Source organism: Crotalus tigris, unplaced genomic scaffold (assembly GCF_016545835.1).
Source record: "Crotalus tigris isolate CLP2741 ecotype Arizona unplaced genomic scaffold, ASM1654583v1 scf7180000017831.1706817, whole genome shotgun sequence".
NCBI lineage: Eukaryota > Metazoa > Chordata > Lepidosauria > Squamata > Viperidae > Crotalus > Crotalus tigris.
The window spans coordinates 1,034,895-1,106,983 of record NW_024096660.1 but is presented as its reverse complement, the minus strand read 5'-3'; the positions used below and the strand labels follow the sequence as shown (position 1 = coordinate 1,106,983).

General features: G+C 38.6%; 1 long non-coding RNA gene across 1 annotated transcript; it reads right to left on the bottom strand.

The window, feature by feature from the left end:
• Nucleotides 1-41,352: 41,352 nt before the first annotated feature.
• Nucleotides 41,353-70,838, bottom strand: LOC120307826. The gene is made up of 4 exons (XR_005556663.1): nucleotides 70,714-70,838; nucleotides 45,870-45,973; nucleotides 44,762-44,902; nucleotides 41,353-43,793 (listed from the first exon to the last, which is right to left on the bottom strand). It is a non-coding gene; the product is annotated as an uncharacterized LOC120307826 (long non-coding RNA).
• Between the last annotated feature and the right edge of the window lie 1,251 nt (nucleotides 70,839-72,089).

The following is a 72,089-nucleotide window of genomic DNA, read 5'->3' as shown; positions in this document are numbered from 1 at the left end:
AGCACATACACTTCTGAGCATAAGTAGAAACTTGAAAGCAAGGCATGGATGCACTGAAAAATATATTAGTATTGAAACACTAATATATGATTCTTCATCTCTCTTCTACCTTCCCCCCTGTACTGTACATGATCTAGCTAAGTCAACATATTTAGGGTAAAAATAACAGGTTCTGAAATAATTGGGTGTTTTTATAAGAACATTAAAGTTGCTGGAAAATGTTTATCAGTATATTTATAAAAATATTCTTCTAGATTGTTTGAAATCTAAAACCTAACAAATAATATTGTTATTAGTAAACTCTTAGGGTTTAATACAGATACCAACTGTATTAAAAGGCCACTTTTCTTTATCACAGTGGTTCTCAGCCTTTTTAATGCCGCGACCCCAACCGGTCGTAAGTCGAGGACTACCCTACCGGTCGTACGTCGAGGACTTTCCCTGCCAGGGAGCGCCACGCATGCATGGTCCCGCCCCCTGTGCCGGCCGAGGCATAGCTGTCAAGCGGCAGAGACGGCGCAGGCCGACCACCGGCTGGGCCACCAGCTGGCCCAGCCCAAGGGAGGTAAGGCACCCGCCGGGCCCCACGCATGCCAGCAACCCTTCCTGTGCCTGCCGGCCTCCCACCTCCCCCCCTGGCCCTCTTTTACTTACATTTTTAGTAGTTGCTCAGCAGGGAGGGGTGGAAGCTTCCAGACAGCTCACCTTCACTGCAGACAACTTGCAGCACCGTTTGCCGAATGGGACTTTTGGTGGGCTCACCAGGGCAGAGACAGCCTGGACAATTCCTATTGGCTTTTGAAAACCAATAGAATTAGACTCTATTCAAGAGAGTCTATTCTATTGGCTTTCAAAAGCCAATAGAACAAAGGGGAGTAGCACAGCTAAGAAAAAGGGGGGAAAATGGCGGACTGCGTTGTTTGGCGACCCTGTGAAATGGTCATTCGACCCCAAATGGGGTCGCGACCCACAGGTTGAGAACTGCTGCTCTATCACATCACGATCAAACAAATGCATGTGGAAAGTTTCAAAAACACAGACAGGAGCCAGCAAAAGTCATCTTCCATGGTTGATACTTAGTCATGGAATTTCCAGAACAGAAAAAGACCAAGCCTTTTCTCCTTTAAAATTCATCTAGGTCATTTATGGAACATTTAATGCAGACCCTTTAAAGTACTTAATCTTTCTAAGTAGTTAAGCTAAGAAATGTGCATTTATTCCTGCTCTCTGCCTCATGTTTTTAACCAGTAGAAGAAGAATGGTTTGCAATTCTGCAGAAAAGTAGCATTTGTCCCTTCTTTGCATCTGATGCAATACACTATGATCTATACAAGGTTCTGTTTAGTGTTTTGGGTGTCTGAAGCACAGCTACTTCTTTGAACAATGACAGTCACTGAAAAAAAAGTGTTTTTCTACCCTTGTTTTTTCTACACAGAAAAAAAATTGTATAGGATCCCCTTCATAAAGGACTCCAATCGCCCACTAGAGCTATTAAAATGGGCAAATTGGATTGATTGTTAATGCTCAGACCTTCAGTGGAAGCTAGAAGCTGGGATGGAAAACAACAACTAACTTCTTATTAAAAGAAGTCTCTAAAAATACATCCTAAATTGTCTTTGTAAAAATTGTAAGCACAATCTTGTTAAAAGTCGCTGCAAGTCAGGTTTCAATTGGAGCACTTTCTGCACATTCCTAAACATCACTGAGTCAAAGGCCAGTTAAAGCAAACATGTTTCGCAATTGTTCAATCCCTGCATGGAAAATGTTCTGCCTCCAGATTCCCACTTATGGCATTTTTAAACAGCTGGCACAAGCATGGCAGATATCAAAGAAAAGGTGCGTGGAAGGGAGTGGTGCTCTGTGACATAATTCATCTCTTTCGGCCTCACCTCGAAACACATGTTAAATGTCTTGTTTGATGTGACAGTATTGTTTGGCTACAGAATCAGTTTTATATCCTGGTCCATTATGCTACCTTCTGGATCAGTGGTTCTCAACCTGTGGGTCGGGACCCCATTTGGGGTAGAACGACCATTTCACGGGGGTCGCCAAACAACGCAGTCCGCCATTTTTTCCCCTTTTCCTTAGCTGTGCTACTCCCTTTTATTATATTGGCTTTTGAAAGCCAATAGAATAGACTCTCTTGAATAGAGTCTAATTCTATTGGCTTTCAAAAGCCAATAGGAATTGTCCAGGCTGTCTCTGCCCTGCTGAGCCCGCCAAAAGTCCCATTCTGCAAACGGTGCTGCACCAGTTGAGTAGTCCTCAACTTACGACCAGTTGAGTAGTCTTTGACTTACGACCGGTTGGGGATCGCGGCATTAAAAAGGTTGAGAACCACTGTTCTGGATGGTTATAAATAAGATTCATAGCATCCTGAGCTTTAGCTACCATGATCAGTCGCAGCTCTTTCTCAGTTCTATGCCTGCAACATGGGAATAATAAGCACAAATGTTTTAATATATACTGAATATAAACTTAGTAATAGTAGTAAAGTTGGAAGGGACCTTGGAGGTCATCTAGTCCAACCCCCTGCTTGGGCAGGAAACCCTACACCATTTCGGACAAATGGCTGTCCAGTCTCTTCTTAAAAACTTCCAGTGTTGGAGCATTTACTGCTTCTGGAGGCAAGCTGTTACACTGATTAATTGTTCTAACTGTCAGGAAGTTTCTCCTTAGTTCTAGGTTGCTTCTCTCCTTGATTAGTTTCCACCCGTTGCTTCTTGTCCTGCCTTCAGGTGCTTTGGAAAATAGCTTAATTCCCTCTTCTTTATGGCAGCCCCTGAGATATTGGAATACTGCTATCATGTCCCCCCTTGTCCTTCTCTTCGTTAAACTAGACATACCCAATTCTAGCAACCGTTCCTTATATGTTTTAGCCTCCAGTCCCCTAATCATCTTTGTTGCTCTTCTCTGTACTCTTTCTAGAGTCTCAACATCTTTTTTACATCGTGGTGACCAAAACTGGATGCAGTATTCCAAGTGTGGCCTTACCAAGGCATTGAAGAGTGGTATTAATACTTCACGTGATCTTGATTCTATCCCTCTGTTAATGCAGCCTAGCACTGTGTTGGCCTTTTTGGCAGCTGCAGCACACTGCTGGCTCATATTTAAGTGATTGTCTACTAGGACTCCGAGGTCCCTCTCACAGTTACTACTATTGAGCATGGTGCCACCTATGCTGTACTTGTGCATTTGGTTTTTCTTGCCTAAATGTAGAACCTTGCTTTTTTCACCATTGAATTTCATTTTGTTAGTTAGTGCCCAGTGTTCAAGTCTGTCCAGATCCTTCTGTATCTGAAGCCTGTCTTCTGGAGTGTTGGCTATTCCTGCCAGCTTGGTGTCATCTGCAAATTTGATGAGTTCCCCATCTATCCCTTCATCCAAATCATTGATGAAGATGTTGAAGAATACTGGGCCCAGAACAGAGCCCTGGGGCACCCCACTACACACTTCTCTCCATATAGATGCAGTTCCATTGAGGACCACTCGCTGAATATGGCCGGTCAGCCAGCTACGGATCTATCTGGTGGTGGTTCTGTCTACCCCACATTTTTCTATCTTGTCAAGTAGTAGGTTGTGATCTACTTTATCAAATGCCTTACTGAAGTCCAAGTAAATTATGTCCACAGCATTCCTCTGATCCACTAATTTTGTCACTTGGTCAAAGAATGCAATAAGATTTGTCTGGCATGATCTATTTTTGACAAACCCATGTTGGCTTTTAGTAATGACTTTGTTTGCCTCTAGGTGTTCGTTGATTCGTTGTTTGATTATCTTTTCCAGGATCTTCCCAGGTATTGAGGTCAGGCTGATAGGTCTGTAATTTCCTGGATCCATTTTTTTTCCTTTTTTGAGGATGGGAACTACATCAGCTCTTTTCCAGTCCTCTGGTAGTTCTCCTGTGTTCCAGGATCTTTGAAAAATATAGTTCAGTGGCTCCGATATCACATCTGCCAGTTCCTTGAGAACTCTGGGGTGTAATCCATCTAGTCCTGGCGATTTGAACTCATCTAGGCTGGACAGGTGCTCACTTACCATTTTCTTGCCTATCTTAACTTGTGTTTCTGTTTTGTTTTTTATGGCACTATTTTTGATAGGTTGGTCTGTTTTTTCCCTTTGTGTAAAGACAGATGCAAAAAATGAGTTAAATAGTTCTGCTTTCTCCCTGTTGCTTGTCACCTTCTTGCCACTTCCACCCACTAATGGACCAATCATTTCCTTCACTTTTTTCTTGTTTTTTACATGTTGAAAGAAGCTTTTTTTGTTATTTTTGACTTTGGTCGCAAGCCTTAGTTCATTTTGAGCCTTGGCTTTCTTCACTTCATCTTTGCAGGCTCGGGCTATTTGCTGATATTCTGACTTAGTTATGTTCCCCTCTTTCCACTTTCTATACTTGTCCTTTTTATCTTTCAATTTGTCAGAGAGTTCTTTATGCAGCCATGCTGGTTTCTTTTGAGAGCTGTTATTTTTCCTCTTTGTTGGTATTGTGCTAGACTGTGCTTTTATTATCTCATTTTTCAAAATTTCCCAAGCTTCTTGAGTTGTTTTCCCCTTGAGGATTCTCATCCATGGAATCCTTCCCAAGCCCTCTCTAAGTTTATTGAAATTAGCTCTCTTGAAGTCCAAGACTCTAGTTTGACTGTGTTCTATTGGTTGTGCTTCTATAATGTTGAATTCTAATATTGCATGATCACTTCCTCCCAGGGTTCCTATGGCTTCAACACCGTCTATCATTTCATCTCTGTTAGTGAGAATTAGATCCAAAATGGCTAATCCCCTAGTTCCATTCTCTACTTTTTGGGAGACAAAGTTGTCTGCTAGGTTTGCCAGGAACCTGTTTGATCTTCCACTTGGTGCGGAGTTTGTCTCCCAGTTGATGTCAGGGTAGTTAAAGTCCCCCATTACTATTGTGATGTGCTTCCTACATACCTTAGTTAGCTGACTAGCAAAAAGTTCATCTATTTCCTCTGTTTGGTTGGGTGGTCTGTAGTATACACCTATGGCAATGTCATTTCCCCCCCCTTTTATATTGACCCAAATGCATTCAAGACAGTTTTTATCATTGTTGTACTCTATTTCTGTGGAGATGTAGTTATTTCTTATATAGAGAGCAACTCCACCTCCTCTTTTATTTGGTCTGTTTCTTTTAAATAATTTAAATCCCTCTAGCTGTGTGTTCCATGTGTGAGTTTCATCCCACCATGTTTCCGTAATGGCAACAATATCGTATCTGCCCTCATTAACCTGAATTTCTAGTTCACCCTGTTTGCTGTTCATACTTTGTGCATTGGTGTATAAACATTTGAGTCCTTTGTGGGTGGCCCTGTGTTTCCTTTCTACATAACCTGTGTGGTGCCTGAGTTCCCCTATTGTCTTACCACCTATTTGGTTAGTGCACTTTATATGGCACTCGCTATTAGAGGCTTCATTTTGATTGGTAGCAAGGTTGGTATTCTTGTCCACACACTCAATATTTTTTAAAAAATCATAAATTCCTGGATAGACATGCTGCAGTTCATTCATCCCTGCATAAAAACCTCTGATTTCTGAGAGAAACTATTACTTATAGAAGAGAATATTTGTAGCTCAGGATTGAACTGTGAGGTCCTTGGTGCTCATTGAGCTCGGTTGTTTTGTTGTATGACTAGTATATACCATTAGTATATAAAACGAGAGCAAACCCCACCTCCCACTAGCACTGATGATGTTACCTAGTTTGATCATGAAATATCTGCAGGACTTCAACCAAGATCAGAGAGCACTAAGAACCTCACAAACTATTACTTCCTCAACTCTTTTTGGGAAGGGGGTGAGTTTAAAAAGCGCCAGAACAATTCCTTTTCCAGATAATGGCTATATTCATCATTATCTACAATAGTCTTCCTTATCCTGGGCATCCTCCAAATAAGTGGATTTTAACTGCCAGAATTTTGAAACCAGCTGCCAGGTCATCTCCTACACCAGCATGCTCATTGTTTAGAATTCCGGGAGCTGAGATTTACACATCTGGAGAATTTAGGAAGGCTAAGCTATGAATTTATTCACTCATTCAAATATTGTAAGTGAAGGGGCAGCTTAATTTTCAAAATTGGGTAAACTAGTATTTATACATTTGCTTTTGTCTCCCGAAACCATACGAGAGCATATTTATCTCCATAATTTGGTGGGTCCTATTCATTCTAATCTACATTTTCTCCTCTTAGTAGCTTTTTCTTCATCTTTTCATCTTGTGGACATCCAGCTGCTCACCAATAAATACCTTCTGAAACTGACTTTCTTCTTCTTCTATCCATTGAAAAGATATGTATGGCTACTCATCTCAGCATGTTAATAAATAATCAAAACCATGCTCTTGAGATCAGACTCAGAACTCCAATACAAATGATCCTACAGACCAGATTCCCCAAATCTTATAGTCCAAGACTTGGTGGAACAGCCAGATCTGTAAAGCTTTATGGAAGACCAACAGGATGCAGACCATCCATATCTCAGGGAAAATGTTTTTCCCATTGGGCAGATGCTGCGACACAGAGAGTCCATCTCCTGGTACCATTAGGTGACATTGCTTCATACAGGAGACCCAGAGCATGCCCACTCTGTCAGATCTGGTGGGATGCCCAGAAATCATTGAAACCAGGCAATCCTGCATGCATCATGAAGGGCTTTATAGGTGATTACTGCATCCAGTTTTGGTCACCACGATGTAAAAAAGATGTTGAGACTCTAGAAAGAGTACAGAGAAAAGCAACAAAGATGATTAGGGGACTGGAGGCTAAAACATATAAGGAACGGTTGCGAGAATTGGGTATGTCTAGTTTAACGAAGAGAAGGACAAGGGGGGGGGACCTGATAGCAGTATTCCAATATCTCAGGGGCTGCCATAAAGAAGAGGGAGTCAAGCTATTTTCCAAAGCGCCTGAAGGCAGGATAAGAAGCAACGGGTGGAAACTAATCAAGGAGAGAAGCAACCTGACAGTGAGAACAATTAATCAGTGGAACAGCTTGCCTCCAGAAGCAGTAAATGCTCCAACACTGGAAGTTTTTAAGAAGAGACTGGACAGCCATTTGTCCGAAATGGTGTAGGGTTTCCTGCCCAAGCAGGGGGTTGGACTAGATGACCTCCAAGGTCCCTTCCAACTTTACTACTACTATTATTATTATTATAAGATTACCAGGCCCTTGAATTGCACCTGCTACCTTCTGGAAGTAAATGCAACAGTGATGTTATGTGGGTGCCACTGCATTAAGGCCAGAATTTGCTCTTTTGATTATTTTTCATATGCATGGAAATATCCACGGTAGCTATTTCTTTTTGCTCCAAAGGTATTGCACTTCTCAATTTAATTTAGTTTTTCATTAACAACACTTCATACTATTTTATATTTGCTGTAGTTGTCATCAATTATTACAGTCATCTATAGATAGCTCAACAAGCAAGAAACACCACAAAATATAAAGCATAACAATGGAGGGTCATCTTCAGCTACACATACATTCTTCAAATGAAGTCTTAATTCTTCTCTTCAGTGCTTCAACTTTACTTTAAATTATACCTGAACGGTCCATTTATGTTTTATTATAAAAATAAGCTCTCCTGTAACCCAATTTCCATCATTCTACCCTTAACATTCCTCCAGTTTGGCTTGCTTGCTTGCTTGATTTCTTCAAGTCGGTATTGACTCCTGGTGACTGTACAGGTCTCTGCAATTTTCTGGGCAAGATTTTTTGGGGAAGTGATTTGAAAGTGAGTGACTGGCCCAAGGTCAGTCAGCTGGCTTTGTGCCTCCTGGCTTCATTCCTAAACTGGGACCAGATGTCACAGTCTCTTGGTTTCTCATCTATGCGTCAACCACTGTACCAGATGCACTCTCTTTTTGCCATTATTGTTTATTAATTTTGTACAGCCTTTCATATTTTGGTTACATTATTTAGCACAATAGTAAGAAATATTTAAATCAAATAATACAGAAGTCCTCACTAAACGACCACAGCTGGAATCAGTGTTAAGCAAAACATCATATAGACCTATGACCTCAATTCTGCCATAGTTATTAAGTGAATCACCCACCTGTATTAAAGTTTCATGTGAGTGCAGCTTGCAATACTACTGCCAGCTCCTCCATTGATGCGGCTTATCAGAAGCTGACTGTGAAATGCATAAATGCAATTGCATGACTGTGGGACATTGTGACGGTTGTAAATACTAGCCAGTTACAAAGCACCCAAACTTCAATCACATGACCTTGGGGACACTGCAAGGATTATAAGTGCAAACATGGCTCATAAGGTTACTTTTTCAGTGCTGTTGTAACTTTGAATGGGCACTAAACACAATAATCATTAAGGTGGCCTACTTGTACAGGGTTGTAATTAACAGTGTCTTTTTAAAATGGAATGCATACAATCTTTACTATTATCAAGATAATTAAGCAAGCCATAGCTGGAAATGATGCCAATGAGAAGAGATTAATACAAAGCTAATCTTCTATTAATTATTTCAGATTAAAGTGGGAAAAAAATCTGCCTTTCTGTCCTCTAACATAAAATGGCTAAAATTGCAAGTGTGATTTATCTAAATAATCTTGCATTTAGAAATATGAATTCCCTTTTATATGAGAGAGATTAAATTAGCAAATGAATGTGTTACTTATGTGACTGCTTCCATGGTGTTCATCAAGACTGTTCCCACGTGTATTGCCTACTTAGGAACCCTAGGGAGAAGGCAAGTAGGATGTTGTGAACACAGCAATAAGAGCTGTACTAAGCCCAAAGGGTTAATATTTCTGATACTTCTGTGGAGTATTTTTACAAGGTTTTACAAACATTTACTCATAATGCCATAGCTTCAACATACAAAGAATTAATATTCCCAAATAACTAAACAACATTGTTAAAATGAAAGTTATGACGCTCAAGTGGATTTTGCTTCAGAGGTATATCTGATTAAGATACTTCAACAGATTAAGATACTTCAACAGAGCTGTAATTTGTATGTTGCAGATTAAAATCTCATGCACAAGAGAGCAACTTCTGGGCACAATATGCAGCTCCTTTGAGCTACTGGAAACCCACTAGATCAGTGGTTCTCAACCTTTTTAATGCCGCGACCCCCAACCGGTCGTAAGTCGAGGACTACTCAACTGGTGCAGCACCGTTTGCAGAATGGGACATTTGGCGGGCTCAGCAGGGCAGAGACAGCCTGGACAATTCCTATTGGCTTTTGAAAGCCAATAGAATTAGACTCTATTCAAGAGAGTCTATTCTATTGGCTTTCAAAAGCCAATAGAATAAAAGGGAGTAGCACAGCTAAGGAAAAGGGGGAAAAAATGGCGGACTGCGTTGTTTGGCGACCCCCTTGAAATGGTTGTTCGACCCCAAATGGGGTCCCGACCCACAGGTTGAGAACCACTGCACTAGATTTTCCCAAGGGAGAGCTAATCACTCCCAAGCGGAAACTGGATCACTGGCTTCCCACCTCCATGAACAATGATCTGGTTTTTGCTTGCCCTATCATCAGACTATACAATCTTTCAATGTAGCTTGTTCATTATAAATATTAGTGAATCCCCTTTCTTCTTGGGGAAAATATATCTCAGATAGATACTGTATATAAAGATGATAACTTACAAAATTTCTCTCACTGCACTGAGTACTGGTGGTAAAAGGGGGTGCAAGTATTTTAATCCAAGTTGCTCTCTAAACAATGTATTCAGTACAGGTCTATTGCTCCTATTTGCATGCCTACGCAGGGAACCTTTCCAAAAGTTTGATCTGAAAAGTGGGAGAAATTCCTTTTAAAAATGACAGGTAAGTACAATCAAGGCAGGTGCTGCAAAGTGGTTAACAGATTTTTTAAAAATTTGGCTGAAGGAATAAATTTAGTCAACTGTTTACATTTTTGTGGCTATGCTCCTTTGTAATTTGCCTATGGAACAGGTTGAGGGTGTATCTGTACTAAGCTGGAAAAAGTTGTAGGAGCCCCACCCCTGTTGAAATGAAATAAATTATAGGATATGTTTTTACTAATCTGTTTTCTTACAATTACACAGTGATGCACTACCTCACCCTATGGCTAAGTGATCTACAATCACAATGCATTAAACAAAACAAAAAATGACACAAGGAAACTTTTGCTTGATCCACAAAGGATCACCCTATAGATCATAAAGAACCATCCTATAGATTCTTCAACATTTTAACTTATCGTCTGGGTTATTTAACACCTATATAAAGCCACTTGGAAAATTCATTTGCACATTTTGAGCTAATTATCATGTGTGCTGATATCCTGTTTAAACAGAACAAAAAACAAAGAAAAAAGAAAACAAAAAAGTAAAAAAAGATGAAAACCCTGTCTATAGGCACATATTGTTTATTTGCCAAACAGTTTCAAAAAAAGATGACTATGTTTCATTATAATCAACTATGCATAATCCACATATGCAAGCAACTTGTTCATAAGTCATTCCGGGAACTGACTGACTGAAATTTATCTATCCAAGGTTGATGGTTGACTAGGCTTTTAACGAAAAGAATGGTGCATGGAATTCATTCCCATTATCTAGTATTTGATCATCATGAAATATATATGCAGTTCAAAAGACTATGTATGATGAAAATATTAAACACTTTCTGAAACTCCAATTAGTATATTTAATAACTTCTTCCCACAATGTAGCAATTTTAGGACATTGCAAAAAAATGCTTTTAAGGAATCTCTGTTTTCATGGCATCTCCAACAACATAATAATTTATTTATTCCTCTTCTGTACTACTGTGATGAAATCCAGTGAGTCCAAAATATTGGGGAGTTTTTTATTTAATAAGTCATAGTCTAAGATGTATTGAAATCTTTTGATGCAAATTTTGACAGTTTCCCATAGTTTGGACAAATTGGGAATCTCCAATTCCTTATTCCATTCAGTGTTTAAAATCTGCATATTTAATTGATGTATTAGCTATATTTATAAAGACTAAGTGTGAGCTTTTTTATTTTGTAAAGTCTATATATTGGACTGATGTGTAGTTATAATATTTATAAAGACTTAGTGTGAGCTTTTTCATTTTGTTAGGTTTAGTTATCCCTTCCAATAAATTAGGTGTCTTTGAAGCTGATAATGTTACTAATCCAAACTAATGTTGTAATTGTAAATCTTGCCAGTGGGAGGCAATGGCTAAATAGTATTTTATCTTTTAAACTAGAAAATGCTAAAGACTCATTCAATAAATTAATTTAAAGTAAACATTCCAGCATCCATACAGATCTTCCATATAACAGATTTTTAATCAGTTTTAAGGTCTGGGTTGTTATGTGGAATACATTTGGCATGAAAGGATTAAAAGTAATATACCATAATTATCCTTTTGATATAATAGTGGCAGAAGATATATCCAATTCATTACATTTTGAACTCAGAACAAACCAATTAAAGATATTCTATATACATATTCTAAAGGGTCAAGGAATAGAGTAGTATAGAATGGAATGGAATCAAATTGAATTGAATCAAATAGAATAGAATAGAATAGAACAGAATAGAATAGAATCTTTATTGATTAAGTTATTTGACCATATCAAATATATAAAACCGATACAAAAATGCAAATGGATACAAAGGAAGCAATTAGGACATATTCATATAAAGTTGTCACCTCTATAGTTAACCCCCATCCGATCTAAATATCCTGTCTTCTCTGAAACTGCCTTTGAAATAAAAAGTGCAGTCTTACTACTGATACGCAGGTTTGTTCCCTACAAAAAGTAAGACAGTTCCTCCTCAATACCAACCAATTTTTTTATTTTTAAAGAAGAGTCAAAGAAAGCAGCCCTTTCTGCACAGAACAGTTTAGAGTCAAAAAGAATGGTCAGATGCCTTCAATGGCTGATGCTCCACAAGCGCACAGTCTTTCTTCAAATGAAATTCCGCGAAGCCTCCTATGTCTTACCATGGAGTCCAGTTGTTCAAAATGAGCTCTAGAAAAAGCTCATCTGAGATGTTGAGGCATGTAAGTTGTTACATATTTTTTTCTAACTGGGAAACTGATTTGTGTTGAGCCAGCCACTTCAAAGGAAGAAGTTTCTCCGAGGAAGGAGAAACTAAATAAAGCAAGCACGCAAAATTTGGAACTAGTCAAAAGTTAGTTATAATTGTTCAAGACTGAGCAAACCTTCAAAAGTGCTGATAATTATACTCAGCTGTACTTCTTTCCCATCAGTTCAGGGTTGGGCATCACAAAAGCCTCTAAATATCTCTAGCCTATAAGGGATGGAATGTGGCAGAAAAAAATAAAATTCAGCCCAGAAAAGATGCAGTCATTGATGACTTCAAGGATTGGACTTTAGGATTCAAAGGGAAAGATCATTTTGGATGGGGTTGTACTCCTTCTCAAGGCTTAAAATCTGTGGAACCTCCTGGATCTAGCACTGATAATGGATAATTATGTAACATCAGTGAGAAGAAGGAGCTTATTTATCAGCTTCAGCATCCCTACTGGAGAAAAAATATATTGTTTCTGTTATTTATGTACTGGTAACCTGAAGACTGAATCATTTTAATGCATTTTAACCTGGGGAGAGGGCAGATCCTCAGGATGATCCAACCATCAATCAAAGACCTTAAACCAAAGACTCCAAACACATCCACAAAAATACCGTCTTCCTTTTAACTGACAGCATTGCACGCATTCACAGTGGGGTATAAAATTCAGCATGTCTGAGGACTGTCTATGCCAGTGGTTCTCAACCTGTGGGTCGGGACCCCATTTGGGGTCGAACGACCATTTCACGGGGGTCACCAAACAACGCAGTCCGCCATTTTTTCCCCTTTTCCTTAGCTGTGCTACTCCCTTTTATTCTATTGGCTTTTGAAAGCCAATAGAATAGACTCTCTTGAATAGAGTCTAATTCTATTGGCTTTCAAAAGCCAATAGGAATTGTCCAGGCTGTCTCTGCCCTGCTGAGCCCGCCAAAAGTCCCATTCTGCAAACGGTGCTGCACCAGTTGAGTAGTCCTTGACTTACGACCGGTTGAGTAGTCCTCGACTTACGACTGGTTGGGGGTCGCGGCATTAAAAAGTTTGAGAACCACTGGTCTATCCCCACTCAGTTTGTGCTGTGGTTTTAGGACACCAGTGAAAAACCTTTATTATTCATCCACCCCATCTATTTGATTTCTGCAATTAATTTTGTTTTCTCCATAGTACAGATTGCCATTGGGATTGAAGGTAACCCAGAAGACAATATAGAATGTTGAAGAATTTATAGGATAATTCTTTACGAGGCAAGCAGCACAAAATGTAATTGTTCCATCTATTCCAAAATTTAAATTATTTTCAAATGTATTGTCTAATGATTTTGTGATCATACTTTTTAATTATGTGTTTGTCATTTGTTTTTCTATGAGCTGTCCCGAGCCTTGGATAGGCTGTGTACAAATACAGGTAGTCCTTGCTTAATGATCAGTTGCTTGTCGACCATTCAAAGTTTTAACAGACCTCTCCCCTAAAGCTACTCAAAATCAGTTCCAGAGTTCTGTGGCAGCACCCACTTCTCCTAGTCATAAGATAAGATAACCTTTATTGACATTTTTTACTGTGGGCACATCGGCACACATTAAAAATGAAATTCTGTTGCCTGCTCTCAAAAGTGTACACATACATAACACACATATAAACATGCTATATACAACATATGTACATATCTACAACTTTATATATAAATACATATTAATCACTGTCCATCTTGAATATATAACGGAAGGAAGAAACTTGAGAGTTCACAAGATTAATAATGTATGGAACAAAACTGTGTCTGAATCTGGATGTTCTGCTTCGGATACCACGAAGCCTCCTCCCAGAAGGTAACAAGGAAAACAGGTCGTGAAGAGGATGTGTAGTGTCTCAGACAATCTTATGGACCCTGTTCAAGCATCGCTTATGTGCTATATCCTGGATGGAAGGGAGGGAACTTCCAATAATCTTTTCTGCCATCCTCACCACTCTCTGCACCGCCTTCCTGTCTGAAGCAATGATGCTTCCAAACCAGACTGTGATGCTGTATGACAGGATGCTCTCGATTGTCGCCCTGTAGAAAATGGTCAGGACAGGGGAAGGAAGATGAGGTTTTCTCACCATTGAGCGACCATATGACCACATTAGGGGCTCTTGGCAATTAGCTCATGGGCAGTTGCAGTGTTCTGTGATCATAGGATTGCAATTTACATTTTTTGTAAATGCTTTTTGACCAGTTTCTGACAAAAAAATGTCCATAGGAATGAATGGATTGGTTATAATTGTCATGATTTATGATGGAAATTCTGAGCTTCATTACGGTCATAAATCAAGGACTATCTGTGCAATAAATAACATACATACCTAAACTACTTTTAATAGCTTCATGATTTTTGTTCTCTTTTCTGCCATTTTTTTTTCTCCTTAGCTTTCCTGGTTCAGAAACTTCCAAAAGTTTTGAAGCTAAAACAGAAACATTCGTGCTACGTTTTATACACCAAATAAAATGACAAGATGTCTCAGGGCAGTGTCATATGTGGTTTCTGCTAAGAATGGAAAATAAAATAAGCTTTCTGCAGATTGCTCTACTTTGTCATGGGATACTTTCCATTGTGCTGGGTCCATTTCCTGCTGCTGCTGCATAAAATCTCATCACTGCAGGCAATCAGTGATATTTAACATCCACGAACACTGCCTGTTATAAAACTGATCTCTTCCCCACCCTCTTGCTTTCCGTTCTCTAAATCTGGCAACCAGAGGACAAAATTCTGTTTGGACCTGTAAAACTACAGTACAGCTACAGATACTATCTGGTTTCTGGCAAGTTATAAGGGGGATCCAGTGAGGACAGTAAAGCTTCAAGCTCTCTCGACAGCTGCTTGCTTCAGAAAACAACAAAAAAGCCTCCTGGCACTATTGTGTATACTCTGTGAAGCAAGTATGAGTTATATGATCTGAAGAGAAACCAGAGTTTGTGTGAAGCAAAGCACAGGTAGTCCTTGATTTATGACTACAATTGAGCCTAAAATTTCTGTTGTTAAGTGAGCTTTGCCTCATTTTATGACTTTTCTTGCCACAGTTGTTAAATGAATCACTGCAGTTGTTTAGTTAGTAACACAGATCTGAAGTGAATCTAGCTTCGCCATTGACTTTACTTGTCAGAAGGTCGCCAAAGTGGATCACATGACTTGGGGACACTGCCACGGTCATAACAATGAGTCACTTGCAAATTGTTTGAATTTTGATCACATGACCATGGGGATGCTGCAACAGTTGTATGTATGAAAAGCATACTTTTTTCAGTGCTGTTGTAACTTTGCACAGTCACTAAGTCAAGGACTACCTGTAGCTATCCATTTTATACCTTACGTTTCAATCAAGCTTAGGTCTCCACACACATAATTGCCATAATCAAACTATTAGATGGCAGCTGGATTAAAGGCATTTGATATACATACTGTAGTTTAACCCTGACACAGAATACACTAGTTTCTTATATGTTACTTGTCTGGGGTTAGGGAAAAAAACCCTGTGTTAATATGTAGTATGATATATAATCTGAAAGTAAGCATAACGGGGCTCTGAGCTGTTCTAGGATCCGCATGCATTAAAAAGGTTGTTGAGTCATTTCCTTTCTGAAATTTCTCTCTAAGTTTCTATTGGCACCAGTGGAAATTCCTAGGAGAGGAAGGGGAAATGTTGAGAAGGCATTGGCTCTTCTTGTTACACTGTAATTCTGGTCCAGATCAGGACTTTGTGCACATAGAACGAAATGTAATCAGGCTTGGAATTATTCTACTTAGACTCAATATAGAATCTTAGAGTTAATAAACTGTTTTAGACTCAGATTGACTGGTAGATTAATTACCGTGTTTCCCCGAAAATAAGGTCCGGTCTTATTATTATATTTTGCCTCAAAAGAGGCACCAGGTCTTATTTTGGGGGGGGTATCTTACCCACTTACCTTAGGACTGCCGCAGCCAGGCCTCCCACGCCCCGACACCTGTCGTGCCACTGCCTGAGTTCTTTGGCCGCTTGCGGCTGCATGCCACATGGTGCATCATGCTGGTGCCGCCTGCCACAGTGCAACACACCACACGCCTCCTGCCATGAGCAGCGGCACTGGCGCAATCGATACAATGCACCACACAGCCTCCTGCTGTGAGCGGTGGCACCGGCACAATGCAACACATGGTGTGCGACTGCAAGTGGCCGCAGAAGAACTCAGGTAGCGGCATGACAATTGTTGTGATATGGGAGGCCTGGCTGTAACAATCCTAAAGTAAGTGGGTCTGGGGCACGTGGTGCAGCTCCATCCCCCACTCCCATGCTAGCTTGGTTTTTACGTGTGTACCTTGCCCCAACACCAGGGCTTATTTTGGGGGGTAGGGCTTATATTAGGCATACACACAAAAATCAAGCTTAGTCTTATTTTCGGGATAGGTCTTATTTTGGGGAAAATGCGGTAGATATTACCAGGTCATTGTTGAGTCTTAGCAACCACATTGATAGATTTTTCTGTATGATGATCCTTCCCTAACCTGGTCCTTCAGCTCTTCCAATGGTGTACTCATCACTACTAGACTCCATCATCCTTGCTTCTTCTCTTCCCTTCCACTTTTGCCAGCATTAATAAGTAGGATAATTTGAATCTGGTCATTTGTGCCCCAAGAAAAAGCTCTGGGTTGACCTGTTTGATCCTTCCTTCCTTCCTTCCTTCCTTCCTTCCTTCCTTCCTTCCTTCCTTCCTTCCTTCCTTCCTTCCTTCCTTCCTTCCTTCCTTCCTTCCTCCCTCCCTCCCTCCCTCCCTCCCTCCCTCCCTCCCTCCCTCCTATTTTCAGGAATCTTTTCCATTCCCAAAATTCAAAGGCATCTATGCACTCTCTGTCTTGTTTCTTCAAAATCCACTTTTTACTTCCATCCAGTATCCCAGGGAATATCATTCCCTGCACAATTCTGATCTTTGTAAACTGAGAAGCAGAAATGAGACCTTCTTACTGTTTAAACCTGTGATGTCATAATGGAATGGAAGATAATTTGTATTAAAACAATCTGACTCACTCCACTTTACTCTCCAATTTCCTTAGTGGGATGAGAAAATGCCTGAATTGCTTTAGGTCTGCTGATAGTTTGTTGAAGTAAGCTATTTCTAGGTTTACTCACAAAGTGAAAAAAACCACATAAAGGCCAGGAAAGGTGGAGGTTACAAGCTTAGCAAACAAACATGTATGGAATACTTGGCTTTTGTGACATGCTGGTAAGTTCCTCAGGGTATAGCAGTTAGAAAACAGACTGTCTTTCGGTACCTAGTTTATTTCTTCTTGTTTTTCATATCAGGAAAATGTTTTTGAAAGCACCTGTAGCACCACCTTGTGGGCACTGTGATATCTGTCACAAATAGTTTATACAAAGGATACTCTCCAGTGAAACATTAACCAAGTGTGAAATAGAATATTCTTATTCATATCTGTAGTTCTTTTGAACAAACTAATAGGTAGTGAAGAAGATCACTGTATGTGTGTGGGGGTCTGATTGCTAAATACTAAAGTTATCTACATAAGAAAGGCTGAGCGCCAAAGAATTGAGGCCTTTGAACTATGGTGCTGGAGAAGACTCCTGCGAGTCCCTTGGACTGCAAGGCGTTCAAACCGGTCAGTTCTAAAAGAGATCAACCCTGACTGCTCTTTAGAAGGCCAGATCCTGAAGTTGAAACTCAAATACTTTGGCCATTAATGAGAAGGAAGGACTCACTGGAGAAGGGCCTAATGCTGGGAAACATTGAAGGCAATAGAAGAAGGGGGCGACAGAGAATGAGGTGGCTGGATGGAGTCACTGAAGCAGTAGGCATAAACTTAAATGGACTCCAGAAAATGGTAGAGGACAGGAAGACCTGGAAGAACGTTGTCCATGGGGTCGCAATGGGTCGGACACGACTTCGCAACTAACAACAACAAGAACAACAACAAAGTTATCTACATTGCTCCCACAGAGAATAAATCACCCAACTTGAAACATTTGTCACTTTTTTACCATTCATGGTTTGGGCTTACCAGCATTCTTTCTCTAAGTCAGGGGTTCCCAATCTTGGCAACTTTAAGACATGTGGACTTCAACTCCCAGAATTTCCCAAACAACCAACTCTGGGAGTTGCAGCATACACGTCTTAAAGTTGCCTAATTTGGGAACCCTTGCTCTAACCCAAGTCAGCCATGTCTGCAGTCTTTCTCTCAGCTTCTCTATGTCCCAAAGCACAACACAATGAACAATCACTCATATGCAGTGAATGTGGGGTCTCATTGGAGTTTGAGATACTAGTCATTGTGAACTCAACTGAAGCTCAGCCTGATAGCAGGTAATTGTTTAATTATTATATCTGTTTCCTTGTTCCCCACTGTAAGACTAAAATCTATGAACTTTTGATAACTGTAACTTACACGCTATACTTTTATCAAATTTTCTAGACATTATGTTTCAATCATAATCAGTTTCACGTTTTATGTTCGTAATATCCAAAAGTTCTCATATATTGGTGTTTTTTCAGTCATCTATGAAAAGATCCTAATGCTTTATACCAATTGCCCAATATTTCAAAATCAGGAAAAAGGAGATAGCAATTTCAATGTTCCACAAAAAGCAGACATGTTTTATTCAGAAGTAAGCATGGACCACGGACATCAGTTGAAAAATATGCTGCTCTCCATCCTTTCTAGAATGGAGACTCATCAAATCCAGTATGACATATTCCCAGGGAAGTATATTTGAGAGTGCAGCTTTCTTATTTGGATCATTCCTTTCTCTGCATTCCTTTGGCCAATGGAAAGCCATCTATTTTACACTTTTGCCCATTAAACATTTTGGATAAATTACTATTTGCAAAATATAATCATATGCATATTTAGCCAGATATGAGTTCAGTTGAGTTCAGTGATCTTTTCCCCTTGGAAGTAGATAGGAGGGTTGCAAACTTCTTATATCACTTTCTGCAACAAAGGCAACACTTGGGCATTTCTACACAGTCTTCATATCCTTCACATCTCCATGTTGGTATCCATTCTTCTCTATAGTAGGGCAATGCTTTCTCCAGCTGGTTAACCGGGAGGGCATTTAAAAAGGCAGTTTGCCCAACTTCCCAATCCTACCCTCATTCTTTTCTCACGGTCTTTATTTTCTGTGTCAAGGTGAAAGTAGGGGTGCAGCAAAACCATCTGTTGTGACACCTGGGAGGGAAGGATGGTGGGAAAGCAGCACAATATCTTGGCTCCATGAGGAGGGAAGCAGATGGGGCAGAGCAGCCATCTGGGGGAAAATGCTGGTTGCACAGCTCCAACGAAATCCTATAAAATGGTCTTCACAATATTTATTTTTCCTAGAGTAGGAGCTGAGCCAAAGCCCATACCACCCTCACCGTGCCATAGGGTACAGGTGGGTGGTGGCAGCGATCCTGGTTTGGCACAGCCTTGCATTGAATATATTTGCAACAAATACAGGGGGAAAAAAAAGAATCAAACTTTCCTCCACCACACCCTCTCTTCTGGCTCTGTATCATCCATCAGATTTCTATCCAGGAAGGCTCACTCCCAAATCCCTCTGCTCTGCTCTACTGTTGATGTAAATCAGTGATTCTCAACCTTTCTAATGCCGCGACCCCCAACCAGTCGTAAGTCGAGGACTACTCAACTGGTGCAGCACCGTTTGCAGAATGGGACTTTTGGCGGGCTCAGCAGGGCAGAGACAGCCTGGACAATTCCTATTGGCTTTTGAAAGCCAATAGAATTAGACTCTATTCAAGATAGTCTATTCTATTGGCTTTCAAAAGCCAATAGAATAAAAGGGAGTAGCACAGCTAAGGAAAAGGGGGAAAAAATGGCGGACTGCGTTGTTTGGCGACTCCCTTGAAATGGTCGTTCGACCCCAAATGGGGTCCCGACCTACAGGTTGAGAACCACTGATGTAAATGATCCTCTCATGAGTGTAGAATAGCTAGCCCTGAAGTGCTGATAAGGGACAATTTCCCTGGGATGGTTAAATTGCCATCATCCTTAATTGGCTTTTAAAAGATCATTCTTCAAGTAATGGGAATAACAAAAGTAGATCCTCTACTGATAAAAGGAGCATCAAATATACATTCCTGGAAAAAGCCCAAGAAGGGGGAAGAGAAAAAATAAAAACAAAAACTAGGAGGAACACTATAAAAGTGTGCAAAAGAAAAACCTTTCTGGTTATGTCTATTCTGTTTCCATCCCCCAGTCCTTCACTAGTGTTTTAAAACCAATTTTGAAAGCAGAGAAGGAACTCCCAAGAACCAATCCATTCTCCTCCAATGGTGACCAAAGGAGAATTCAAAAAAACAAATGGGATTCAGGCCTGTTCCTCACTAGTGACTTATAGCTACTTCATAATATCTTCCCACCCCCCACTCAAGTGACCTAAATGACAACTGTTTTCATTACAGTTATTTTGCATTATTACACAGAAGCTGCTGCCATGTTTTCAGTCTATGTTGTATTTATCTGTTGCAAAAAAAGAGAAATAGCGAACATTATAGGGGAAGCCACCCAACAGGAAATACACTTGTGTTCCTCTTGCTATTCAAACATCTCTGTTAGCTGAGATGTCAGAAGAATAGCATGGTAGCAAAGACTGAATAACAGAGTTGGAAAGGATCTTGGAGGTCTTCTAGTTCAACTCCTTGCTCCCTATATCATTCTGGACAAATGGCTGCCCAATCTCTTCTTAAAAACCTGGAGCAGTTACAACTTCTGAAAGCAAACCATTCCACTGGTAAATTGTTCTCACTATGAGGGAATTTCTCCTTAATTCTAGATTGCTTCTCTCCTTGATTAGTTTCCATCCATTGTTTCTTGTCCTGCCCTTAGGTGCCTGACTCCCTCTTCTTTGTGGCAGCCCCTCAAATATTGGAACACTGCTATCATGTCACCCCAGTCCTTCTTTTCACTAGACTAGACATACCCAACTCCTGCAACCGTTCTTCATGTTTTAGCCTCCAGCCCCCTAATCATCTTTGTTGCTCTTCATTGCACTCTTTCTCAAGTCTCAATGTGTATTTAATATTGTGGTGACCAAAATTGGATGCAATATTCCAACTGTGGTCTTACCAAAGCAATACTAACACTTCACATGATCTTGATTCTATCCTTCTGCTAATGCAGCCTAGGATTACCTTGGCTTTTTCAGTGGCTACAGCACACTGCTGGCTCACATTTACGTGGTTGTCTACTAGGACTCCCTGATCCCTCTCACAGTTGCTGCTATTGAGCCAGGTTCCACCTATTCTATATCTGTGAATTTGGTTTTTCTCGCCTAAGTGTAGAACCTTACTTTTACACTTAGGGAAGAAAAGACATCTGCAGGACTGGAAGTTTTAATCAAAATAACCAAAGCATCATCACACAATGTCAGTACAAGTTCCACTTCTTTTGTAAATGCATGCTAATTCATGACACGTGTACAAAAGGGGCAAACCTTGTGTCACAATGATGCAATGCTAATTTTGTCATTTCCCCACCACCGGCTCAATCCATCCTACAGATGACTCTGGTCACAGCATTGTTGCAACCAAGCACTTTTTACAATAGCTCTGACTTGTTGCAGGTTGCATTATAGAGCAAGGAGTGAGGGAGGACAAAGATTCCCTGAACCCAGAGCTGAATGACAGGATGAGCAGCCCAGGTTGCTTATAAGAAGAGAAGAAACAAACCCAGGCTTTGCTGACGTGATTGCTCTCACTCCCTGATGTTGCATTGCATGATAAAGCAAGAAAGCAAAGCCAATAGAAAACCTGCCCACAAGCTCCCGTGTTTCAAGGGAAAGGTCCAGGACTGGTGTACTTTCAAAAATAAATTGAGGTGGAGCTAATTCCTGTCTCCAGATGAGCAGTTAGAGCTGACTGGGGGGTGGTGCAAAGAGGATGTGGAAAGCCTTTGGGTCCAGCTCTTGGGGCGTGAGACTCTTATTTATTTATTTTATTTTATTTTTTTAAATTTTATTTTAATTTCCAATACATATACCGTAAATGCCGGCGTATAAGGCGACTTCCGCAAGCGCTGAAATCGGCGCCAAAGATGGGGGTCGTCTTATACGCCGAGTCGTCTTATACGCCGGAAATACTGGTAGTTTCCGGCGTATAAGACGACGTTCTAGGAATGCGGCCAGGCTATAAAGACGGGGGTCGTCTTATACGCCAGGTCGCCTTGTACGCCGGCATTTACGGTAATACTTTCCATACATTATATATAAAACTAAAAAAAGAAAAATACCTTTAAAATAAGACCTTAGGTGTCGCTTGTCTATCTCCCCCCCACCTGCGTCCGCCCTCTCAACCTTCCTTCCTTATTTTCCTACTCCCTCTCCTCTCCTCTCCTCTCTCCTCTCTCCCCTCATCCCTTCCTCCCATCCAACTTCCTTCCTTCCCTCCTCCTCCCCTCTTATCCCTCTTCGGATACAGTTCAGGAGAAACACCCGAGCGGCACCTCCCTCTAAATTACTCCATCTATTTCATACTTTAATATGTCTATATATACTTAATCCCACCCCTCCCCTACCCCCCCCCCACTTTCCAGAGCAAAATACAGGGTTATTATAAACAAAACTAACACAATATATAACTTTTAAAACAAAAAAAATTCTATACCATAAACAAATTCATACATTATCCTTAACTCTCTCTAAACTTAAAAAAAAATAATAATATAAACAAATCTACTATAAATCAAATATTATAAGAATCTATAAATAGTAATTATAACCTCAAGAAAAAATTAATCATAAAATAAATGGAACTTTAAAGTTCCATATTTATTCTGAATATAATCTATCCACCTTCTCCACACTATAATAATTTTTTCTTGTGTATGGTCCTTTAAATAAGCAGAAATTTTTGCCATTTCTGCTAAAGTAGAAACCTTAAGTATCCATTCTTCTAAAGTAGGCAGCGAATCCTTCTTCCAGTATAAACCTACAAGTAATCTTGCTGCAGTTATTAAATTCAACATTAAAATAGTTTCATTAACATCTAAATCCATAAAAATACCCAATAAAAATAGTTGAGGAGTAAACTTTATCTTCTTTTTTAAAATCTTTTGAATGTTCCACCAAATCATTATCCAGAAAGCTTTAATCTTCTTACAGGTCCACCAAACATGAAAGTAAGTTGCATCAGTATTACTACACCTCCAACATTTGGGCTGTAAGTTAGATACAAGCCAATTTTTTGGGATCCAAATGCCACCTATAAAACATTTTATAAAAATTTTCCCTCAAATTTTGGGCCTGTGTAAATTTAACATTTCTAATCCAAATATTCTCCCATTGATCCAATAAGATCGGTTCCTGGATATTCTGAGCCCATTTAATCATACAATCTTTTACTAATTCTGTTTCCGAATCCAATTTTATTAACTCATCATAGATTCTTTTAATACAGTGGTTCTCAACCTGTGGGTCAGGACCCCATTTGGGGTCAAACGACCATTTCATGGGGGTCGCCAAACAAGGCTGTCCGCCATTTTTCCCCCTTTTCTTTGGCCACGCCCCTGACACCCGGTGATGTATAAGTGGTTGGGGGTCACCACAACATGGGGAACTGTATTATGGGGTCGTGGCATTAGAAAGGTTGAGAACCACTGTTTTAATATGAGCATGATTCTGATGTTTAATCTGAACGATCAGATTTTCATCTCCTAATGTTATTCCAACTTTCTTATCTACTGTCCACCTATCCACAATTTGTGCGTAATGAAATCATGAATATAAAATGTTTTCTTGTCTTAATACGTCTAAAGATTTTAACTGTCAATCTTTACCTGACCAAAGTAATAACTCCTGATACAAAATTTTATCAAAATTCATCCCCTTAGAAACACCCTCAATTACATGTCCAGGAATCCCCCAAATAGGTATTTTATAATTTAACCTATAATAATACTTCTTCCAAACTCGAAGAAAAGCATTCCTTAAAATATGTAATTTAAAAGCCAGATCAACTTTCTTATTAAAAATCAAATATGCATGCCAACCATACAGTAAATCCCATCCTTCAATAGAAAGAACATCTTTATTTGTTAAATTAAGCCAATCACTTATCAAAGTTAAAGTGGCTGCATCATAATATAATTTCAAATTGGGTGCTTTAAGCCCACCTCTTTCTCGGGCATCCTGCAAAATCTTAAACTTTACCCTTGTTTTTTTCCCAGCCCAGATAAATTTGTTAATACCCTTTTGCCACTCATCCAAATTTGCATCTTTTTTTAGAATAGGTAACATTTGAAACAAAAAAAGAAACTTTGGTAGAACATTCATTTTTACCGCTGATATTCTCCCCAACGACAATTGCAACTTTTCCCAATCATTTAGATCCTTTTGTACTTTTGCCCATAATAATTCATAATTATTCTTATATAATTTACCATTAGAGGGGCCTGAGACTCTTGTAGGGCTGAATTTGTTAGGGTTCCAATTTAAAAAAAAAATTGTGGTAGTCCCAAGAAATGCAAGGAAGTTGTAAGGTATATTCCCTCCTCCTCCCCCCCCCGTATGTTGGTCATTATGTTTACTAAGCCATTTCTCCCTGAAAACTTGCTTGAAAGCAAAGCAGTGGGTCATTTTGAGTTTATTTAAAGAAATCAGGAAAAATGGAGAAGGAAAAAGCCATACTGTGTTCTGATTACTGACTCCTTTTTGCTACAGAAATAAAACTGTGTAGAGACAATGAAGGGCACAACGTGGGCAGTTTATAAAGACCTGCACAGAAAGCTGCTTTGCCAAGATTTTGAGCCGCATTCTCTGGATGAGTGTGGAGTGAGTAACAGTCACAAAGAGATAATTACAAGCCTCCAGTTATTAACACAGCATATTAAAGTTAATTATATACTACTGAAATGGGGAAAATTCTTGTGATTGGTTGCAAAACTCACAATCTCTGAAACCAAGAAATAGTTATGTCATCCTTCCTCAACCTGGCCTTCTAAATGTGTTGGTGCCTGACTCTTCAGCAATTACAGCTAGGATAATTGTGCTGACTACGATGATAAGTCGTGAATACATTTGGAATACATTGTTTTGAGAAAGGTTGAATTAGAGTATGGAACTCAGAGGTTAGTTTGCTTGTATAATATTCCCCTGGCTAGTAAAAAAAAAACACACCCCAAATCTGACAAAAAGCAGTTTCTTAGTTCTGCAAGCATCTCGTCTGAGGACCCTAATAATGATAATCTTAATCTTACAGTAGTAATATATGAATCCATCCCACATTTAGAATCAGAATTTGGGTGGGGGGAGGGAAGAAATGAGCTTCTACTTTTAAATCTTGATACTTTGCTTCAGCCAGAACAGCCGAGAAGTAGAGGGATCCATTTTGTCTTTTCACCCATATATTAATTTTCTTTCATCTCCCATTGAAAGCAAGAGGATCAACTATCTGGTGAACTTTGCAGCTCCATTTGTGGGTATCTAGGGAGGGCCTTTTCCTGACATATTCTCAGAACATGCCATGAGCAAAGTTCCAGGACGATGGAAGCTATCTTGGGCCAACTGAGATCAGGTTTCGCAGCTGGCCAGTTTAAAGAAGAGCTATCCTATCAGTGGAATAACTCACCTATTCTGTCCAACAGCCCTTCAGCAGAATGTTGGATTAGTCTGTTAACATTCTTATATATGACTGCACCTTTGATCTCTGGAACTATGAACTCTTATCCAAGGAATTTACAATGTAAAATTATTAAACCATAGAGGAAAGCAGTTGCATCCAAGACTGGTGGAAATCAGATAAAACATTTGTTTTCTATTACCACAGTCTTCTCTAAACTAGTGCTCTCCAAACGTAACAGATTAAAAATTCCCAGCCAACCCTGGCTTTACATTTATACTAGTTTTCTATTAAGGCAACCAAACATTCTAGCTTCTTAAGCCAAATTGGAACCATTTTATATAGGCAGAGGTAAATTTCAGAATGAAGAAGGTCATTATGACATGGGGTATACATACATGCAATCAGAAAGCATAATCATAGCTGAAGACCTATATTATTAGGATCACCATGGCTGTAAACCTATGGGGGTATTTTTGAACACTATGGCACTTATTTCTGGGTGTATATATTTCATTTGTAAAGCACACTGGTCAAAGTGCATTGGATAGCTAAAATATAATCCTTATTCATTATTTAAACTGATAATATAATGAAGGACCTCATTAAAAATGCAGTATCTAATTTCTGATTTATATTTTCTGTGTTTTTTTTACTTCCTGTGTGCTAAACTGTCTCAAATACTCCAAATGGTACCAATATACTATATGCTTTAATGGAATTGTCAGCCAGCAAGAAATTATTCCTGAATCATAGCTCCAGAGTCCAATTACAACTTCTTCTGTCTAATGCCAGAGCTCATGAACCCCAAGCAGAGAGAATACCTATACAGGAAACCCAGCATGAGAAAATTAGGTATCTGTCTCCAATGTTTCTTCTCTATTCCATAATCAAGGAAGTAGAAATTTACAGTGATGGGCAACCAACTTTATATTTACTGGGGAAAAAATAGTGTCCACATCACTCCATGTTGTCTCTGGGAGGGATAGGACTTTGCTATGACATCATTGTATTGTGTGATATTCCACATATGGCATTCTGCCATTCATAAAATAATAGTTATGCCAACATTATATTTTGGAAGTTAAAAAGAAAAAAATAATGGCATAGAAGATCATAAATTTGATCACTAAACAAATTTCCTGTGATTTTTGTATGCAACTCTACTTAAAAAGATTCCAACAGTGCAGCCCTAACTAACATTTAGACTTTAATGTTCATAGGATTGCTCCTTCAATATAGTAATACATTTTGTTAGCTTAATAGATAAAAGAGGGATCATTTAAAGTCCTGTGTTTTCTCAGGACTTCTCAACCGGCCTCATTTGGTTGAGCTGCCATTCCTCCCTTGCTTTGTAGTGTTTCTTTTGTGAGCAATAGTCAAGTCACTGAAGCGACATTGTTGACCTTATGAATACTGACTGGAATGTCTGTTTATTTATTTGATGGAAGTATGTCCCACCCTTTAATAAAAATATTTCTAGGATGTTTATAGAAGAATAAAATCCAATACAATAGCAAAAAAGTGTTTTAAAAATGCAGCTTAGCAGGATTAAAACATTCCCACAAGCAGTTAAAGGTTTGGTGTTGTTGTTGTTTTAGTGTCTATGCTTAGCATTTCCTATTAGCTGGCCAGTGATTCAGGATTAAAGTCAGAGTTTTGCTTTGATGTGAAGTTGAATAAAGAAACATACCCTTGCACCGAAATCTCAAAATAAACTTCATTTGGTCAACCACTTTCTTCATACATTTAATACTATCACTATAACAATATGCATCAAAACAAGGGAAAGATAATAATGTTTATGGTCATTGTGATTTTATTATTATCAGTTTGGATGGTACCCTACATCAATCTATTTTCCTACTCTCTTGGATAACTTGCTACTGAAATGCTATCCAATAAAGCATAAAAACATGCTCTTCTGGGTCCTCTGTATTTGAAAAACATTTCAACTTTTCTATGTCCAGGTATTTTGAGAGCATCCTATCTTCTCATGAGATTCCTGGGTTTGAGACAAGATAACTGGCCTCAATAGTCCCTGCACTTTGGAATCTGCTACATCCAGTTTGCCCAAAGTCGCCATTCAGTTAGAAAGGTTATTTTATTCTGACAGTTTTTTGCCCATAGTATGATTATTGGACAACCCTTGTTTATTCACGTCTTGTTTCTAAGTTGTACTATATTATGTGTTCCTTTATTTTTCTTGTCTTGTCTTTGGAGCAACAGATAAGAAGCATAAATAAACGTATGAATAGCTCTTGATGATGTCAGCCAAATGCCAAAACTATAGTATATAAAATGGACACCCAAAGAAGAATTCACTCCAATTGCACTGAATAACACAGTCAAATAAAAGAGACTTGGGGCATAGGCCTGCTTCCATTTAAATTGCTCTTCTTGTTTATACTACCTTGACTTTGAACCCAGCTTTAAAATAAAATCCTCTTCCCAAGTGAGACAACTGGGCAATTGCTTGCAAAGTATGCAATCAGAACAGCCTCCCCATCGGACAATTCCTCCAACTGTCTCTTCCAGGGCAGTGCCTGTCAATCACTTTCCCTCCTGTGGGTGGGTCTTTATCGGTATATATATCTGTATACATATACATGTGTGTATTTCTTCATATATGTTGGGACTATTTGGGAAATTGGAAATGAAACCCATTTATCTCAGGAGACTGGAAAAAAAAACTGAAACTGGAACTGCCCTTACTTAAATAACTAATAAGACACCAGGAGAAAGACCCTAGGACCGTGTTTCTCAACCTGGTGGCTGGCTGTGGAATTCTGGGAGTTGAAGTCCACATGCCTTAAAATTGTCAAGGTTGAGAAACACTGCCCTAGGAGGAGATGATGATGATGATGGATTTCAAATCAGCATCTTTGACTTACAACAGTGTTTCTCAACCTTGACAATTTTAAGGCATGTGGATTTCAACTCCCAGAATTCCACAGCTGGCTGTGGAATTCTGGGAGTTGAAGTCCACATGCCTTAAAATTGTCAAGGTTGAGAAACACTGACTTACAAAGTAAAAGTTATATTGACTGTGCTGTTGCAACAATTAAGGTGATGACAAGATCAGAAGTATACTAGAACTAATGGTAGGCATTGGCTAAGTTGGGGAGGCATTCTTTCACCTGTGAAGTAGCCAAAGGAAAGGAGTCTGGTCAAAATGGGCAAGAGCACTCAGGAGGAAAATACTCCTTTTAAACCACAGCAGAAAAACATCCAGAAGGTTGAGTTTCCAGTGAGAGGGAGGTGAGTAAATGCTATTGCCCATTTCAGTCTTAAAAATGGTTGCCATTCCATTCTGGTGACAGGGCATCCAGCCAGTGTGGATAAGCCTTGACTCTCTTCTGGCTTCTACTGTTCTGTATTGTTCTATCGAAAATGTGTGTCCTTTTTATAACAAAACCAATGCAGCAAAATAAAAATACTGGTCGTTCATAAAACTCTCTTCTATTAAGGTGCTTTAGAACAGTGATTGTTTTTTATAGCCATCTGGAAGAACAGTTAAGATGGTGGTTTCTAGGGCTGGAAACATGATTAAGAAGTGCTTCAGATGTTTCTACAAAGCTAACACATCTTGACTCTTTGTTAAAGCAGCCTCTCCTTTTGCTGGTTTCCATGTGAGACTGAAAAAGGGGAGAGGGACTCACACAAAAGCCACAAAAAAAAGGGATGCTTTAACCAATGGCAGAGTTGCTGTGCTCAAGCAAGAGCTGAAACACTTCTGCTCATTTATTTTTCCAAACATGCACAGCCACAGTGGTTTCACATAAAACACAATATTGGAGAACTGTATCTCAATCACTAGCTTCATGATTAAAATATTTCCACATTTACTCAGAATAATGTCCTTTTCATTCAGAGATCCCTGGAGTATTAATGATTATCATTATTTGTATTGCCTGAGGAATGAAAGTTGATTGATTAAATGCCCAAGTATTGTTCCTCGTGCAGTGGACTGGAAGCACTAAAATGGATGAAAAATTCTGACTGGAGATGTTGTTGGAACCATGCGATATTGGGATGATCATGCATTCAATCACATTGTATTTAAAAATGACCTCATAAGTACACATCAAATGTGTTGAGCCCATGCCAGTGTGCATTTAATATTTTATTTTTTAGTGCTATTTGATTTCTTAATTATTTCCAAGAAGTATACTAATGTCTTTGAGCTTTATGTCTTGTAACAACAGTTCAGCATCTCTGTCGCAGCAACACATTAGGTGAAGATGAATAAGTGTAAAGCGGTTTCTCTCCTCTCCTTTGAAGATTATTTTCTGTAAGCATCACAGAGGAGACAGAATCAGTCCAGTATAGCTTTACTTTGATTTGCAGTTTAAGAATCCATTCCTAACTACACTGTCTGCTTTTTTGAAGCAACTCTGAATGTTTCCCACCATCTTCCCATGTGTCAACCATGTGCCACAATGTTCAGCTTTCTTCCTTGCTTTGCCAAGCTAATTTTAACCACTTGGCCAACCATTTTAATTGGAATCCATCCTAACTGTGTCATCTCTGCAGAAAAAAGTAAGACTAACTTATGAAGCACTGCAGGCCAGCTTCCTTACTAACTACCTATACCTAAAGTTATCAAACTGGTCTAATCTATCCCAAAACAGAATGGTCAGAGTAACCATTTTGAGGCATTTGAACTTCCCTTCTTATCTGTAAAGCAACCTAATCTGTAAAGCTTTTATTTATTTATTTTAGGTCAGGATTTCATTCATTGTCCTATCCCTCACCTATTTGCTCTATCCAATGCATGCAAATGTACTGTACAAGATCAGGGTGCCCAATACTGTTCATTCTTTTCAATGATTGGCAATTTGACAAAATTGTACCTGACGTCTGCTAGTTAACCAGTCATCTGCTACTCCACAGATACATTCCACATAGATGCAATTATCTTACAAATATCTTAAGATGCATTCATGTAATAAATTCCTACTGATGCAGCTCAACAGTGCCTCCCAGAGCATCTCCTAGGTTAACCCAAAATGTAAAAGCCTTAATAGTCTATATTTTGTATCTGGATGCATATTCAACACAAACGCCTTTGTGCAATGATCTGTTCACAAATTATTCCACAGAACTTGTTAAATTAACATTCCTATAAATTAAAAATGCCTTTTACTTGTTAAAAAAGAGCAAAGGATTGCCAAAGAATCTAGCCATTAAACAATTGTTTACTCTTTCTGTTGGTTCTTACAGCAACTGAGCACCCGCATGAAGTATTATCAGATGTCACACATCTGAGAATAATATTAATTATAATTAACAATCCAGGACTAGAATTACAATTATTGAGGCCATGAATTTCAGGTGGTGTGGGCGAAGATGATCTATACACTGCCAACAAAAAATTCTGTCAGCAATTATGTATAACTCTAACATGTAAGAAACATGAATGGCAAAGAGGCAATGTAATGTAATATGATGAAAATAAAAGAGACTACAGTATATACATAGCAAAAAAGAGAAAAGTCAGTGAAACATTTGAAACCAGAACTCAAGTGCAAAGACCATAATATATTTGTATGATGAATATTCCAGTAGGAATGCAAAGTTCCTTGTTTAAGGAACTTGTTTATAGCTTCCTGGGAAGCTATGGCTAATCAAGTAGAAGATCCCATGTACTCTCAGAAAAGACCAAAGGAGGCACTTTCTATCACACACACACACACACACACACACACCCGTGAGTAAGAATGTCAGGTACCCAATTTTTGTTTTAAAAGATTATTTCAAAGATTTTACGTGTTTAATTCATCAAATTTTGAAACCATCTATTTTCCTCACACAGGGAGACAATGCAATATGTGTGGCTACTATTTGATTTCCCCTTCCTTCCTTCCTTCCTTCCTTCCTTCCTTCCTTCCTTCCTTCCTTCCTTCCTTCCTTCCTGTTATCTTTCAATATATTTTGTAAATAAACAAAGGCATAGTATGACTGATACACACTCCAAGAAAATAAGGAACTTCCCAGATTATATTATCTCTTTATTCCCTTGTTTGTTTTCTTGACAGAAAGTAATTGCTATATCCCTCAAAAACAAGTTACAGTATTTGTGTACAAATAATTGTGTAATTGTAATTGCTCTGTAAAAAACAAAGGGTGAGAGAAAGGAGCTCACAATCCTTTTAAAAGAAAATAGGCTGAAGTCAGCATTCATTTATGAAGTTCACCCACAACCTCAGTTGCAGTGAACTCAAGGCAGCTTACAAAAGTAATAATAACAACAACAATAATAATAACAACAACAACAACAACTGGGCAATTCCAATCATTAGGTACACAGCTGGAATAGTGGACTGGACTCAAGCAGAACTAAAAGCAATGGATAGGAAGACCAGAAAAATAATGACAATGAATCACGCCCTTCATCCACGCAGTGACATTGACAGACTTTATCTACCAAGGCAGATAGGTGGGCGTGGAATGCTACAAGTACATCAGATGGTTGAAGAAGAAAAAATGGCTTTGGAAGAATATCTGAAGAACAATGATGAAGATGCACTGAAATTAGTATATCAGGAAGGCTTACTAACTACTGGAGAGACCAAACTGGCCTACAAGAAAGACCAAATGAAGAACAGAATAAAGGCATGGGAAGACAAAGCACTACATGGCCAATACATGAAAAAAATAGCTGGGAAAGCAGATAATAATAAAACCTGGCAATGGCTAAGAGCAGGAAAATTGAAGAAAGAGACCGAGGGACTAATTCTGGCTGCACAAGACCAAGCCTTAAGGACAAATGCATACAAAGTCAAAATTGAGAAGACAGCAACAGACAGTAAGTGCCGCCTATGCAAAGAAGCTGAAGAAACAGTGGACCACCTGGTAAGCTGTTGCAAGAAGATTGCACAGACTGACTACAAGCAGCGGCATGACAAAGTAGCAACAATGGTGCATTGGAAGATCTGCAAAAAATATCATTTGCCTGTAAGCAAAAACTGGTGGGATCATAAAATAGAGAAAGTCATAGAAAATGATAAAATTAAACTGCTCTGGGACTTCAGAATTCAAACAGACAAGCACCTGCAACATCACACCCCAGACTTAACAATTGTCGATAAGAAAGACAAAAAAGTCTGGATAGTGGACGTGGCAGTGCCTGGAGACAGCAGAATAGAAGAGAAAGAACTGGAGAAGATAACAAAATACAAAGACCTACAAATAGAAATAGAAAGACTGTGGCAAAAGCAAGCAAGGGTAGTACCAATAGTAATAGGCTCCTTGGGTGCAATCCCAAAACAACTGGAGCACCACTTGAACACCATTGGCATTGACAAATTCGCTATTAGTCAATTGCAAAAGGCGGCCTTATTAGGAACTGCTTCCATCCTGCGACGATATCTGTAATACCATCAAACATCCACATCTGCCTATCCCAGGTCCTGGGTAAGGACTCGATAGGTAGACAAAATGCCAAATCCAGTCTGAACATCTGGCTGACTGTGCGATGATCCATAATAATAATAATAATAATAATAATAATAATAATAATAATAATAATAATAATAATAAATGTGTATTACATTATTAAAGCTAATATAGCAAATATATACCTCCACACTCAGCCCCTGAAAACCTTCAGGAAAAGCCAGATTTTAACCATCTTCCAGAAGACCCTATGAGCGGTGGTCATCTTTGCCTTGGGGTGCTACCACAGATAATGCCTGGCACTGGGTCGCCTTTGTGCTTCACTCGCTGGTAGATGGGGATACTTGGTGGGCCCTCTCTAGTAATCTGAATTTGACAGGCAGAATCTCTCTGGGAAAGGCAGTCTCTTAGGCACCCAGCTTCCAAGCTCTAGAAATTCCACCAGCTATTATCTTGAACTGCATTTGGAAATACATTGGCAACCAGCGCATCTCCCACAACAGCAGTGTGAAGTGACATGACAGTATTGAGACTGCCCAGTAGGCTTATCAGCTATTGTACTCTGGATTTACAGGGCCGTCCCATGTAGAGTAAATTGTAGTAGTTTAAGCAAGAGATGAGAAGGACATAACTAACTCTCCTTAGTTTATCCTGCTAATGGTAAGAACTTAAATGGATGTACCAGCCAAAGATTCAAAGACTCTCCTGACCATGGCTTCCACCTGCATCTGAGCTATGAGTCCAGGAGTACTCCTGATTGCAAGCCAATTCTCTCTGGAGAGGCACAGCCTTATCAAGAGTCCAGAATGATACAATCCTGGTATATATATGGTAGATTTCTGAAATAACAACCCCCTTTATTTTCCCTAGATGGAATCTGAATCTGTTATCCTATTAGTGCATGAGATAAAGTATGTTTTAATTCTGTGGAATGGTTCAGCATTGTTATCCAAATTAGATTCACACATAAAGTGGTTTACGGCATAAGGTGGTTTCTTTAGTTTTGCATTATCCCAGGTGATGTATAAATCTTGGTTTATCTCTTACTATGATATGCAAGGCCAGAAGAGTATTTTACTATGACTAGATGAATCAAGGCTTAGCATGAGCCTGTGCTCATGCCCAGGGCTTTTCAACCTTTTCACCCATTGTACCACTTTTATGTTATGGCAACATCCAAGTACCACCAGTCACCTAGCAAGGTGTCATTTTTTTTGATGACCCCCCCCCCCCAAAAGAGAAAAAAGTGATAAAGTACAGGTAGTCCTCAACTTACAACAGTTCGCTTAGTGACTTTTCGAAGTTACAATGGCACTGAAAAAAGTGCCCCCCAAGTCACAGCTGAGCATTCTTTGAATTTTTTTATATATATTTAAAGGAAATTTAGGGATACCAGGGGATGAAGGTATTAAGGGCTAGAGCATGGCTTTTCAACCAGTGGTACAGGTACCACCTGTGGTACGTTGGCACCTGGCAGGTGGTACGCGACCCTCCTAGAAAAGTGATAACAGGGGAGGGGAAGGAGCTGAACTGGTGACAGCACCACACAAGCCTGAGCAAGAGATGGCTGGAGCTGCAGGGCTGTCAAGGCTAAGTGGAAGCGTCAGAATCAGTGCCAGGCTCCAGCTGGAGCTCTGTGCTGATCCTGGCACTTCTGCTGAGCCCTGAAGAAGCACCAGTCAGCTGGAATGTTGCAGCATCTCCAGGGTCTTGTGATTTACATTCAGATGCTTGGCAACTGATTCATATTTATGACGGTCACAGTGTCCCAGGGTCATGTGAAGTGACCAAAACCTGCTGAAACCACCCAGCAGATGGGGGGAATAAAACCAAACATGCCACCCCACCCCACCCCCGCTGCCAATCCTCAACAGAAATGCTCACAACAATGAAAACCTCGGACAGGAGGAAGAGCGCCGCCGGGCGCTGTCTTGCTCAGCTGTGACTTGGGGGGCACTTTTTTCAGTGCCATTGTAACTTTGAAAAGTCACTAAGCGAACTGTTGTAAGTTGAGGACTACCTGTACTTTATCACTTTTTTCTCTTTTTTGGGGGGGGGTCATCAAAAAAAATGACACCTTGCTAGGTGACTGGTGGTACTTGGATGTTGCCATAACATAAAAGTGGTACAATGGGTGAAAAGGTTGAAAAGCCCTGGGCTAGAGCACAGGCATAATACTAAGGCCTATTTGGCAGCTGGGATGAAACATTTCTACCTCAACTGACTAGGGAAAAATGCAACTGCAGATCACTGGAGGTTTTTAGGGAAAAAGAAAGAAAGAAAGAAAGAAAGAAAGAAAGAAAGAAAGAAAGAAAGAAAGAAAGAAAGAAAGAAAAGCACAGGGAAACAGAAAACTCAGAAGAAGAAGAAGAAAGGAATTATCACAACTACAAAACCGCCAGTTTTTGCTGGCTTTTGAATCAGCAACTTATTTACAAAGTAAGAATTACAACCATTGTGCTATTTTAGAAGATATACTCTAAAGCAGCGGTTCTCAACCTGTGGGTCACGACCCCATTTGGGGTCGAACGACCATTTCACGGGGGTCGCCAAACAACGCAGTCCACCATTTTTTCCCCTTTTCCTTAGCTGTGCTACTCCCTTTTATTCTATTGGCTTTTGAAAGCCAATAGAATAGACTCTCTTGAATAGAGTCTAATTCTATTGGCTTTCAAAAGCCAATAGGAATTGTCCCAGCTGTTTCTGCCCTGCTGAGCCCGCCAAAAACCCCAGTCTGCAAACGGTGCTGCAAGTTGTCTGCAGCGAAGGCGAGCTGTCTGGAAGCTTCCACCTCTCCCTGCTGAGCAACTACTAAAAATGTAAGTAAAAAAGGGCCAGGGGTGGGAGGTGGGAGGCCGGCAGGCACAAGGAGTGTTGCTGGCGCGTGTGGGGCCCAGCGGGTGCCTTACCTCCCTTGGGCTGGGCCAGCTGTTGGCCCAGCCGGTGGTCGTCCTGCGCTGTCGCTGCCCCTTGCCAGCTACACCTCAGCCAGCACAGGGGGCGGCACCACGCATGTGCGGTGCTCCCCGGCAGGGAAAGTCCTCGACTTATGACCGGTTGGCTAGTCCTCAACTTACAACCAGTTGGCTAGTCCTCTACTTATGACCGGTTGGGGTCACAGCATTAAAAAGGTTGAGAACCACTGCTCTAGAAACAAACAGGGAGTAAAATGATTTTTTAAAAAACAGCTTGTTGTACCTCTATGTATTTGCATTTTGATGCTTTGTCTTGCTATATATAAATTCAATATAATTTTACATATGTTTGTAAGTGTGTGGGAATGTATTTCATGCCACAAAGCCATAAACATACAGGGTGTTCTCACTTATGTGAGTTCATATTATGTGACTGATTATTTTTGTCCAAAACATGGCTGGAGAATATATGGCCCCTGGGCCACATTGACTTAAGGCACCATCTCCTGCCAATGCATAGATTTTCATTTTTAGAATGAAAGAAAGAAAGAACACCTCTAATACCAGAAACAAAAAGATAAAAGAAAGAAAGAAAAAGAACACCTCTAATACCAGAAACAAAATTGGACACCAAAGCTGGTGAAGGGTTTTCAGGCCCAAGTTTTCAACCTTGGCAAGTGTACTATGTGCAACACAATAATAACACAGTTTGTAGTGCTGTGATGCATTCTACCTCTTGGTCTTGCATGAGAACCATCCACGTTAGAAATCCAGCTATAGAAAATATAGATAAAAAGCTTTCACTTCACACAGAACATGAGACATGGAAGAAAATATGTTTGAGTAGCACAACATGACTGCACAATTTTATGAACACATGGATACAGATTGACTCCATATCCTACAGCCTCCTTTTTTACACTGGTTCAAATATCTCACTTTATGCAATTGGCTTTATGGTAGATTACACACACACACACCTATATGTATCTCCCAGCTAGCATTTACCTCCCTGGACAAAAAAGTGGGAGGACACAGCTACAGGGAAATTTGTCTATTAGGAAAACATATTAGCCAGCTATTAATAACTTGAAAGCTATAGCCAAAATTTTTCAGTCCAGACTGGATTTTCTTAAACTGGCTAGGAGTGAAAACAGCATGAGTATAGGACCAGAGCATTTTGAACAAGAAATGCCGATATGTCTATAATTCTATGCAGCTGCTGAATTTCAGTCAAATGAAGGAAACTGCATGCAGGAAAACTAAGCACAGAACAGATTTCAAATCCTAAATAATTGAGCAACGACAATGGACCTTTCTGGGGGGGGGGGGGAAGGACCATTCCATCCAGTACATTCATGCAGTTTCCCAATGGTATTCCAGGCTACATGGTTCCATAAATAAATCTGGAAGTCTTCTGCAAATGCATAATACCTATTAAAATTATAAAAGTTCTACAATATATGTATGTTTAAATGAATGAATTTCTTTTAACTAGAAGCTTCTATTCAAATTTTACTGTAGCATTATTAATTGCTCATTAGGGTATACAACTTTAAAACAGAAAGCTGGCCTTAAGCCAATATAACTATTGTCATGCAACTACTAATATGATATGATTCTCTGAATCTCACTCACTTCTCTGAAGGAGACTTAACTATTCTTCAAGACTTAAATATCTTGAAGAATAAAGAGCAAGCTTTAGTAATATCTTATTCACTTCAATATTTTAGTCAGTGAATTAGCTAACTTCCTCAACATCAAAGTTGGTAAAAAGCAAGTGTGACTTCACAGGATGTTCAGATAGTAGGCTGTTGATGCAAACACAGAAGCATAAATGGCTATTTACACAAACCAAAACATCTGGCTTCCAGAAAATGTACATCCATGTCATACAATGCATTCTCTGCAGAAAGGCATAGAGCTAGTGATGTCATTGCTTGGATGGTTCAGAGAATGGAAAGGAAATGGCAAAAGAGCCATGGGGCATCTTTTGTCTGCTCTGTTTTCAAAAAACTTTTTACATCATTTGTTTACATTGTGACATTCCAAAATCTGTGATTCCCACGCATTGTTATTTGAATTCTGCAGGGGACGTTATCTGATAGCATAGCTTATTGGAGTCTAAAAAGAAATTTTTATTCCCTTACATTATTGCACAATTACAGATATACAATAAGTACTGTGTTACTTATCTTCATCGCAGTGGTAATTCTATAACAGTGTTCCATACTTATAGAGAATCTTTATCAGGTGTTGAATGGCAGTAAACAAAGGGATTTCCTACATAATGGAACAAATACACTGACATTTGTTCAAATCTTTTCCAGAAAAGGATTATTTCTATACATTATGCCAGTTGTTAAGCCCCCTTCCCCCCCACCCCTTGCTATTGGCTGAGGTTTCTATCCTGCCATGATTTCAAATAATGTGGAACATCTTCACTGCTGGCAAAATTTCATCATGAGAAAACAGACAATGAAAATATTCTGAAAATATTCCAATAAAGGGAATTATATGATTAACATCTTAAGGGATATAGCTTAACACAAGATTTGCTAGCTGGCGAATTCTGGGATGATGACATGATTTTTTATCAGATTTGTGGTACTTCACCAAAATTAAAGCTACACTCCCAAGCCAAAAAAAAAAAAAAGAATAGATTTCAAAAGTTGTTTGTGTATGCAAAATTCTATGTATTGTTACTTCAATTTCAGACTTTTGTGGTGATTAATAATCCAGCTAAGCTGTGCACATTTGATAGATAACTATGAAATCATTATTGTTTTGAGGAATTATTTGCCATAGGATCCCCAGCCCAATGCCTCTGGGCACCAAAATGCTTGGCACCTTCCAAACTCTCTCAAGATTTTTAAAAGAACAAATATGATTAAAGAACAAGAAAATGGCATGCTACTCATACAAAGCAGAAGTTTCCAGCTTTACTTTTATTTCCAGGAATACTTCTGAACATGGCTTGGGAACTAAGACATTCTTAGAAAATAAATTGGGGAGGGAGAGAGGTTGTGTCATGCCTCTGTCCGAGCCTGGCACTGAGGACGACATGGAGTTCCCTGTTGAGGCCCAGGAGGGGGTGTCTGTGGCTTCGGAGGACTGTGGGGAGGAACAGGCTGAAGCAGGCAGGGGCCTTCAAGTTTGGAACAGGGAAGGCAGAGCTCAGGCGAGGAGTAAGGCCCCTTCCCACCAGATCCCAGAGCAAGGAGAGCAGAGAGGAGGAGGGAACAACGGAGGCAGGCTCACTTGCTGGGGGGAGAGCGTCACGCCCCACTCCACAAGGTACACTTGGGGAGTAGGATTCAAGGAGACGCTGTGGGGTGGGGCATTTGCTGGGAACAAACGTGAACTCTTGTGATGTGAGCTCTTGTACCTGGACTCTTTGTATTTTGGATCAAGTTTGTTTCCTGCTGAGTTCTCCTTGCTGTCCTCAGTTTTGCAGTTTGCAGGTTACAGGCAAGATGGGCGTTGAAAAGATCATACTTTGTTTGTTATCTCTTTTACTTTAAAGAACTGTTTAACTTCGTTGACTGTTTTATATGTGCCAGCATATGTGGGGGCTGTTGGGTGAACATTGGCAGTGCTTACAAAGACAATTGTTCTGACCAGTTAATTGCTTTGCCTCCGTTCGGGGCCCTGGGTCATCACAGGTTGGAGTCCCCTGCTTTGTCTGGAAATGTGTCCAGGCAAGGAGGTGGTAGGCTATTCTGGCAGCTTCAGGGATTAGTGGGGAGCATCCAATTCCTCACCAATTTAGCTGCGGTAAATAAACATACATCCACATATTCAAGCCATTCTCTTTTTCTATCTCTCTCACACAAACACACACTCACTCACTCACACACTCACTCACTCACTCACTCACTCTCACACAAACACACCATACTCATCATCAGTGCTTTTTTTGTAAAAAAAAAAAAAAAAAAGTGCCAGAACTCACACACATCATACAACCTGCCTTGCCTACCCTACGAGGTTCCATCCAAAAAAGGTGCCGGAACTCCGTTCTGGGCATTCTATGAGAAAAAAAGCCCTGCTCATCACAGCATTGATTTTAAGCCCTCCCCCCCATGATAAGATTCCATGTGTCCACAGTCTCTAAAAATTGGTGCCCTCTACTATAGAACTCAGCCATTTTTAAGGCAAGATGTACCTCTAGTTAAGGGATTATTCTTCAGAACCTTCCCCAAAACAGAGGAAATAGATTGAACTAGACTAAGAAGACCCTGATTTTAGGAGGTAGCCCTAAATGAGTTCCTAATGAAGTTATAGCTGTAAATAAAAGTGGATGCTGGATCAGCCTTTCCATAAGCCTGAGGAAGAATCATAAATCCCATGTAGCTAGAAAACCATATGTGGATCAAATGAATGTGTGAGAGCGACACCTGACACCACGGGTGTCAAACTCGTGATGTCACATGATGTGTCACGACGTATTGCAACTTTTTTTCCCATTGCCGGAAATGGGGTGGGCGCAGTTTTGGCATGATGCATATGGCCCATGAGCCAGCAGTTTGACATCCCTTACACAATGAGTAAGATTCAAATTGAAGTTTGAATAGCTACTTTAATAGATTGTTGGAGAGAGAGACACTGCCAGCACTGGTGCCTTTTTACTTCTTAGTTAGCTTGCATGTGGAAATCAAGGTTAAGGTGTGTGTGGCTGCTCCCCAAAATTCATTCAGTAAGACACAGTAAGGCAGAATAAACCCTGACAAACATAGAATAGAAATTTTAGGGAAATTTTAAGGGAATTTAAGGAAATCAAGATGCGTATATGGAGAAAAAAGTGCTTCAAAAGGGATAAAAATAATCCGAATAAAAATACATTTAAAAATGGAGTAGGATTCATATATTAATGGAGAAAATTCTTAAAGTGAACATAAAGATTAAACCAGAAGCTTTCTTTCTGGGCTTAATGGAAAGAGAACTGGAAAAAATTTGGAAGTCTGATTTTATATATGGTGATGGCAACAAGGTTGTTCTATGCACAAAAGTGGAAGGATGCCTCGATTCCCACCATGGACGAATGGTTACAAAAGCTGATGGAATGAGCAGAGAGGGCCAAATTGACTGTGCTGATAAAAGAAAAGAACGTAAGTACTTTTGTTTCTACTTGGAAACCGCTTCTGGACTTTGTGCTTGAAGTGGAAAAAATGATATTATGATTTTGGGTTTTACCGATTAGACTGATTTGCCGATACAGAAATGGCTATTGTATATTACTATAGAAATGTAAAAAGTTGAGATTTAATGGAACTATTTTTTTTTGTCCAGATTGAAATTGATGCCTATAGATGAAAATGTAACTACTCATCCCTTTAAGAAATATGAATTCCATATTTGTACTCTTGTAGAAAAACGCAAGGACTCTTACGAATTCCACAGGGTTTAGCAGAGAGATTTATTGCGCAGGTTCAGAAGCAAAAGCAACCAGCAATTCTGAACCCCGAGGGCGGGTTCAGGTTTCAGTTTTATACTTTCTTTTTCTCAGGAACAAAAGACTACACATTCTAATACACATTAGGTTAGTTTCTCACAGGCATACAATGGAGAGTTTTGCTACATATATTGTTCCCAAGTGCAATGCGCATTTGGTTAGTCACATATTGCTAACACAGCATTACTCGAGTAATTATGCAGACACATCATTATTTTAGTGATTTTTCATTATTCCATATTAGTACCAAATCTATTAAATATCTAACTATATGGTGTAGTATAGTCTGGATTCCCAGCATGAAGGGGATGCATGCCAGGGGGCCAAGATGCAGCAAAGTTTAGGTAATTTGGTTGGGAGAAAGAGAATTATGATGGCTCTTCCCTAGCAATTCTCAGAGTATATCTTTAATGATACAAGTAATTGCTTTAGTTTGGCAAGATTTCTGTTTATAGGTGAGGAACAACAAAGACAACCACTCAGAAATAATATAGTGTGTCATTCTTGAATCTTGGGGGCCTCCATTTAAGATGAAGTTATCACAGAATTAAGAAGCAAGCTGAAAGCATCACTTGCTGTTTTAGGTACTATTACTACAGGAAAAAGAATGCCTTCCTAGATTTGTGCCAAATTCTGTTTTCATCTCCTTTCATCCAGGAGAGGAAACCTGGAATTGAAAACTCCTGTAATTGTTAAGGAACACAGAAACTATTTGGGTTCCTTTTTTAAAACCAGTAAGCAACTTTAAACTTAGTTTACTCCAAACTCCACACTTAAGCGGTCAGTATGTTCCAATTTCCATGCTAAAATAGGTAGGTGTGATTTTGTCACACAGATACATGACCATGTAATATATAAAATCATTTCCATAGCTAATTTTATTAATTTATTTACCCTGCCTTTATTATGTTTATAAATAATTTAAGGCAGTACACATACCTAATACCCCTCTTCCTATTTTTTCCACAACAACTCTATGGTAGGTAGGGCTGAGAGAGAATTACTGGCCCAAAGTCATCTAGCTGGGTTTCGTACCTAAGGCAGGACTAGAACTCACAATCTCCTGGTTTCTAACCAGTGTCTTAACCACTAGACCAAACTGGACCAACTGAACAACAGATAGGTAGGCCCCACTTAATGAGTGCCCTGTTTAGGGACGGTCTAAAGTTATCACAGTGCTGAAAAAAGTGACTTTATGATTCTTTCTTGCATTTCCAACTGTCAAGGTATCCACACAGTCACATGATTGCAATTCTGGTACTTCGCAACTGGCAAGCATTTATGATCATCCCATCATCATGCGGTTACATGATTGCCATTTGTGCACTTCACAACCAGCGTCTGACAAGCAGTGTCAAAAGGAGAAATTGCTTAATAACTGCAGGTGAGTCATTCAACAACTGCAGTGGAAGTAAGGATGTAAATCCATTGTGGTCACATCACGTTTTTCTTAGTCACAGAGTTGCTGGTCCCAGCTGTAGTTATTAAGCAAGGACTATTTGTACTCCAGGGATGGTTAAGCAACTTTTGAGAGCTTGCAGTTGTAATTCCTTCACCTAACTTTCCAAAAGGACCCAAGCAGTCATCTAGTAATATAATGATGTCACAAGAAGAAGTGGTGCTGAAATTTGAGGCCCAGCTTTGTAAGGTCTGGAGCAGGAGACCTTGGTGGATAAACTTTTATTTCTACCTTAATTTCTCCAAACTATTCTACTCAAATAAGCTGTTTTAAAATTAGAAGATTAATTTTAGTAGGAGAACTATGCATTTTTGTTATGCTGACAACATTTTACAATTAGGCCCATATTCAATCTATTACCACAATATCATTTTGAGTGGATAATAGGTCAGTGAGGAAAAGGTTAACATCTAGCTCTCATTTCCTGATTGCTTTCCAAATCAGATCAATAGGAGGAGTGGTACAAACACATGCCTAACCTTTGATATGGCAATGTCATTTAGGCAATATGTATAGACATTGGATATAGATCAAGAGTTTTCTTTTGTTAACCTTATATGGTCTTTTGTTTAGAGACCAAAGTGATGATTTCAGGATTTGGGGACTAAAGATGGATGAAGAGGATGGAGGAAACATTATGATGACAATTATGTGATAGAGGAAAGAGTGGAAGGCATAATTCTGTGTTTTCCCTTTTTTCTTTTTCATTTCTGCATTCTTTTTTTACTTTCTTTTTGCTTGTTCATTTTTACTGCATTGAAAAAATTCTAATAAAATATTTTTTTAAACAACAACAAGAAGAACGCCCACATTACACTAAGTACTGTACAAATGGCTTGAAAATTGTTTTCTGACTTTATGGTGTTTATTGAAGGCATTGTGTGACTCATGGTGACATGTAGGTTATCTGGAACTTTCTTGAAGCCTCCAGCAGTTAGAGATATAGAAGCTGTGGGAGATAAGACATTTGTCACAGAAGGACTTATGTTATCAATTATTGCAAATAAGTAAATAAATATTTTTGAACTAAAGCTCATAATTGGCCATATTTGTTGCAACCAACAATGTGGATCATGGGAAGGTGTGGACATAATGTGATCATTTACAACATAGAATAAATTTCTAATCCCTAAATATGTGAAAGCAGAGTATTTAAAGTGTTGAGATTATAATTTCAGGATGTCCCTATCCTCACTTAACCATGACATCCATGGAGTGAGATGGCACATAACCCATCTCACAAAATTTTGATTTAGAGGAGATTAGACTGTGAACTCTGGAGGATTAGCTCCAAAAAAAGTGCAGAAAAACTATTCCAAACAACCCCTTTCACACACTGAAAAATACAAACAGAGCAAGGGCCCAGCACTTAATTAAATTTTAAAATGGGGGACACAAATGACAAAGGTATTAATCAGCCAGGGCAGGCATTTGCTGACCTTTGAATCCTTAACTGTCATCATCTATTGTCTCTGCTGTATCTCCAGCTTTAAAAGATAATGTAATTATTAAGTACTGCTGGCTCCTACTAGGTGCCAGATTAATTTAGCAGGGTGGGGGGGGGGAGAGAACACTGAAGCTCTATGAAAAACCCTGCTGCTTTCTCTAGCATTTTAACAGCACCCAAGGATGACTCACTCACAAACATATACCCTGTATTATGCATTAGCAGTTATAAATGACTAAGGAATCTGGGAAATTAGCACTTTGTTTCTTCAGATGGTTAGCCGAATGGTGTCCTCACATCTCAGCATCATCCACCTCCACGTTATGTGGGCTGCATGAAGAGAAAGTCTCTGACCTTGAACATTAGGCACATGCTGATTTGTTCTCCCACATAGTCTTACATGGGAATCCTGTCCGGTATGTTTACATATATTTAAGTAGTATCAGAGCAAAAGAGGGCCAGTGTCCTACCTTCCCATCCTGGTGTTCTCTAAGTATGTTGCAACACACTTTTCACTTTCAGTCTTATTGGGTGAGAATGCTGGGATTTTTAGTTTCCTAGCACATCTTGGAAAGCACCAGGTTAGAGGCCGATGCTCCAGTGGTCCAACCCTGAATTGCAAGGGAGAAAGGAGAAGCAAAAAATCCGTACCAAATATATCACAGACTCATTGGAATAACTGTGTTTAACCACATAGCTTTTTAAAAGGCTATGTTTAAAGAGTTTGGTTAAAATCTTAATTATTTTTGGTTTTTCAAGTCATTGTTGACTCCTGATAAATACCTGGGCAGGTCCCTGCAGATTTTTGGCAAGAAAAAGGAAAAAATAAAAACCAGAGAGGTCACTTGCCATTGCCATCTTCATTCTAGGGCTGAGAAAGAGTGACTGGCCCAAAGTCACCCAGCTTGCTTTGTGCCTAAGGTAGGAGTAGAACTCACAGTTTCCTCATTTGTGAAGGCCTGGTGCCTTAATTATTACCCCAAGCAGATTCTCATAGTTAAAATCTAAACAGATAGACATACGTAAAAATATCACAGAAACTGTGATAGAACCATATATTCTATGTCTATGTCACAATGGTCTGATTCATTTGCTCATATCCCAGGTACAGTAGCTTAGGTATTCTCAAAACTATTTCCTTTCAGGTGAAGCGCTGAATCATGTCTGAGATATTTTTTCTGACTGTGGACTGGGACCTGCAGTATCCATATAAGCAGATTGGATTGGTGGTTAACTTTTTCCCCTAGCATTGGCAGAGGGATGGACATGATGGCTGGCAATGGGATATTTAAGTTTTTTGTTATTTTAATTGTTTTCAATTATTTACACGAGTTTGTCATTATTCTTTAAATCGTGAGGTGCCCAGAGACACTTAAGTGAGATGGGCACCCACATAAATTGAAATTGAAATAAATAAATCTCTGTTGTATCTGCACCATAGCCACCTAAGAGCTGGGAACAAAGAGTTCAGGAGCGTCTGTCTTGTTTTTGGCTGCTGATCACTTTGCCTAATGAAAGGGGCCTTTTGACTTCTCTTGCACATGGAACAATCAGGCCAGAAAATCTTCCAATACCCACCATTTTCAATTTCATTTCCTGGTCAAAAATATCTTTTCCATAGACAACTTTCTCATATATTTGCTGACTTCTTCAAATTGGCTTCTGTTTCCATCACTTTCTTCCTTAAGATAAGAGCAGAAAAAGGGACAGATGGATGGATCAATCAGAAAATATTCAGAAAACATTCAAGAATGCCTAATTTGACAGTGGGCCCTGCAACAAACCATTAGTTTAAGCCAGGGATGCACAACATTTCAAGAATAGGCAGCATACAAATTAATTAACTGACATGTACGGTAGTCTCAAAGCAGCACTTTCCCCCTCCCATGCAACCTTGAATTCCAGCATGCTTCCAGAAGGAAGATTCAGAATTTATTTTTTAATAACAGAAGTGGAAAACTATGAAGTATATGGGGAATAATGATCTTAACTGTACTCACCCTGATTAATGTTTTAAGTTGCATTAGAAGTAAGTTAAATGCATTTCCTTTCCATATTGTTTTCATGAGTGGAGTACAATGGAGTAAGTGGAGAAAAAGTGCTTCAGGAATTAGGCTTTGTATTGAAAGGGATCAGATGCTTGGCAATCCAGAAAATTTTAAAGTCTTCTGTGTGAGAAACTGATGAGAATATTTTCAATTTCTTCTTTTAAAATATATGAAAGATTGGATAACTCAGCCTTCTCTGCCACCTTGCTTTTTTCTGCCATTACTTTGTGTCACCCTAAAGTTGTTATTACAGATTGAAATCTTCCCACACAAATCCTAAAAAAAAATCTCTCTTTTATGATGCTGGGTTGTGAGATTCTCTCTGCATTTATTAAGGAAAAGGCAAACTTGTCATCTTAAAATTTGAAGGAAAAGTGTTCTAATTAATCAAACTATAAAAAACAAGCTGAATTTCTAAGGTAATCCCCTTTTTGACAAGAAGTACTAGGAACAGGAGCAACAACATTTCAGCAGACCTAAGTTATATAATATATTGCACCAAAAATCAATAAATGTGGTTATTGGTTTTATGGGACCAACTATCATTTCTCTACTCCACTACGAGTTTGTTTCATGCTACCTATTCACAAGAATCTTATCTATTAATGGTCAAGGCAAATTGGCGCCAGATAAGAGTCAACGCATTTCAAGGTGGGCTGGACTTAGGCTGGACTCCAACATGAGGATGCATTTGACCCTGCTCTCGGGCTCAGCCTGGTCATCTCCTACAGGTATGAAGGAAACCCTACTTTGTGATATGGGTATCCACAAAAATCTTTTAAATAAATAAATATTACATTGCCTAAGTTAAGGATGTCAAATCAGTGGCCCTTCAGATAATATTGAATCACAGCTCTTCGAAGCCCCAACCATTCTAGCAAAGATAAGGGATGCTGGAGGTTCACATCATCCCTTATCTGGCCACTATAGGTATATGTATTCAAGGAGAATCAAAATTTGTTTCATTTTTTCCATTGTGTTATTAAAATATTTTGATATCACACAAATATACATTGCTTTGGAATATCTATTTTTCTTAAAGAATTATCAAGAAAATAATAATAATAATAATAATAATAATAATAATAATAATAATAATAATAATAATAATAATAATAATAATAATAATATAAAAAAAAGTTGGAAGGGACCTTGGAAGTCATCAAGTCCAACCCCCTGCTCAGGCAGGTAACTCTATACCATTTTGGACAAATGGCTGTCCAGCTTCTTCTTAAAAACTTCCAATGTTGGAGCATTCACCGCTTCTGGAGGCAGGTTGTTCCACTGGTTAATTGTTCTAACTGTCAGGAAGTTTCTCCTTAGTTCTAGGTTGCTTGATTAGTTTCCATCCGTTGCTTCTTGTCCTGCCTTCAGGCGCTTTGGAAAATAGCTTGACTCCCTCTTCTCTGTGGCAGCCCCTGAGATATTGGAACACTGCTATCATGTCCCCCCACGTCCTTCTCTTCATTAAAATAAACATACCCAATTCCATCAACCTTTCCTTATATGTTTTAACCTCCAGTCCCCTAATCATCTTTGTTGCTCTTCTCTGTACTCTTTCTAGAGTCTCAACATCTTTTTTACATCGTGGTGACCAAAACTGGATGCAGTATTCAAAGTGTGGCCTTACCAAGGCATTGTATAGTGGTATTAATACTTCACATGATCTTGATTCTATCCCTCTGTTAATGCAGCCTATCATTGTGTTGGGTTTTTTTTGGCAGCTGCAGCACACTGCTGGCTCATATTTAAATGATTGTCCACTAGGACTCCGAGATCCCTCTCACAGTTACTGCTATTGAGCAAGGTACCCCCTATACCAGTGGTTCTCAACCTTTCTAATGCCGCGACCCCATAATACAGTTCCCCATGTTGTGGTGACCCCCAACCACTTATACATCACCGGGTGCCAGGGGCGTGGCCAAAGAAAAGGGGGAAAAAATGGCGGACAGCCTTGTTTGGCGACCCCCATGAAATGGTCGTTCGACCCCAAATGGGGTCCCGACCCACAGGTTGAGAACCACTGCCCTATACCATACCTGTACATTTGGTTTTTCTTGCCTAAATGTAGAACCTTACTTTTTTCACCATTGAATTTAATTTTGTTAGATAGCGCCCCAAAGCATGTGACAACAATTTTTTAAAAAGAAAACTCTAAGGAGCAAAACCATCAACATAGAAACAAAATACCCCAAGAATATGGGAACTGAGCCTTTGCCATAATTATGGGATGTTGTGTGTTAATGAAAAACAAAAATGGAAAAAAGAAGGAAGAACAGCTGGAGATGTAGTAGAGGATGGTAGAGGAATTTGCAGGGGCTCTGAAGAACAATCCTGTTAGAAAGTGATGATTCAACTCAACATTTTGTTGAAGGTCCATTTGTTAAGAAATGAATGGAGAGGGCTTGAAATAAAATGCCAAATATTCCAGTGCCTTGATATAATAGTGCTATAAAGCAGTTTTATCTGAAATACTAATAAAGCATATACTAAAGTATATACTATAAAGTATACCTCTAGTCTTCCCATTTCCAGCAGGAGCAGAAAAAAAATGTAATCCAAAGGATCAAGAGCATCTTTAGCAGGAAATGCTAAATAATTTTGCAACTTTTTTATAAGTCTGTAAACAAGAATATTCTCAGAGGAGTTTGCTTGTGGTTTACAAAAGTATAAACAGTGGAGGAGAGAAATGTTTTTCTTCACTTACAAAATTAGAACTTTGGAACAGCATACAAAAATAATTTGTGCAGATTCAGAACAGACAAATTAAAGAACGTCATGCGATATATAACTGATTCAGAGAATTCACTGTCACAATTTATAATTGAATATATAACTGCCTATCTACAGATTATCTACAGTGTAATTTTGGAAACACACCACACTGGCCGTCGTTTTATGATTTGTCATTAAGTGCTTGAAATTTTCATTTTCCATTTCATTTGAATACCACTTAGTTGGTATCCTGTTGCTGAATTCCCACCAAAACTGGAAGGTTTTGTATGACTCACTCTGATAACACTGCTGTCACTTAATAGCACAGGGAATGCACACATGAACACACAAAACAAGATTTATGGACATATTGCAACTGTAAATATTTTGAATAATCTTGTAGTAATGTAGGTTAACTGTCAACAACGTTCAATATATACAAGACAAATTACAAAAATCTTTTCATGCCATATATATGCTCCACAATATTTTAAGAGTCATTGTGACAGGCAAAATATAAAATCCATAAAAGGAACCAGCAATTACGCTATATCAGGGGTTCTCAACCTGTGGATCGGAACCCCATTTTACGGCGGTCGCCAAACAACGCAGTCCGCCATTTTTTTTCCCCTTTTCATTAGCTGTGCTACTCCCTTTTATTCTATTGGCTTTTGAAAGCCAATAGAATAGACTCTCTTGAATAGAGTCTAATAGGAATTGTCCAGGCTGTCTCTGCCTGCTGAGCCTGCCAAAAGTCCCATTCTGCAAACGGTGCTGCACCAGTTGAATAGTCCTCAACTTACAACCGGTTGAGTAGTCCTCGACTTACGACCGGTTGAGTAGTCCTCGACTTACGACCGGTTGAGGGTCACGACATTAAAAAAGTTGAGAACCACTGCGCTATATCTTTTCAGGAAACTTGAATAAGCAAGATTTGGGGCCAGCATCAGGGGTGATACTGAGAATAATGAGGCAAAATGTCAAGTCAACTTGCTATATTTTATTTATTTCTTTATTAATAAAATTTATATATTTATAAAATAAAAATAAATAAATAAATAAACTTGCTATATTTTAAAATAATGTAGCTATAAACATTAACACTCAGGAGAGCACAATATACATATTTCACTGTGTTACTTATCTGTGCATGCATTAAAAGCAAACATGAAATCTTACACTTCCTTTATTGTTTGCAGATAGATGTCAGAATAATCATATGATCACTAAGGATGAAAAAGCGCTAGAAAACTGACCTGAAATAATGTTTGATGTTTGTTATATTTTCAAAAATCACAATTTGTACAATCCTAGGTATGTGCTGAAAAAAAAACCCACAATACTGCATCTGCAGCTGTCTCCTCACATTTGATCAATTGGACTGAATTGTTTCTGTTTCCATTCTTCCATTTCCATCTGCTTTTGTAACATCTCCAGAAGAGAGCTAACTATCAAAATCGTTTGTGTGTGTTCATGATCCTTCATTTTGGGGCTACTAGATTTGGGCTGCAAAAACTTGGGTGACCCCGATCTAGTAGCTGTAATTCAGTTAACTTAACAATACTTGTCAGACATTATCCTGGCAGAATTAAAAGCCTTGTAGGCAAAGATCCAGACACAAATATTTCATTACATTTATTGGAAAAACTAGAAAAGCTTAAAGTGCCAAGTATAAAATGCAAGCCCTATTTATAATAAAAACAATGCTCTGTTCAACAGTTTATGCTCTTGGGAGGAGGATAATGGCTACCACTGCCTTGTTTTGGGAGAGTTGTTTTTGAAGGAAATATTGGACTCAAATAAAATCTGTTCATTGTGTCATCCTTATTGTGACCAGACCTTATTGCTTTAAGGGCAGAAGGAAGATTTTTCCTCATTAAAGGAATTGGTCAAGCAGCGTGTGTCTTATAGCAATGATTCTCAGCCTTAACAATGCTAAGATATGTGGACTTCAGCAAGGCTGGCTGGGGAATTCTGGTAGTTGAAGTTCACATATCTTGGAGTAATCAAGATTAAGAAACATTGGTCTAAGGAAAATCAAAAGTTAACACACATTGCCTTGGAACCACTCTAGCTAATTATATGAGATAATAGAGCATCTTTCTTCAAGCTGGCATCCAGCAAGCATGAATCCTGAGAGATACAATCCCATATAGCTACTACTAGAGGATGTTACATAGGGAAGGCTCTGACAGATAAGGGAGATAGTGAGGCAAGTAAATGGAGGATAACCACAACAGTTTATCTATACTTGGCACATGTATTTTTACTTTTCTAAGTTTCTAAAAAAAGGCTTGGAAAAGAATTTTAAAATCATATGCACAACGTTTTGCTGAGAATAAAAGGTGCTCAAGATACTTGAAAACAAAGTAAGAGGGCTTGGTAATACTTGGAGTCTTATTATGCTACCCGATCTGTTACTGCAGGAAAGAACTAATGAAAACTCTCTTTTCTGCTAATGGCTTTGGAAGTTTTACAGCCCAAATCTGGCATGCTTAGCTGTATGCTAAGGAAAGAAGTTACATAGTCCAAATGTAACTGCTTCTAGTTTCAAATGAGTGTCTTCCTATTGTGGCCCTATATGTTCTTCCCAGAATAAACAGTTTCTTCAAAGAAAATACCACTCCAGATGACATATTACAGAGTGTTCCTTTTAGCAGTGCAAATTACATCAGATGGCTGTACAAGTTTTTCTCTTGTTAAATATTCCCTCTATTAAATTTGAGTAAGAAAAATGAAACCTTGTGTCCAGTTCTTAAGAAGGCATATTTCAATTAAGTGCTTTTCATCTGAACTGTCTGAAGTTATAAATATGTTCAAACTTACATCCACATTAAAAGTTTATTTGGGAATAAAACACATATCTTACATATATTTGCCTGAACTCCAGGGAAATAATATTAGGATCACTAAATCGTTTCAATCCACCAATTGGGCCAAAGATGGGGTTTAGACTTGAATGCTCCCTCACCCTCAGTATGGCCACCCAACAACATAGAATAACAAATCACAGAATGTGATAGGAAACTCAAGGACAACTCATGCTTGATACCTGTACTTGCAGTAAAATTAGGAAACTTCCTATGAAATATTAGCTTAGAGCATTTTATTTACTCACCCACATTAGCACCAACTTTATGGGAATCTGTGGGTAACAGTTATGAACATAGTTTTCAACTTACATTGCCAATTCCTAATGGGAATGTTATGTTTCAACCCAACTTGTTATGTCTCTACTAGTTAACATGATTGCTAAACAAACATGCCTGTTAAAAAAAATCCCATGTATGAATGTATCAGTATGGTTTACCATTGTTAAAGGACAGTCAGTAGTGCTCTGGAGAACATACATGAATATATGCTGACTTCAACAAATACAGTACACAGAGCACCTTATTCTTAGAGGGTTTGAAGAGAACAACAAGTCAGAAAGCATGTTTCAAACAAAGAAAACCTTTATTTCCTACCTCTTTCTCTATAAACAAATGCATGTACTTTAGGTAGGCTTGTCCTGCAGTCGTAATTTAATTTTCTTAATTTAAGAGGGAGATCTACTTAAGATAACTAGTCTTGACATCACCTGATAGCTGACGGCTGCCGCCTTAATTTCCTTCCATGTGCAGGGAACAATTGCAAGAGGGGTGTTTATCTCCACTTTCTGCCTTTCATGCAGGTAGCAGACCACTGTGAGAAACAAAATGCTGGATTAAGATGGACCGTGGGTCTGCTTCCACCGGTCTGTTTTCAGGATTTTTGGCAGCTGCCTAAAACCAAATGTAATTATTTTCAAAGCAAGATTCTCTCTCCAACGCATTCTCACAGAATTTTTTTTAGGAAGATTTGTTGGGATGAATTCTATCAGCTGAACTACTATCAATTTACAGTCAATGTATTACCATCTGCCTTAGGACAGAGACTTTCTGATTTTCTTTCTAGAAACCTTCCAGGTTTATGCCTTGATAACAAGGAAACTTGCAGTGCTGTTTACATATTTCTTCTGAAACTTTGAACCCACTCAACTCAATTGAACCCACTTTCACTGCTATGAGCTAGTCTTATATTTCTGTCTTCCTGCATCTGTATATTACAAGATCAAGGTGACTTCACCAGGTATCTGAAGGTTAGTTACCTTCTCCAATAAATAATGCAGTATCTGCCTGAATAGTTGTTTGCAACATAATCTCATATGATGGTATCAGAAGCATGTGAGTAAAACAAAGCTGCTAAATTCTGCTAATAAACAGATGGCAATTGAATTCGCATGCTGAAAATAAATGCTGCTCTTGTTTACCAAGTAGAGCAAATATTGCAGCATAATCTACATTAAGGTTACATCTTAAAGAAGGCAAAAACAGTACTTACTGTATTTATGAGATTCAATAAAACATACCCAGTGCAAAGTGTTCTATATAGAGTAAATCATGTCACACTGGCAAACACCTATAGCATGTATAGCATTGTAACTGCAGGAATGTCAGAGACTCAGGCTATCTTTCTGTTTGCTATTTATGGTCTTATCATTTATATCATGTAACTTCATGTACACTTCTGCTGATTAAGCATTAAAAATAAAGATTGTGTATTCACAGTTGTGCAGTTGTAACTGTGCCCCACAGGAAGAAGATTCTGACAAGTATAGTTTTATTTTCTGATGTTAGAGGAAAAAGGGAAATGTAAGAAGAAATTTGGTGCCTCAGAAAATGGTCCTTCCAGTCCAGCAGAAGGTAGAATTCAGCTACATTCATTTTGGAAGTTCACACATTGAACAAAGGACAAATAGCTCTTTTCTACTGTTGCTCATTATTAACTCATATTTAAGGTATTCTCTGTCTATGATTCAGAGAATCAGATGCCTATAAAATCAGTAACTATTGATAGCTCTGGCTTTCATGCATTTGTATACCTAAACACCATCCAATTTATTTTCAGACCACATTAGTTGTCTGTGAATTTCACCATTTATTTGTGTTGTACAAAGAAGTACTTGCTTTTATGATAAAAGCCTGCAATGGATGTTTCCAGCCTGGGAAAACAGGTGAAAAATGTATCTTTTGTACCTACAACTAGCCTGGACTGGAACCTCTTTTGTTAAGCAACACAGTTGTTAAGAGAGTCACACCTGATCTTACGACCTTTTTTGTCACAGTCATTAAGGAAATCCCAGGTCATTAAGTAAACCAGGCTTCTCCCATTGACGTTGTGAGGGAAGGTTATAAAAGCTAATCATGTGACCCAGGGTGCTATAATCCATCATAAATACACATTGGTTAACAAGTGCCCAAATTTGGATCATATGATGTTGGGATAGTTTTAAGTGTGAGGACCAGACTTATGTCACTTTTTTCAGCACCATCATAATTTTAAACAGCCATCAAACAAATGGTTGTAGATCAAGGATTATCTCAATAAAGAAACCATCATTTTAATACCCTCATCTGGATCTTCCAGAATAGGATCATATACTTGGTTTTGTCTGTAAAGGAAAGATAAAAGGAGACTACCCAAATTAAGGTGAAAGGAAAGTGTAACTTTAGGGCAAAATCAAGTTGTAGGTTCAATCTTTGCTTATCTATTTTATTCAATCTACCATTTATTCATTTTATCTTCAAAATGTAGTGCTTTCAACTTCTATTTAGTTTTCATATGTAGAATAGAATAGAATAGAATAGAATAGAATAGAATAGAATAGAATAACTTTATTGTCACTTTGAATGTACACTGATCGGCATACATTAAAATGAAATTTTGTTGCATACAGCTTTCAAAGGGTCACCATCTCCAATATACAGTACATAAACATGACAAAAAATAATTATGCATATACCCACAGAAGATGGGAGAAACAGCGCTGTGATCCACAGAGGAGACAGCTGGTCCATCCCGTGCAGGATGGAGGCGGCAGAATGATCAATGAGGCAGCTACGATCTTTAGAGAGGATGATGACCCGGTTAAAGGGGAGAGAAACCAGGGATCGAAACAATGGGACAGCTCCTTACACGATTGGGGCGATAGATCTACAGGTGAGGCGGCTACGACTTCCATGGGAGGGGATGATGGACCAATGGCACGCCACGGCCGTGAGCCAGGGATAGACACACAGAGGCGATCTGGAATGAGGGGGAGGGGGAGGCGAAGAGCAGGAACACCGGAACAGCCATCCTTCACTGGGGTGGGGGAGTTACGGGCAGGATAACAGCGGCCTTGGGAGTGGGGGAGAATAATGGCCCGATAGTGTGCCCTGATTGCAGCTTGAGAAACAGCATCTGAGATCCCCCCCAAGAGGGGAGGGGAGGGGAGGGAGACAAGGCACAGAGATGTTTTGACAGCCACCCCCCGGGCGCTTGTACATGCGCCAGAAGAGTGATTGAGGATCAAAGAACAACCATCGGGGCCAGGGACAGGCTGCCAGATGCGGAGCAACTCAGCGCATTACGGATAAGCATAGTCAACGGGCCGATGACGCGCTCAAGAAGCCGGGCGCAGAGGCAGGTTGTTATATAGGCTAGCTCCCAGATCTCCTTTTACTCCAACTCTGATGACATTGGCAGTCTGGCCGACGAAAGCTTAGTGATTTTTTTAACCACAGGCTTGTTTACAATTATTCTATCCTGGTGTTCGTTTTTCTTTCTTTTAACATAGGCTAATATACCCACACACACACACATATATGACCCAGAGAAACAACACAATCTAGTTCAGATGTATACATGTGCATGGTGAGAAAAACAAATCTTGCGAGTTTACCAGACGGATGGCATAGGGAACAAAGCTGTTACAGAATCTGGTAGTCCTGCTGGAAATACTTTGAAACCTCCTCCCAGAAGGAAGCAATAGAAACAGACCATAAAGTCTGTTTTATGGTGTGTGGGGTTTCTAACAATGCTTTGAGCTCTGAGCTTATAAGAAGTGTCCTGAATAATGGGAAATGGGCTTCCTATAATCTTCTCGGCTGTCCTTACCACTTTCTGTATGGCCCTTCTATCTGAGGCACTGCCACCAAACCAAATAGTGATTCAGTTTGTTAAGACGCTCTCAGTCCCGCCTCTGTAAAAAGTGGCCAGGACAGAAAGAGAAAGATGTGCTCCTCTGCTCCTCTCATCCAATGCAAGAAATGCTAACGCTGGTTTGCATGCATCAGTAAGAATGGCATGTGGAGAGACCAAGTTAGATTGTTAGTATCTGCACCCCCAGATACTTGATAGTGTTGACCACCTCCACAGCTGCAGCCTTGATACACAGTGGAGTATGGCTATGCCGGCTCTTTCTAAAAGAAGATATAGTATATGGCAAATTAAACACAAAATGTTTACATACAGCTAAAGTAATTATCTTCCATGTTCATTAGGAAGCACACATTATAAAATGTCCTTCAAGAATAGTTGAGCATGCTTAAAGTGTCATTGAAATTCAGTCCAAATGGAAATGCTTTTATATTTATTCATACTCTGATATTGTTGCTATTAATTTCAGTGAAGATTGCATAGAGTTTCCTAGTGGAAGATATGTTGTTTCTAACAATCTGCAGAACATAAATGTTTTTCTTTCCCTCTTTTAAAACATGCTGTTTCTGTTGACAGCAGACAGCTTCCTCATTCCTACACAAAGTGCATCAATTCTAAATACGTTTATTGAGGTCTATTGCTCTTATAGTTTAGTGTACATCATAATATGTAAATAGTTCAAAATAATTATCTAATAAACTGTAGAGTAAATATGTTTACGGCTAATTTTTGCTTACTATCGCCTCTTAACAAGTTAGTCACACATTTTAGAAATTATTAGAATGAATGAATATATAAACATGTAATCAATTCCTACAGTAATACTAAGTGTGCAACTTCCTGGAGGTTTTGTTATTAAGAAAGCAGATTTAGTATCTGTGAAAAGATACCAAGTTATTGAAGTTAATTTTGAAAATTTATTTAACCTATGCACCTTCACTGCATTCATGTAAATTCCACAAGAGAAACATAGTATATACACAGTATCATATAAATATGTATGATATAAATACAGTGCATTCAGAAAGTTTTTTGTCAATTTTGTTATGCTGCAGCCTGATTCTACAGTTGTTGAAATTTATTTTTTCCTCATTAATCTACACACAGTACCCATAATGGCAAAGTGAAAACAGAATTTTAGAAATATCTGTCAATTTATTAAAAAGAAAAAACCAAAATATCATATTGGCAAAAATATTCAAACCCTTTGCAACAACATTTGAAATTTAGCTCGGGTATCTCCCATTTCTCTTGATCGTTGCTGATGTGTTTCTACACCTTGATTGGAGTCGACCTGTAGTAAATTAAACTGATTGGAAATGTGGCACATACCTCTCTATAAAAGGCCTCACAGCTGACAATGCATACTGTAGCAAGGCGAAAGCCATGAGGACAAAGGATCTGCCTGCAGAGCTCAGAGACAGAATTATTGCAAAGCACAGATCTATTGAAGGCTACAGTAAAATTTCTGCTGCACTGAAGGTTCCTAAGAGCACAGTGGCCTCCATAATTCTCAAAATGGAAGAAGTTTAGCACAACCAGGACTCTTCCAAGAGCTGGTTGCCCGGTCAAACTGAGCAATCAGGGGAGAAGGGCCTTAGTAAGAGAGGTGACCAAGAACTCAATGGTCAAAGTACAGGGACATGCTAAATGAAAACCTGTTCCACAGCTCTCAGGACCCCGAACTGGGCTGAATTTTCACTGTCCAATATGACAATACCATTCAACCTGACTAAACTTGAGAGGATTTGCAAGGAAGAATGGCAGAAAATCCCCCAATCCAGGTGTGCAAGGTTTTTGTTGCATCATACCTAAAAAGACTCAAGGCTGTAATTGCTGCCACAGGTGCTTCAACAAAGTAATGAGTGAAGGGTCTGAATACTAAATGCCAATGTGACATTTCAGTTTTTTCTTTTTAATAAATTTACAGACGTTTCTAAAATTCTGTTTTTACTTTGTCATTATACGGTACTGAGTGTAGATTAATGAGAAAAATAACGAATTTCAACAACTGTAGAATCAGGCTGCAGCATAACAAAATTGACAAAAGTGAAGGGGGTCTGAATACTTTCTGAAGGCACTGTATATCTGGATTATCAGTATAAGTCCAACAGAAAAATGTTGACCAATTACTTCTCCTGTGATCAAACAGTAAGAGTATATGGTATCTTTGATTGTATGTTCAGTTTAGCATATTATTCTTAAAGTTAATCTTTTGGTCTCATAATGGACACCATTTTGGCAAAGAATACTAATTGCTTACTATTAATTTATTTTGGAATAAAGGAAGGCCATCAAGTTCTAGCTGTTCCAAGAAACCTGGAACTGAAGTGGAGATGCCCACATTTTATATTAAAAGACTTTCTCAGCAAATTAGGATTTTTGATTATTAGTATTGTTTCTAATTATTAATATTGTTTCATTTTAACCCTGGTTAAAGAGTGAATACTCTGCTTATGTTCAGATATAATTAAAGAGGGAGGGAGGGAGGGAGGGAGGGAGGGAGGAAAGAAGGAAGGAAGGAAGGAAGGAAGGAAGGAAGGAAGGAAGGAAGGAAGGAAGGAAGGAAGGAAGGAAGGAAGGAAGGAAGGTTTTAAGAACCAAATCTCTCATCCCTTGCTCAGTTCCTACAGTGTTGGGACCACAGGTTAAAGGTCACTAATACTGGGATTACTGACCTCAGCTTTTCTATTATCATGTTCCCTTGTTTTTTGGGGGAGAACAAAGAATATTAAGAGAGAACAAAGAGTCTCCACATATTTGCATTCCCAAATTTAATTCAGCTAGTTTGTTTATACAGGATGTTCCCAATTAGACATTCACAGAAAGAATAGAAAGAGGAATGTCATTTGTAATAGGTATTAATCATGCTCAGTGCATATATATACATATATGTAGTGCATATATATATGTAGTCTACAACTGAATTTTTTACTCTTTCTGGCCATATGGCTGTAATAAACTGATATCAAATAGGTATTAATAGCAGAAATGTCCCCTTTAAGTTTCATGCCTTCCCACTTCATTTAAGTCAATCCCTCTTTTAAAAAAATATCAAATCATAATTAAAGCACAGAACATTATACAGTTTTTAATTTGCATTTAAAATACATACAAATGTTTTTCTTGTACAATAAATTTAATGAAAATGTAATTTAACATAAAAGTAAGATGAATTTGCCTTCTCTTCCATTTTCCTAACCCATTAGATTATTCTCTTGTCAAGCACTAATTTTGTTTACAGTTTTAAAGCCATTTCCCCCCAAAAATTCACAATATTTCATTCCCGCCAGATTTCTTCACAGCCTCTGTTCAGGCCCACATACTCCAGTGTGAGAACTCTTGATGTACAGAGATCATAGGTGACCCTTCCCAGGAATTTAAAAAAGCTATTTAGACAAGTCCATTATGAACTTTTGAAAAGTGGGGTTTAATTTTGTAGTAGAAACTGACCTATTAATAACAATACTGCTTGTCTATGTACAATGTTTACATATGTCTAGGCAAGTTTATTCAAAAAATAAATCCTATTATGTTCAATGGATTTCTGAGTTTTTATGACTATAGTCTTGGCATTATTCAGTTTATAAATGTCAATATTCTATTTTAAATTAATTATATTTTCCTTTTCTTCTGGTAAAGTTTCTATTTTTCTTCCGAAAATTTTGTATATAATAATTCCACTAATTAAAATTAAAAAGATAAAAACTAATAAAAACAAAAATATAAAAAAGAAAATAGCAGGTGCAGAAAAGAAAATATAAGAAAGAAAAAAATAAGAATATAGTCAAGAAAAAGAACGTGTAAAGAAATGACTTCCCTCTTCATCACAAAAAGTATGAACAGTTTTAGCAAAATATCAGCTTCTCTTAACAGTGGTTCTCAACCTGTGGGTCGGGACCCCATTTGGGGTCGAACAACCATTTCACGGGGGTCGCCAAACAAGGCTGTCAGCCATTTTTCCCCCCTTTTCTTTGGCCACACCCCTGGTACCCAGTGAAGTATAAGTGGTTGGGGGTCACCACAACATGGGGAACTGTATTATGGGGTCGCAGCATTAGAAAGGTTGAGAACCACTGTCTTAACAGAAAACAAATGAGCTTTTCTTCCCATATCCCATCTCTTATTTATAAGCAAATCTCTAAAGCTCTCAGTTTCAGTCCTGATCAGCAAAAAATCATTAAGGGCTACAGAGATAACAATATTTCTATTTTAAATCTGATCCAATAAATCAACTTTATATTCCTTCTGTTAACAATCTTGATCTTTAGTCCCTTTGTTTTTTCTTTGTCCCTTCTTAGAAAATTCTTCAAAGTTTTAACAAGTCTCTTTTGTAAATTCAATACAGGATAGTTATTTAGGTCACTCTGTTTTTTTATATATCCCTTTTAATAATGAAAAAAAGACGTAAACCAATTTATTTGTTTGTCCAGTGCAGAATCTTTTTTCATATTATTCTTGGAGTCTGTCATTTTTAAATGCACTTTCAGACCAGTCTTAGTCTTGTTTAGTTAAACCTGTTCCTCTTCTATAACATCTTTTCAACATAGTATCAACAGAGATGGTCACTGTTAAAATTAACTTCTGGGTCCATTGTTCAAAAATATCCTTCAGTATATCCAGTCCTAAAATATTTTGCTCCATTTTGTATTAGCACAACAAATTTGACTTCTTTAATAGTAATCTTTAGTTCTTTCTAGATCTCTCTAGTTCTAACCTTCAAAGTCTCATCCTATCATTTTTTTTAAAGAGACATTAAATCAAAAGAATTTTCCCATGGGAAGTATTCTTCTAATTCATTCCAAAATCTTACTTCAAATGCATCTAGACTCTTAGTCCATTTCTAACTTTCCAAAATCAGATCTCAAACCATCATTTTGCAATTATACATATAGTATAGTGTATAGCATATATACATTCTCCTTGATTAGTTTCCATCCATTGCTTCTTGTCCTTCCTTCAGGTGCTTTGGAGAATAGCTTGACTCCTCTTCTTTGTGGCAACCCCTGAGATATTGGAACTCTGCTATCATGTCACCCCTAGTCCTTCCCTTCATTAAACTAGACATACCCAATTCCAGCAACCATTCTTCATGTTTTAGCCTCCAGTCCCCTAACCATCTTTGTTGCTCTTCTCTGTACTCTTTTTAGAGTCTCAACATCTTTTTTACATTGTGGTGACCAAAACTGGATGCAGTATTCCAAGTGTGGCCTTACCAAGGCATTGTAAAGTGGTGTTAACACTTCACGTGATCTTGATTCTATCCTTCTGTTAATGCAGCCTAGCAATGTGTTGGCTTTTTTGGCAGCTGCAGCACACTGCTAGCTCATATTTAAGTGATTGTCCAATGTCATGTGTCTGATTAACGAAACACTTCAAAGAACTTTCAGGCATTTTTTCAACCTAAAAAGTATTACAGTATTACAGAGATGTCAGCACAATATGGTGGATGCTAAGATCTGAATTTCCCTTCCTTTGCACATAACATTCCAGGTATTTCCCCTCCCCTATTTTGGGGTCATGATTCACATCTTCCAATTACCTTGGAGGGCAAAGATTTACTTCCGTTTCTTTTTCCCGGGCTTTCCTTATATTCTCCTCTCCTTTCATTGTCACCTGATTTAACTCTAAAAATACCAGACAGTTCTGCATATATTGTCAAAGCAAGAATATTCAATATTAGCACCTAGTGACACCACTAGGACTCTGAGATCCCTCTCACAGTTGCTACTATTGAACAAGGTACCACCTATACCAGGGGTAGGCAACCCAAAACACTCAAAGAGCCACTTGGACCCGTTTCCCACCAAAAACAAAACACTGGGAGCCGCAAAACCCTTTTGATATCTAAAATGAAGATAACACTGCATATATCCTTTTTTACCTTTATTATAGGTGTGTGTATGTGTATGTGTATGTGTATATATATACACACACACACACACACACACACACACACACATACACATTAAAAATAAAAGTAAAAATATGACTCTTGGGAATATCCATACTATTAAAACAATGATCACCAAGAGAATGCTTTAAGAGAATAAAATTACATACACACACAGGTAAAAAAAAGGATATATGCAGTGTTATCTTCATTTTAGATGTCAAAAGGGTCTCTCTCTCCCTCCCTCTCTATCTGCCCTTGGTCTGCCACTCCTCTTCCCCCACTCTCTCTCTCTCCCTCTCTCTCTCTTTCTCTCTCTCTCTTTCTCCCCCCCCCTCCTATCTGCTGCTCACCTGGCAAGCTTCAAGCTGTTGTCCAACAACCTCCGGGGTAGGCAACCTCGTCTCTTTTATGACTAATGGACTTCAACTCCCAGAATTCCTGAGTCAGCCTAGCTGGGCTAGCTAGCTCTCTCCTGCCCTTCCTGCTTCCTTCAGAGACGCAGCAAAGGAGGAGCTCCGCCCAGAAAGCTTTTCAGCTCCTCGGAGAACACTGTGAGTGCACTCTCTTTTACACATACACATACACACACACACACAAAACACACACACACAGAGAGAGAGAGAGAGAGAGAGAGAGAGAGAGAGAGAGAGAGAGAGAGAAGCAGGGAAGTGCAATTGCCTCTCTCTGTCTCTGTCTCTCTCTGCAAAGGCAGAGAAGGCTGGGAGCCACAGGGGAAGGCTCAAAGAGCCGCATGCGGCTCCGGAGCCGCAGGTTGCCGACCTGTGACCTATACCATACCTGTGCATTTGGTTTTTCTTGCCTAAGTGTAGAACCTTACTTTTTTCACCATTGAATTTCATTTTGTTAGATAGTGCCCAATGTTCAAATCTGTCAAGATCCTTCTGTATCTTAAGCCTGTCTTCTGGAGTGTTGGCTATTCCTGCCAGCTTGGTATCGTCTGCAAATTTGATGAGTTCCCCATCTATCCCCTCATTCAAATCGTTGATGAAGATGTTGAAGAGCACTGGGCCCAGAACAGAGCCCTGGGGCACCCCACTACACTCTTTCCTCCATGTAGATGCGGTTTCATTGAGGACCACACGCTGAGTATGGCCGGTCAGCCAGCTACGAATCCATCTGTGGTGATGCTATCTAACCCACATTTTTCTATCTTATTGAGTAGTAGGTTGTGATCTACTTTATCAAATGCCTTACTGAAATCCAAGTAAATTATATCCACAGCATTCCTCTGATCCATCAATTTTGTCACCTGGTCAAAGAATGCAATAAGGTTTGTCTGGCATGATCTGTTTTTGACAAACTTTTTTCACTAAGCATTGAAGGAAACTCACCCTCCTTTTAAGAATGTTGAGCATTCCATATAAACTTTTAAGCAGAGCATCTTCCTGACTAATGAAGACCACATAATATGTTGCTGAAGATTGTGTAACAGTTGTAAATATACTTTGGGTTAACCAAGGTCCCTATTAGAATAGCAACAGAAAAGACACATCATGTTCTTTGTTCTTCCTTTTTTTGTGTGTTTTGCCACCACTCATAGCAAGAGAAAGAAGTAGGTTGGTTGCTAGGGAGAACTGGGAAAGTGATCCATCGTGTATCATTCAGGGTGTCTAGTATCTAAATTTAGGATTCAGCAGTGCCTGAAAATCAAATCAGGCTCAAATACTGTTAAGTAACACAAACAGTTCTGGAGGAAGCTATTGCTGGGGAAATCATTCAGCGTTCGTTCAAGGGCATGTTAATGGCAAAGCATATGAAGCTCTGTGGGTTTTGTGAATTGCTAAACTAGTGTTTGAAAAGCTTCCAGGTGACCAGCATGTTGTTTAATAGCTTGCCCTTGAAGAACTAAACTGGAAACTGGATTTCCCATTTATTGCATTATTCAACCATGCTTCAGTCTTGAAAGTCAAATCTTCCTGTCTGCCCAGGCATTCAGTTACCAGAAAGCAGAGCCTTCACATGCAAGTTCCCAAATCATTTGTGACCCAGATCAGAAAGGTCCTGGAGGGAGTAGAATTGAAAATAATATTTAAAAAAAAAACTAGTAACATTAAAAGCTATGAGGCTGATTGCCTTTGCCCTTGAAAGTGTTTAAAACAAGTATAAACATGTCAATTTACATGGATACAGTCACCATAGCAGCATGGCAACAGTAAAAGCTTGTTCTAAACATACCCAGAAGGAAACTAAAAATAGTTTGATAGTGTCAGGGTATCTCTGAGTGTGTGTATATGTACAATTATGTATGTATATGTGTGTGTATATGCGTACACACACAAAACCACATATGCTAGATAAAAGAGACGTAAAGCAGGATGAATGGGGTGTGATTTTTTTAAATAGCAGTACATTTGATTTAGCAGTTAATTTTTATGTGATTTTTATCAGCATAAGCAGCAATGTAGATTATTCAGTTCTTAATCAACAAGCACCAATAAATTTGCTTAGGCCACCAGAGACACTTGTGCCTTTTTTCCCCAATATAAGTAACAGTCCAAAATAATGTCACTCTGGTATGAAGCATCCCATACTTCATTAATCTCTTTGAAGAAAAATCTCTCGAACCCTGCTTCATGAATATGCAATGGTTAAGAAGTAACTTAATCAATTAACTGTTCTTCTGAGTTCTATAATATCCTGATTTTTTTAAAAAAATGCTTCAAGTTGCTCAGTTTATTTAAGACAGCATATCCTTTACATGGATCAACTCCTGGCTAAATTTTTGACATCTCAGTTACTTCTTTGTGGCCTCAGGCTTTATGCATTGTATAGCTTTTTTAAGCTACCCCAATGTGTAGATTTTCGGTCGCCTATAATAGAATAAGAAGTGTAAAAGGTCATAACTGCCCATAAAATGGTCACCATTGCACAATTAATTCTGGTTAAAAGCATGATGGAACAGAGTAATTTTAATGGCTTCACAAAACACCAGGGAGAAGGAAGCTGTACACAACTGTGGAGGTAAGAATTTAAAAGGTTTTGAGGGTGGGAGCACAACAGAAAAGGCCTGCCACATGGTTGAGATCCTTTGGGATTCTTAGTAGGTCATCTCACTGTGTCTTTACTGGATTGGCAGATCTGACTTATTGAAGTGATTCTGATGTAACCTGGTGCTACATCATACAGAGCTGTAGGTGACGACCAGCACTTTAAACTGTGCTCTGGTAACCAGTGCAGTGCAGTAACTTTAACAGTGATGTTGTCCTGCATTGTTGGACAAATAATAGGCCCATTGGACTATTACACATGGATTCAAGTACAGCTTATGATCACTCAGTTGTGCACATGGAACCTGTTGAAGCACATGCATCTCACAAGTTTTCCATGTATCTGCTGCTACAGCATACAAAACACATAGCTTTATTGTACAGCTGAGACTTGCCCAAACAGGGTAAAATATTATTGCAAGAACTCCAGGGTCTTAATAAGATGAGAAGTAACAATATCTTTGAAATTTGGAGATTTGTCAGGGCAGATTGCAAACAGGAGCTGTTTACAGTGCTGAAAACTAACATCATCAGGATTTTCTTCTTGGCACTCCCCAATTTATTGTTTCTTGGAGAATTCCACCTATGCTAAAGACAATGCAAAATGTGTGAATAGTTTTCTAGTCCATCAAACTGTCAAATCTACAAAACTACTTTTGGTTATAGCCATTTTTCTTCTGTTTTTTCTGCTTGCAACAGCTATGGGGGGGGAGGGAAAATGCATTCTTCCAGTTCAATCAAAACAATAACTTTCTTGTGGGAACCAAGGTCAAATTGCTCAAGTGTTTGGTAGGCTAGAATTACTGTTAGAGAGCCCGCCAAAGATGTTAATTGGAAAATGTGATTTATTACATATTTAGAGGGTGGGGACTAACTTTAACTTTGTAACCTTTGGGGGGGGGGACTTCCAGTCTTGGTTTCACCTATGTTTGTGCTGATATTATGTAGCCATTAAAATTGTTCTTTGAGGAAAACAAATGCCTCAGAGTTCGTATTTCTTCTGGTCTCATCTATCGGAACCATGACACAAACATTTTAATTCAGGACAACTGAACAAGAGTTATACAATGCGCACAGGCTATTCCAATTATTTTCTGTTTTCTCTCCAGTATGTACTAATAATCATTTCCTATTCTGCTTAGCTTTTTTTAAAATCAGAGAGATTAGCTATGGCCTCATATAATGGAAGTGGAAAGATTATTTTGATAATGAAATCATTCAAAGTCAACTGACAAAATTAAGCATAGAAACCAAAACAAAAATCACAGTTAATAAAAGCCAATGGCAATAAAACAAACCATACATTCTAGTTAGTAAAATTGAGAAACCATCACAGGCATCTTAAACATAAGAGAAAATACCACTTTTTATGATGGTGTGTTTTAGAAATGAAGGGCAAGAACTTTGCTGCCCCCATTTGCAAAGTTTATCCTGCCTCTTTGCTTCTGTTTCCAGTCATTGCCAACTACCTACTTCCCTCCAAAGTAATGAGTAAGAAAGCTTAATATATTTCACAAACACTGATACTTCTCTTGGCCAAACAGTCAAACTAAGGGAGAAGAGGTGGCCCATAGACTTGTCTCACTCATAAACTGGAGATGAGACGAAAGCAATGTCATGAGTATATGACAAATAAAACAATTGTGTCAGGACATGTTTGTTCTGTTAGTTACCCAGTATTAAGATTTCCCTAATCCTATTGCTTCCAGACCCTACAACTTTCATAATTCCCACCAGAGCTCTTTGCTTGTGCGGCTGCTTATGTCAATCTTTCTTTTCCATCACTATAGATTTATCCCATAGAGATTTAAAGACAAGTTTACCCATCACATGCTGCAGGTAACTAGTAGAATGTAAACCTTTTTCATTTGGTTGAACAGTCTCCTTTATCCTTCCATACTCCATGACAGACAGGTCTACAACAGTTAACAATGGAAAGGATTCCATAATAAGCAAGTCTTCCATATCACAAGTGATGGCTGATAGGCAATACCGCTTTTTTCTTCTTTGGAGCCTTATCTATCTTTTGACATTCCCATGTTTCCTTGTTCCTAGTTAGATAGAGAAACTTCTTATTTTAGAAATATGATAAATTAATAAGATCTGGCTTCAGAGGGTCTCAGGGTAAGAATCTGAAGAAGCAAAAGAAATCTATGAAATTTCTTTGTGATTGAAACAGGTGTTATTGTCTCTTAAAATAAAAACCAATCATCTCTTCATTCCACATCTCCCTCCAGTTTCTATATACTCATCTCTAAAACCTCATGTCTCCTTACTAAATAGCAAGTCCAGCAAGAGTTATCAGAAATAACAACACAATATTAGAAATTGCATCTATGACACTCAATTTGAATCCTTCCCTTTCCCTTAAACAAATTCCAGCCCCCCCACCCATTTCTCTTTTCAAATAATCAAAATACCCACTCAAAAAACAAATATTGCCAGAAATAATCATTGTCATCTAGTCCTTATCAAGAAGCCATTAAACAACTCCCACAGCAACAATCCATTATTTTAATCTTGGCCAAATAAATCAATTTTGCAAAGAAGAGATAGTTTTTAAAGTTCTTTTCCATCAGTATAGATTTATCTTAATGTTGATTATACTCGCTGGAGATGAAGGGGGAGGTTTCTTTTTCTATTCTTTATTTTTATTTTTTACCCTTTATTTGCACTTTCTTTTTTTAATGTATTCTGTAATTGTATAAGTTTTACTTGTTTATTATAATCTTTAATAAAATTATTGGAAAAAAGAAATTGAATTGGGGGTTATCAAACAAATAAATCTCCACAGAGTATGGATTGTAATAGTATCTATTATTTTTTATTGTAAAGCAAGTGTAGGTACAATAAAGTTTTGAAAGATACATCCTTCAAAAAAATAATTTTAACTAGAGATAGGTGATATTTTTTTAAAAAAAAGCTTCTATTTAGGCATAGTTACATGTTTTTCAAATGCACATATAAAGAACAACTACATATAACAACAAAACCAGATTTTTCAGTACTATAACATCTTTTTTTGAGTTTACAGGAAATTTGATGAAACAGGATAATCCTTAAACCATTTAACCCAATGATGCCCATAACAAAGCATAGATAAAATGTACTAATGCACCAAATCTAGCATAATTCATAATCTAGCAGTTCTATTAGACAGTGAAACATGCAATTCCAGCATTGCTCAAAACTATTTTGTAAAACCAGTTTCATAGTGAGAAATAAATACTACAATATTTGGTTAGTCTCGTTTGACTCCTCCTATCCATAGGAGCCAAACACTTAAGGAAACCTCCATTTACAGTTTGTTTAGAGTTGCATGTTAACTAGGATCTTCTACTTGTTCCTTTCTTAACAAGCCAAAATCATAAGACAGAGTTTATTGTTATTGTATGCCAACTGGATGTGTGCCATTCCAGTACATTTTTAAATTTCTCTTTCCTGACAGTAACAGGAGAATTAATTTCCTATGGAAAAAAGTTCACATTTGTTCTGAGCATATTTCCTCTGTGCTTCTTTTGTTTCTATCTATTCAACTGTTGCTGTGGTGATACTTTTTTTTTTTTGCTACTAATATTATTTCAACTTATTTTTTTCTAAGTCACATGGAAAAGTCTCCAATATTGCTGAGAAAAAAAACAGAAGGGAAAACTACTTAGTGCAAAGTGGAGTAATCGCTGAATTCTGTTAGAATGTAGCAATGATTGATGAAAGAATGTCAAATTAATTTAAAATATATTGGTTGAGTCTGTGAAGATCATAGCCAAGTCCCATGCTTAGCTTAAATCAGAATTCCTCCACTTGAGTGCCCTGCAGATGTGTACATCAGTTCTCCAAATTCTGCATGGTCATTATTGAAAAGTCCAGAAGTGAAAGTCTTATTCTCAAATTTTAGATGGCAGGTTGAAACATCTTGCTTTAATATTTCCTTCTTATGCATCTCATATGTTTCTAAAAGCTCCTTAAGGGAAGGCAAGGATTCAAATACAAGAAATGGACAAATATAACAACATAGCAGAATAACAGAATAACACAGTTGGAAGACACCTGGGAGGTCTTCTAGTCAAATCCCTGCTCAACTAGGAGACCCCATACCATTTCAGACAGGTGGCTGTCCAGTCTATTTTTAAAAGCCTCGGTGATGGAGCACCCCCAGCTTCTGGAGGCAAGCCGTTCCAATGGTTAATTGTTCTCAATTTTAGGAAGTTTCTCCTTATTCTAGGTTGCTTCTCTCCTTGATTAGTTCCAGCCATTGCTTCTTGTCCTGCCTAATGGTACTTTGGAAAATAGGTTGACCCTTTCATTTTTGTGGCAGCCCCCAAATATTATAACATTGCTATCATATCACCCCCGTCTTTTTTTGTCACTAGACAGACCAAATTCCTACAACTGTTCTTTGTATGTTTTAGCCTTCAGTCCCCCAATCATCTTTGTTGCTCTTCTCTGCACTCTTTGCAGAGTCTCAACATCTTTTTTATATTGCGGTAAGTTGAAACTCAAGTACTTTGGCCACCTAATCAGAAGGAAGGACTCACTGGAGAGCAGCCTAATGCTGGGAAAGATTGAGGGCAATAGAAGAATGGGACTACAGAGAATGAGGTGGCTGGATGGAGTCACTGAAGCAATAGACGTGAGCTTAAATGGATTCCAGAAGTTGATAGAGGACAGGAAGGCTAGAGGAACGTTGTCCAAGGGGTCACGATGGGTCGGACATGACTTTGCAATTAACAATAACAAAAACCAAAACTAGATGCTGGATTCCAAGTGTGGCCTTACCAAGGCCACACTGGGAATACAGGTTTGGAATAGCAGGTTTGGCTTGTCTACCAAGCAGAACTTGGAAAAAATGACTGAGAAGGCTAAATGGATTACAGAATCTGTGCCTCCAGTTCAACATCTAGCTCACTTCCCATTCCTGCTGTTGATGAGTTTTAGTGAAGGGCTGTCCTCTTTGGAATCTGATGGTTTCTTCAATGGGAGGACAAAAAGTTTAATTTTGTGACAAATTCTTCTTTTTGACTGCCATAGACTCACAGCTCTCCTCCTACAGTTTAGAATAGAATACAGCTGAAGAGACCTTAGAGGTCTTCTAGTCCAGCCCCCTGCTCGAGCAGGAGAACCTACACGTATTACACAATGGGTTGGTAAGAACCTCAATTACATCCAAGCAATTTATTGGAGGTTTTGTAGTTATTTTGAAAATATATGCATTGATTTCTATAACATGTTGGAAGTTTTTTTCCTTTGGAAAAGAAACCAAATATATCTGTCCCCCAGCAGATTTTCAGGAAGTCAAGCAGCATGTTGAGCTAGGTGAGTTCACTCAATCTCTTTTGCGAACTCATTTGTGTTCTTGGCTGATTTCCTGTTACTCAGCATAATTAAGTTAGCTGAGATCCTAATACTGCTAGAAAGAAGAAATCTGTTCGGGTATTTCCAGATACTGGATACAGACAGATACTGACAAATACTGTAGCTCCCTTTGCTATCAGTCAAAGTGCGCTGTGTAATGATGACCTCTCTTTTGCTTTTTAATTGTTATTTTACAATAAGGAAAAAGATAGAAAGAAAACAACAGAAACTATGTTACGGAAATAAAATCCTTAACTGGAGGCATTAACACACATATAGTTTTATAAACTTTGATCCCATCTCCCATTGTCCTGGCGAGAGGAAAGAACATAAAACTCTTGCTAGTCTTATGGCAATAATGAAGCTTGATTTTATTTGAAGGTAAAAGGAAGTCTACTCACTTTCCCCTTGGGAGATCAAGATGAAATTATTTAGCTTTCTGCTTGGTAAGGCTTTTACGGAAGGACTAATGAAGGCTCTCAACTACTATACTCTCTGTTGCTCAATTCACAAAGGCCTGTGGCAGTACTCAAGTCTCTGCAAGAAGTCTTGAGATTTGAATGAATAACAAAACCATTCTGGAAGGGCAGATGATATCACAGACCTTCTTAACCAATCATTGTCCCACTTCTGAAATGCTGTATTCTTAGTGGAAACCTATCGATATACACAGTTCCTGGAATTCTATATATGGAGATTGTAGATAAATGTTCTCCAAGCTAAAATACATTTCTGGGAAGGATTTAGGTTATTAATACTCAGTAATCTAGCACAGTCACATGTTTTCTTTTTAAAAATCTTTCTCTCTGTTTCTTGCTGTTTTGATCTTTTTGTTGTTGTTGTTTTCCTGCAGCAGCAATGTTCCTTCTAGGAAAAGCCATCATCTGAATAAAGTTTGCTACCGTTGCTGCTGTTACTGCAGAAAAGTAATCATAAAAGCAAAAGAAGGAAGAAATTTTTAAAAGAAAATTTGCCCCCCAAATAAAAACGTCTTCTGTCCTAAAAAGCTTACTCAGACACAAATGTTTTTTTTTCTTTCTTTATTCTATTTCCTACTATTTGCATCCCTTTTTAACTCAGAGAACTGCACTGAAAAATTTACCTTGAGAATATTTAGTACAACCTTTGCCAGAGATACATTCTTCTTCATTTCTGTGTTAAACAGTATTTATACCACTTAGTTTTAAATTTCCTGCATGCCATTTTGATGACACTGGCAGGATGTAGAATGCAGCCAAATTAATACACCAAAATATACTGTGTACTGATTCAGGTATACCATCTGGGAGCCAGAGTGACTTAAGCAATCATGCTGAATACTTCCTATACCACAACTAATGGTCCACAAACATTTAATGATTTATAGTTAAATGTAGAGAGTATCTAAAGTGAACTTTACCAACACATGAAAAGTAAACCTGTCATTAACCAAATAGGATTTTTGAATAGTAGATGTAAAAAGTGTGGTCTAGGCTAGGGCTTTCACAGAGCCCCTGATATCCCTTCTGTGGCCTTCGGAGCCTCTCTAATGTGGAATAATGAACAATCACTAGAATAATGATGTGTCTGCATAATTACTGGAATAGTGCTGTGTTAGTAGTATGTAACTAACCTAATGCGCATTGCACTTGGATACAATGTACGTAGCAAACTCTCCATTGTATACCTGTGAGAAACGAACCTAATGTATTACAATGTGTATTCCTTTGTTCCTGAGGAAAGGAAAGTATAAAATTGAAGTCTGAATCCGCCCTCGGGGTTCAGAATTGCTTGTTGC